This window comes from Notolabrus celidotus, chromosome 3 (assembly GCF_009762535.1).
Source record: "Notolabrus celidotus isolate fNotCel1 chromosome 3, fNotCel1.pri, whole genome shotgun sequence".
In the NCBI taxonomy this organism is placed as follows: Eukaryota; Metazoa; Chordata; class Actinopteri; order Labriformes; family Labridae; genus Notolabrus; species Notolabrus celidotus.
Genome location: NC_048274.1, coordinates 24,241,046 through 24,313,134, shown reverse-complemented (window position 1 = coordinate 24,313,134; position 72,089 = coordinate 24,241,046). Strand labels below are relative to the sequence as shown.

Genomic DNA, 72,089 nt, shown 5'->3' with positions numbered 1-72,089 from the left:
CAGTCAGTCCACACTGTCCATGCCAAAGTTCAAGCAGAGAACAAACAGTCAGAAATACAAAACCTGCGAGCAGAAATAAAGGAAGTCAAGTCAATGTTTGCAGCTCTCGCCACTCAACCTCAGCCTGAAGTGGAAGCTACTGAAAAGTGTCCATCCAACACTGATACAGCATCAAGCTTGGATCCTGAACTAGTAGCACTGAAAAAACAAGTCAAACACTTACAGCAAAAAGTGAATTCAAAGACTCCAAGACAACAAAACCCAGCTCCGCAAGTTGTAATGGCGGTTAGCACACCAGCTAAGCACTCAACTGAGAGCGAAGAACGCTTTTGCTACCGTTGTGGCGAAAATGGTCATATGGCAGGAAAATGTAACAGACCTGAAAACCAAAACAAAGTTATTCAGAGATTGCTCCAAGCACTCAAGAAAGCCAAGACCAACAGCCCACAGCCCAAAGCTGAACCTACACCTTCTACCGATCTTAACTGCACAGTGAGAAAAAGTGCTGTAGATCTGCTGGAGCCCATAGGTATACCAGAAGGCTTAATTGGCCCACCTTCAGTGGAGCCATTGAAAGTAAATGGACATCTATGTGATGCACTATTGGACAGTGGTTCCCGTGTTAGCATCATTTTCGAGTCCTGGTACAGAAGATACTTGTCAAACACACCCATCCACTCAGTGAACAAGCTTGACATATGGGGCCTAAGTGACGCTAGCTACCCCTACCTTGGCTATGTGGTGGTGGACATGGAGTTCCCAAAGAAAGTGACTGGAGCCCCAACAATCATGTCTGTTCTAGCCCTGATTTGTCCCGATCCACCAGGTCCTGATCAGACACCTGTCATCATAGGGACTAATGCCAAAGCTAGTCTCTCCAAACGCTTGGCTCAGCTATGCAGTGACACCCCTGGCATTCCAGCCCATGCTTTTGGCATTCAGAGCTCTTGCGCCAGTACAAAGACAAGCATCCCCACACCAACCCCAGAAGAGGATGATGGAGTAGGCTTTGTAAAGTGGGAAGGCCCTGGACCTCTGACCATACCTGCAGGGGGCAGCCTCAAAGCTACCTGTACTGTCATGCTAGATCAGCCTCTCCCTAAAGAAATCCTTATGGTTGAATCCTCAGCAACTAATCCACTACCTGCAGAAGTGTTACTTCAGCCTATGGTAATACCAAGTAGTGCTATTGAGGACAACCGATGTATGGTCCTGATTCAAAATGAGTCGCTAAAGAATATAAACTTACCTGTCGGCACTATTGTCGGGCGCCTCTGTGTCGCTGATGTTGTCACCACAGTGCCCTGCCATCAGTCTAAGTCCGAACATTTTGACACCAGTCAGATCGACTTTGGGGAGTCGCCAGTTCCTGAACAATGGAAGACAAGCCTACGTCAAAAGTTAGCACAAAGAGCAGCAGTCTTCTCTCTGGATGAGCTTGATGTAGGATTAGCCAAAGGAGTCGAGCATAACATCCGTATGTCCGATCCAAGACCATTCCGTGAACGCTCCCGACGCATTGCTCCTGCAGACATTGACGATGTGCGCCGTCACATTCAGAAACTGCTAGCAGCAGGTATTATCAAAGAGTCCAGAAGCCCATATGCGTCCCCAATCGTGATTGTCAGAAAGAAGAACGGAGACGTCAGGATGTGTATAGATTACCGCACACTGAACAGCCGTACTATACCTGATCAGTACACCACGCCACGCATTGATGAAGCACTTGATTGCCTCTCAGGTAGCAAGTGGTTCTCTGTTTTGGATCTGAGAAGTGGCTACTACCAGATCGCCATGAAAGAGGAGGACAAGGAAAAGACGGCCTTTATCTGTCCTCTGGGTTTCTATCAGTTTGAGAGAATGCCCCAAGGTATCACTGGAGCACCCGCAACATTCCAACGCTTGATGGAGAAAGCAGTTGGAGACATGAACCTCCTTCAAGTCCTCGTATATTTGGATGATTTGATAGTGTTCGGCCGAACATTGGAGGAACACGAGGAAAGGCTGCTGAAGGTCCTCGACCGACTTCAGGAAGTAGGTCTTAAGATTTCAGTTGACAAGTGCCAGTTCTGCCAGACAAAAGTCAAGTACGTCGGCCACATAGTCTCAGCTGATGGTATTGCTGCTGACCCAGCAAAGATCGAAGCAGTTGCTAGCTGGCCCAGACCCCACAACCTGAAGGCCCTGCGATCCTTCTTAGGCTTCTGTGGCTACTACAGACGATTTATCAAGAGCTACTCGTCAATTGTTCGACCTCTGACCGACCTTACCAAGGGATACGCTCCCACACAGCGAGGGAAAAGCCCTAAAAAGAAACAAAACAATATCTACCTTGATGAGAAGGAACCGTTTGGAGACAGATGGGATGAGTCATGCACCGAGGCTTTCGGAAAGATCAAACATTGTCTCACAAACGCCCCAGTATTGGCTTTCGCCGATCCAAACAAGCCATATGTATTGCATGTTGACGCAAGCCTAAGTGGACTTGGGGCCGTCCTTTATCAAGAGCATCCAGAAGGACTGAGACCCGTGGCATTTGCAAGTCGCAAACTGAGCCCCTCTGAAAGGAACTACCCCATCCACCAATTGGAGTTCCTGTCCTTAAAATGGGCGATAGTTGAGAAGTTCCATGACTATCTATATGGAGCCCGCTTCACGGTGCGCACTGACAACAATCCGCTAACGTACGTCCTCACCACTGCCAAACTTAACGCAACAGGACATCGGTGGCTTTCAGACCTGTCAGTGTACGATTTCGACATCATCTACCGACCTGGACGGAACAATATTGATGCAGATCTGTTGTCCAGGATGGAACCAAGAGACGAGGCGGAGTGGCAAAGTATCTCGCACTCTGGGGTTAAGTCAATCTGCCAGCGTGTTGGGGCTCTTGGCTCTCCTACAGACTCACCCAAGTACGCTGAGCAACTTGGAGCTCCTCCTGATTGCATCCCTGAAGTGTATGCCTACCCCACACGCATGCAACTGAACACCTTAAGCCAAATGTCCCGACAAGAGCTGAGCACAGCCCAAAGTCAAGACACAATAATACAGACTACCATGCAGGCCATGAACTCTGGCAAGTGGCCCGAAGATGTAAAGTCAAATCCGGAAATGCAAGCCATGAAAAGAGACATTGCAAAGCTAGTCATGAAAGATGGACTACTGCACCGTGTAAGTACTAGCCACACAGGAAAACAGACCAACCAACTTGTACTGCCAACCAAGTTCAGGACAGATGTGCTTAAGTCCATGCACGATGATCTTGGCCATTTAGGAGTGGAGAGAACCACAGACATGCTTAGAAGCAGGTTCTTCTGGCCAAGAATGGCCATGCATGTGGAGCAGTACATAAAAAACTGTGGAGAGTGTGTTCTAAGGAAAACTCCATGCCAAAGAGCTGCACCCCTGCACCAGATCGTGAGCACAGGCCCAATGGACCTTGTCTGCATAGATTTCCTCTCTATGGAACCTGACTCAAAGGGAATAAGCAATGTGCTAGTGGTGACAGACCACTTTACAAGATACGCCCAAGCTTTTCCCACTAGAAACCAAACGGCTCTCACAGTCGCCAAAATCCTTGTGGAAAAGTATTTCATCCACTACGGTTTACCCACACGTATCCATTCGGATCAAGGCAGAGACTTTGAATCCAGACTCATTAAAGAGCTTTTGAAATTACTGGGAATACGGAAGTCCCGTACAACGCCGTATCATCCCCAGGGTGACCCGCAACCTGAACGCTTTAACAGAACCCTACTGTCAATGCTAGGCACCCTAAGTCAAGAGAAGAAACGCCGATGGAGCCAGCATGTTGTCCATCTCGTACATGCTTACAACAGCACCAAATGCGACTCCACTGGTTACTCCCCTTATTTCCTTATGTTCGGGCGAGAGGCCAGGCTTCCTGTTGATCTGTGCTTTGGCACCTGCCCAGATGACAAAGGAGATACACAGCACTTAGCATATGTCACCAAGCTGAAGGAAGACTTACAAAAGGCGTACAAAATGGCTGCCGAAGTCTCCAACAAGACTCACCTTCGCAACAAGAAAGCCTATGACAAAAGATTGGGATTCCAGAACCTTCAACCAGGGGACAGAGTCTTGGTAAAAAACCTTGGTCTGAAAGGGAAGCACAAACTTGAAAATCGTTGGAATGATATCCCCTACGTCATACTCGAGCGACTACCAAACTTACCAGTGTACAAGTTGAAACCCCAAAATGGCACTGGAAAAGTGAAAACCTTACACAGAGACAATCTCTTACCAATTGGAGATCTTGTGAGAATCCCGATGCAAGATGAAGTGGAAGAGGTGCAAAGGAAGCCACCTACCCGAAGAAGTCTGCGCAGTGAGCATACTCCTGTCGTACATTCAGCACAAATGGAGAGCGGGTTGTCATCCGATTCTTCTGATTTTGAGTATGCAAGACCTCAAAGATCCTACAGAACTTACCTTGAGCAGCTACTCAAAGAGAGAAATGAAACCAGTCATGATGTACCTAAACAGAGAGAAAGGAACGTGTCTATGAATGACACTGTCTCGCAAGGAGATCATCCTGTTGAAGAGGACCAGGACCAAGATAGTGCCCCTGGGTCAGATTCAGAGCCTGAACCTGCTTCCAGTGAAGACGACACCCGACAACCAAGTCCTCACAACATAATACTGACACGAACACCTTCTAGACCCAGACGTACAGTTAAACCTGTCGTTAAACTCACTTATGATCAACCAGGTAAATCCACAGATCAACCTTTAACTATAGTACACAGAGGTATTACCATACACATTGGTAGAAATTGATCGCACCCTTCACATAGTTGTAGTTGTTTGTCTGATGAGGACATCAGATATTTAGAAGGGGGAGGGTGTAACCCAGACAAATATGCATTGATAAAGTTCATAAGGTATGTATGTTAATACATTGATAAAGTTCATAAGGTATGTTACAGTTTAAAAATAAAGGTTTAAAAACTCTTAAAAGTACCGGAGTATAAGTTAAAAACAAGTAAAGTATAAAATGCTTTTGATGTATTGTATTTCTGTTTTATTGTGAAAAGCTAACAGGAAGTGCTGTGTATGCAACCGCTGCTAGTCATTGGCTGTAGCTTGACGTGAGTGAGAGAGGAGAGGTGATGCGCTAATTTGACCGGGAGAGACGGCAATGTGTGCGCCGCTGTTCGAGTGAATGAATGAAAGAGTTGTGTTGATCATTAACCCAATGGTCGGTAATGTACCCTCGTTTCATGTTTTTTGGATTACCTATGGACATTTCAGCTCGAAGTCTGTCCTTCAGTAGGGTGTTTTGTGGTACTTTGAAGCGGTTTAGCACACAGACTTTTAACATTCGCTAGCTAAGTGGATGCTTTGCACGAGGACTAGTTTAGCTAACTCAGCTTGCTAATGCTACTTTTCATCATTCCGGCCTGGAGGTGAAGCTCGTGATGGTCGTGACCGAAGTGCTAAGAGACTGCTAGAAGAGTGCCTTTGGATTGTATTTTATTTTATTTTTCCTCCGGACATCGCTCACGGGAGTCTATGCCTGGACCAGCAGACGGGGATTTCGCCGCCATCTTAGGACACGGGGTTTGTTTCCTCCTCTTCCAGTGAACTTGGACCACGCACTGAACTACTTAAACCGGTACTGTTTATTTTGTCTGCTCATAGCGTGAAGCATCCGTTAAGTTTGGACCCCATCGCTCCCAAGCATCGCTCAGGCCTGCAACTATAAGGTTTCTATGGTTAAATAAGCCGGCTGGTGTGAGTGTGTGTGTGATTGGTGAGTGGGCCCCTCACATAGTTTATTACAGTATAAAATCTAAGAGCAGATGTGAATATTGTTTGCTTACATGTTAAGTAAATTATAAGTTTTGCATTTAACTTACTGTTTGGTCATTTTGCCTGTTTTTAAGTGTGTGTGTGTGTCTGTGATCGGTTCACTGAGAGTGTTAAAGGTGTAGTAAGTAATATAACACTTTAAAGAGTACATAGGTAGGACTTAAGAGGCAGTAAATTAAATAAAGTAGTTGACCTATATTAGTCTCTAATATTACATAGAAAACCTAGGAAGCCCTTACCTAGAACAGTGGGTAGAGGTGGGCTACAGGTATAAAGACCAAAACTATTTTTGTACCAGGTGGTAAATGTGTACTTCCTATATGAAAGTACATATTTTAACATTGGCTCTAATGGAGTTTTCTTGGCTAGTTGATACAAAGCTTGATCTATAAGGCAACTGGACTCGGATCAAACTTTGAATTACCATAACCTGGATGACTGAGAACCTTCACAGACTTGGCTAGTTGAGCATGCCTCAAGTGGACCGGTGAAGGACTGCAGTTTTTTTTAACCCACATTGGCTTTATCTTTCACAATATTTTCATTGGGTTGTATTCAGTGTTCAGCTGTACATAATAAACTGGTAACTTCGAGAACATTGTGAGACAGCCTTATTCTTTTCCAGCCCCTTGTCATGAGCAGAATCAACATCACTGGAACATAGAATGATGAACATGCAACATCCCTCAGCTTCCTTCAGCTTCTCAAAAGTCAAGCAATTAACAATGCATTACCCATGTTAGGGTTTTATTTATGACTAACAAGCAGTTAACAAATCATGATTTCCTCCATGACTGAGTGTTATGTCGTGTCTCCATGGAAATTTGTCTGAGTTACACCAACATGACAGCTGCATTTCATAACGACCCAGCCACGCAAAACACAATAACACTGATTTAAGTCCCTGTCTGAAGCAGCCAACACACACACTGCAGCACTGTATCACTTTATTACACCCTGTATCCATCTCCCACTACAAAACAAGCTGCAGAATAAGCACAATACCAGTTAAGTGGTGCTAAAGTTAAAGAGATGTTGATTTGTTGCCTGGCTGGCAGTTTGTGTCTAGGGAAGTAATAATGAATGAAGACAGTAGGAATGAGACAGTTAGGGAGAGATAGGAAGAGGAACAAGAGAGAGATGGGGTATAAATAAAGCTTTTAAAAAGTACAAAGCAACACTAAGACAAACTAAAAAAGGAACAGGAAAAGAGGCAGACAGCAGAGAAGGAAAGACGCAAGCAGTGAATGCAAATGATAGGGGAGAAGATCGCGGAAATGATTGCAGCTATTACAATTATCATTAGCATGTGTTGTTGGCAATAAGTCGTCTCATTATGGTGGATCCTATCATCATGCTAATTGTGGAGGATGCAGGGTTTTGGCATGCAGTGAGCTCTCTGCTACGAGAAGGAGGTTTCACTACAAGAACACTTATGGTGAGCTTGACTAAAGGCTGACAGAAACTAGCAGAAGCTAACTGTCATTATTATTTGTTAAAATGTGTATTTTCAGGGATCTACAAATTTCACTTGTGAGTCTTACAAGCCCTAGAGATACCAGTGTGCTCTATGAGAGCTGATTTACTAACTACAGTCTTGGAACCAATCAGGTCAGGTTTGATGGCGATATAGTTTTGAGGAGCAGCTAATTCTTCAGCACTTCTGTTTATTCAGAGAAGTGAATAAACTGGGTGTAAATTATTGTTTTCAGTCCAACTAGCAACTTGGGAGGCAAGAGTTGAGTTGGAAGTGAGAAGTTGGGTCTTATTGTTGATTGTATACTGATTAGTATTGATTGTACTGATTGTAGAAATTGTAATGCTCAATTCTACCTGGAGTGCCAAAGAAAACCATACCGCCATCAGAGTCTGTTTAGAGCTTTGAGACTGACAGTGGTCCAAACAACTTTGGAACCTTGCTGACACGAGAGACAGTATGGCTGCTATAGACAGAACTGCATCTTACAGACTGTTCAAGCACAACCAGATCCTAAATCCACAGGATCTCAGGATGTCAGTATTGGGTTGTTGGTAAGGGTGTAGAATTTAGTGGGGATGGTGGGGACGTGTCCCCACTAATATTCTACTTCTACACAATTGTCCTCATCAATAATTGTCTAGTTGACTTTTTGATCGATAAAAGATTAATATAATACTTATGAGTCCTGTTCCTGTGGCCCAGTAGGGTCATTTGATTTGCTTCACCATTTCCAGCAAGGCTCTTAGTTTGTTATAAGCCTCAGAGCAGTGAGACTAGTTGTGCAATGTGTAGTCTCCACCTTACACTGAACATGTTATGTGTTACTTTGCCATTATTGTTTGTTTGTTTGTTTGTTTGTTTGTTTGTTTGTTTGTTTGTTTGTTTTTGGGGGGGGGCATTGTCATTATGACTTGGTAGTTAATGTAGGACATCTTTTGACAGAAGACTATCACTTTATATCCTTCATGTTTAGCATAAACACAAGTATGTATGTGTTCTGCAACATAAATTGACAGAATACAGTATTTGTTTTGCCTCAGAAGCTTGACACAGGCTAATTTGGTGATATGCTTGGTAAGTGTATTAGCCAGGTGTAAATGTGTAGAGAGAGTCAACAAAATGGTGTTCAGAAATATTCAACTATGCCACACAGTATGTTAACCACTGTTTATATTGCAGGCATGAATGTGTTATTTTATCAGGTAACAGCAGAAACCTGTACAGGCAGGGGTGCAGACAGAGGAGGAAAGTCAGGTGGAGAAGCAAGGTCACAGATAAATAAAGCACACCTCTCTCCTCTGGGTACTCCGATGGTATTCAGTTTTTTAATGGGTATTTTTGCCAATTTTGTAAAGGATAAGGAAAGAAAGTCAAACAAATTATTCTTCTGTAGAAATTTTAACTGGAGGGAGCCAACATATAATTACCTTCAATTTAGTGGCATATTTAAAATTATTATTAAAATATGTGTATCAAATTAGAAACTGCAGGAGTACAAGTTTAGTTTATCACACTTAATGCAGTTTTTAAAGCATTATTTGAGCAACATAAGTAAAGCTTACATAGCATAATTAGATATATTCAGAGTGGAGACTGGGTGTTTGAACCGTTTGAGATGAAAATTTGTTTAAGAGTGGGGATGCTTGAGTTTATTTGATCTATGCTGGATTTCCTTTTAAAAAGCCATAAGGGACCAAGATACAGCAAAGCTCAGCAGATACTGCTCACTATAGGCTGCCAAAAAAATGAGTCAAATGTTAGATTCTTTTTCATTCAGTTATAGTGTCAGCATGCATTTCCAAAAGTTTATCCTTCCTAATTTGTCAACTCCATAAGCTGAGACAGTTTAACATGACTGAACAAAATACCAACTGAGAGCCTGCAAACACATGGATGACCCAAAAGACTCCAGGCAAGCAAACGTCTAAACAGTATATTTTCTTCTTTTATTAGATACATTTTAGATGTATGATGTATGGTTGGGTTTTTTCACATCCTGTGTAAGCATCTCATTCATTTACTAGTATTCACACATGAAAACCATAGGCAGCTGGGTTCAGGCAGAGGATAGTGCCTCGCCTAAAGCTGCCATCACACACACACACACACACACACACACACACACACACACACACACACACACACACGTTTGCAGGGGCTGCATTTGCTTGCTTTCCTCTAAGGCAGTATGTAAAAGTTGTTTTTTGAAACCCACTAATTCCAGTCCTCTTGTTTCAGGCCTGAAAGTTCAGAAAGTAATTTGCCCAGTACAATCTCCCCAAGGGAGCAACGAAGCATACCTTAAATGTGGAGTTTTCCAGTAGAACTTACAGTAAATGCTGAAGCAACTGGCACCAAGGGAGCTCTGGATTTTACATCTTGATGAGTCTCTTTAGCCTCTAGCTCTGGCTGGAAGTTGTTCAGGTTCATTAATATTAATTGGACAAATGTAGACCAAAGGAATAACTCATACAGTTTATTAAATGTGGTGGTATTGAACTTAAATTGCTGGAGTTTGGTTGTAGTTTTTTTTAACTCAACATTCAAGTCTTTAAAAAAGAAAGAGGAAGAAAAAGTGCAGGAAGAGCAAAGCTGTAGACATCTAACTATGAGGTGGAGCTAATCCGTATGAACATTCTGGTTGTGTGACAGACTCATTCAGCACAACAAACCCCTCACACACGCAACAGTTCAAATGAAAGCTTGTTAATAGTTGACATGTTTAATGAAGTGTGTAGGGAAAAACGTCTAAACTGTCTTACTAAGTTAGAGTTAAAGTTTGATACCACTCCTGTGCCTGTGTGGTAACAATGTAGCTAGAGCTAGAACTAGCTGAGTCTCTAGCGTACAACAACTAGCAGTTGACAGCCTTGCTTCTGACCAGTTTCTCAACAAAGGAGCTGTGCCTATTCTTATTAGGGTAGCAAATTCCAATCTCAGTGACTGCAATACCAAGGATGTATAAAAAATGGCTGCTGGAACACTGGAAAGTTTCCTCACTGACTCAACACTGTCAGTATGGGCCACAGAGCCTCTATGCCTCTGTGGCTTCTTTTTTTCCTCCTTCACCATGCCTATCAATCTTCTCTGCTCAAAGTTTGACTCTCAGTATGCCTGATGCGAGCGATCAATCAAGCTAACGATGCCTTGAATCATAGTTTGAGGGAGGGTGGGGAACAAAAGCAGACAGGAACAGCTACATTTCCACTGAAAGTGGTGCATCCTTTTGTTCTTCTGTCATACTACAAAAGACCTTTTGTACCTTTCCTGTGTTCTGCACACATATTTGAAGTTACACAATGGATGTATAAAGACACTAGGGGAAGACTTGCATGGATTATATGCAGTATTATCATGACTAACTAATCATTTGAAATTAACAAAAGGTCTTTGTGTTCTTATGACAAGGAGAAGTGCTCAGTGAAGAAACACACCTCATCCCACCATCATACCAATATTCCCTTGATGATAAGTGATATAGTCAGGTCTCCACTAGCACTTTTTTGGTGGGAGCAATAAATACACAGCAGCCACCAACAACAACAACAACATGGACATGAAGGTTGTGAACTTAACACAGGACATTTCCCCATCTTTGGATACAAAGCCAACAGGCCAGTGGAATGGAACTGAAGTTGCTGGCAGATCAGCAACATCTGAGCCGTCTGAGCATGAGAGTCCGATCTTTGCCGCCGGACTGATTATGACACAGTTGTGCTCGTGACTGACACCTGACTACATAAATGAGTAGGAAGAAAACTGGACACTGGAGCTCTTGTAGCAGAAAATCCACATTTAGTAGTCTGAGCCTTCACTTTAAATGACTGAATGTCCACATAGATCATTTTTATGAGCCTGCTCTATAAGTCGACATTCAGCAGGTAAATATTATGTACACCTTTATATGAGCCGTAGCTATTTGATACCATCAGTTATATAAATTGTGTTGCTGTGGAAAATATGATTTAGGTATTAATTGATAATTGATCGTTAACATTTCCAAAGCGCAATCACAGAGAATACTTAATATTTGCATCCCTACTCTGTTAGACACAAAGTGCACACTACTTTTGACTTGTCAGCTGAGAAGTCTGGGAATTATTTAATGTAAAATGTGCCTTTCAAAAACACAGTGGTGTTGTTATAATATCCATCATGGCGGGAGCCAGAAGCAGGAAGATGCTACAGTGGCTTTACTATGGTGCGGCAAAAGGGGCAAAATAGCTCGTAATAGAAAAATGACAGATATTTTTGGACCATAATTTCATCACAATTAATGCTGACAACAGTCCTATCAAAATAATATCACATGAGAGGGATTGGCTGGAGACTTTACACTTTTGACTTTTTGGTTTAAGTTTTTGAGACTTCCTGTTGTTCTGTTTAGCAGCTTTTCACAGTAATAAAACTGTTTTAACTTGCACAGCGTAACATCTTTGGCATCAAACTGCACTACCGGCTTATATAATTCTTTAAAGAACAACTTCACAGTGTGGGTTCAGATGTTATATGTAGGGGGGAGAAGTCAGTGTGACTCACTGTTAGAAATGTACAAAAATGTGGGCAGGTGCAAGACAGTACACAGAAAAGTGTGTGTGTGCTCTTAGGTTTATTCATGTCCTCTGTAGCTGTATTTAAATATATGATTAAAGTGTGAGTGGGCAATTGGCATGTTCCCCCCCTCAGAAAGTAAAACCTAAACTGAACAGAAACTCAGCAGCGAGTCTCTGCACCCAATGTTAGACACAATTCCTGTAGTGCAATCATACCTCTGATTGCAACCACCAAGGTTATGCTGATGAAGGATGCAGCAGGAAAAACTGTCTCCATTATCTCTGACACACTGGTGCATTCATTAATACAAAACCCAGACACATATTTGCGCAAGAGCAAGCCAAACACAATGAACACATGTGCAACTTTCTTTGTGTTCTCATACATCAAAATGTTTTTAAAAAATGCAGACAAAGACACAATGGAGATCACTGACCAGGAGGGGACGGGGAAATTATCTACAGTTGTTGGTGGCCAGCAGATGAAGTCTCAGTAATTAGTAATAATATGCTTAACACACAAACAGACATGATAAATGACAGGCAGTGAGTGAGTGTTTGTGTGTTTATTTTTGCTTTGAATCACACGTGAAGTATATTTCATCAGTATAAAAGCCCATGACTATGCATGTGTGTTCAGTCTCATCTCATCATACATCTCCTCTAGAAACTGTTTCTTTTTCCTTGTTATGTGTGACTTTAATTTGAAGGACCCCAGGGTGATGCCTATGCTACTATGATATGCTCTCATATCACAACGCTGGCCCTAATGAAAGCCAGGAAGTAATTTTGGAACTAAACCCCCCCCTCCTTTTCTCATTTTCTTTTTCAATCTTTACGCAATCAAGAAAAATCTCAGGTGGCAGTGGACTGGTTGGCGCCTGTAAATATGACACCCCTCCTAATTAAGTCTTCAGGTCCCCGACTTTATTGTGCAGCTCGGACTGTGCAGTGCCAGCAGTAATAATTAAGGCCAAGCCCTCTACTATGGATGTTTTTTATTCCCTGATTTAATTACCTTTATCAATCTGAAGAAAGATGCCGAAAAAACCTTAAGATGAAAGGAAACGCAGTGCTGCTTATTTATTTGTTTTTAGCTCAAAGCTCTAGTGATATTGCACGGTGATTTAGGTGGCATTTCTGATGATGAATTATGAGATCTCTTCAAAAGATAAAACACCACACAGGTACTTATTCAGAGCTTATCATTTGTAAAAAAAAAAAACTGCTGGTGTTAGGAGGTTTTGCTGCTTTGGGACTTCTCATTGACCTTTCACCATCAGCTACTTTTATTCCCTTTAAAAGAAAAAGCACAGCAATCGAAACAACAATACCTGCAGAGGAACAGATAAGCCACAACAGTGGACAATGTTTGAACCTGGTGTATAAAACAGTCTCAAGAAAGGCCTGCTAGGTCACAGGGAGTGTGTGTTTATGTATAATTGAGCCTTGCAGCTTTGAATTTGTTCTTTGACTCTCTCCATGGGAAACAAAGAAGGACCACACAGCTCATAGTCATGCAAGAATCAAACTCTTTCAGGGGTTGGACCAGAATATCCTTCTAATGCTGCTCCAAATCCAAACAATTTTTTGTGATAGGAAGTGAAAAGCATTAGAGGCAGTAATAAAGAAAAAGTGCGCGAGGCAAATTTAGCATAACCCCCACATTGCTCCTGTCAGTCAAAAGTCAGGAGTGAACACTCGGAGGAAGCAGCCTGTCAATGTAATTATTTCCAACAGCTCCTTTGGTTCTGGTGGACTGGCAGACTACAAACACATGTGAATTTAAAGATAAAGAGCTTGCAACTGATATTAAGTAAGGGATCGTGTAAAGTGAATGAGTGGTTATACACTTTAGAATCCCTGCAGGGTGAGCAGGTCCCAAATACAAGGAAGAGGGGCCTCATCTTGCCCTAAGGGTGAAAACTGGAACTGCATCTCTCAACAATTGCTTTAAATAATGTTTGATTTAAACTCAGTTGGCTATGCAGTGCTAACCTTAAATCATGCGGCTTATGCTTATTTGGTAGACACTTTCCATGATACTGACACACTGATTATGTGTGATGATTTCCACAGCACTTTAAAACTGGAGAATACTTCTACTGCATCTTCTCATAGACTTGTCCTCTAACAGCCATACAATCATTCAGACTCGCACTGACAGTGTAATGCTAGCTCCTGCAACCATACACCAACACTCCAAATTGTCCAATTCTTGTCCCCCAAAAAAAGGCACAACAGCTGATTTCCCTCCCCAAATCTAAAGGTCCATCTGCCACATCATGTAAGAACTAAGACATGCCTGAAGTGGGGTATGAACCACGTCTCCTGTATGTTGGCTATAGAAAGGCTTTCTGACTTTTCTTTGTCAATTGTTTGTTACAGTTAGAAATGTGTCATGTCAGAGACTGGTTTGAACCAAGCAGCAAACTCCCGTCTTAAAATATGAAGCCCATGCAGAAGTGCTAAAATATGCAGTTCATTGAGCATCCACTTGAGGCTGGCTGCAGAAACACTGGAAATCACATACACATCCATTCAAAAAAGATGATCTTAGCAGCAATGATTAACATGTTTACAGCCTGATTCAAAAAAAGGTTTCGGTCTGAATAGCAAATCTCTCTATCGCCACACACCATATGGAGGGGTGAATTTCTTTAAAAAATTGGTATTTTCGAAGATGTTAAACTTTCAAGTTCTGCTTGAATTAGGACATGGCTGACTTGATTCAGAGGCGGGAACCCTGTAGCTGTTAGCGAAAAGGCTAAATGCCCGCCTCTTTACCTCACACTAGCTCGGATGAAGTTTGGTTGTGTTCAGCATTTCCAATATGTCACCCACGAATGGTTGGCTTCAAAACAGGTGGGTGACGTTACAGATACTACACCCTTTTTTTATATATACAGTCTATGGTTTGAACCCACAGAGGCTACAGCAACCAGGCAACATGAAGAATCTGACAGAGGCATGTGTCACACTAAGAATGGGCGGTTGCAGCTTTCAGTACCATCACTGGTTCTGCCATGACATGGTTTTCCCCTACACCGCCAAAATTGGTTTAAACACTTGTTTTTTACACACCTTTTGAAATGTACTTCCATCAACACAGATGCAGCCAAAGTGGCGAAAGAAAGAGAGCAGGGTATACCAGAGTAATTAGGGACTGATAACAACATGGATTGAATCCAAGTCTATTCTGCTCTTACACTTCAGACACCCCAGAGCAGAGCCATGCTTACTAACCAGAGGGCTCCACCACCTCCTCCTGGTGTCAAAGTGGGTGTTGAGTACACCTGAAACCTGCTTGTTTACGAGTTTCAACTGATGACTCGGTTGTCTTAATGACTACTGTTATAGTGTTGCTAAAGCTTTATTTGGAAACAGCAATGTCTGGACATGGCATGATTTCAGCAGAAGTAACTTGACATAATATATTTGATTTCTTAATACCAAGATATAAAACCATGACCGGTCATATCGCCCACCCCTACTCTACACTGTGAAGCTAATTGGTAAACGAGGGGCAGCTGTGGAGCAAAGTTTCTCATAACAAGGGCATCAATAGAGGGTATCCAACAGTGATGGAGCTAACAGTGAATAGAGCAGAAACATAACACATACTACTTCTGTTTTCATTTTTGAAAATGTCAGTGTGCTTTTGAAATCTGGTCAAAATCATGATAAATTTGAATGTAAGTAAGAGGAGAAATTAATACACCACAGCAAGACACTCATCAAGATAAGTTGATCATTGCAGTAAAAGGAAAGCAATACTATTTCTGCAGCATGATTGCACACAAGGCAAAGCAAAGCAACTTAATATGTGTTATGAAACATTTCCTATTGGTCATCTTAATCAATAAATGAAAGTGCAGAAACCTCAGGGGTTTTAACACCCTGTCCTACCGATGAATTGTGTGCATTGGATAACAAATATTGTTGTAGTGATATACTTACCTCTCATAGTGTCTGGCACAATCGAGCTACCTTCTGTCACACAATACAGTGTTGTACAATGGCGTATAATACAGCACAAAAAGAGTAAAGGTCAAGGTTGAACTGGAGATAATAAAATATAAAAAGAAGTTATATCTCTTACAGCTAGAAAAATATAATATCTATCAATGCTGCAACACCAGGGAAGTGTTTAAAGTGCATTGAGTAAAAACATAATGGCATCAACAATGGCACCAGGGCACCTGATGGATGACCTTCTTTTAAAGTGAACAATAATTGTGCCGGATTCATGCTCCTATGACCAGCAGGTGTATAAAATGAGAGTCTACGGGGGGAAGAGAGAAAAGAAGTAGACGAAGACGGGGAATATAGTTTCTTAAGCCAGTGGTCTCCTGTCATTATTTCACCCAGAGGGATTGAAAGGATATGACAGAGACCGAAAGAATGTAGTTGTTACCCCCAGAGAGGCGAAAGACAGACCAAGCATGAAATACATCATTGGTGAAAACATGCATGACACAAGCTTGAAAAATTAAGCCAGTGTGTATGTTTTCATTTCTGCTTGCTTGCATTCATCTCGTTGTGCATTTATTTACTTGGAAACCTGCATATTTAAAGAGACTGCCTTATGTGTTTATACATGTGTATGTACCGCAGTTACATGTGTAGAATTTGATAACTACTTGAAACCACGGAGCACTTTGCAAGTAGAAACCACCACATCCCTGTGTTAAATCTGCAGAGAGACCAGAATCAGGCCAGACCCAGGATGAGCTGATGGCTTATTAATGCACAGGGACCCGCTATGTACCCGACATATTCTGATTGTGCATTTAGCTTTTTGCACCATTACGGGGAATATTAAGCCAAGGGGTGCAGGACCATTTCCAAAGAGCCGGCCTGTAATGAGAGATCAGAGGCGAGGTTTTATCATAGGCAATAAAACATGAGAACTGCGTGTCTGTTAATAAGACCCCGAGAGGATTGGAGGAGAGAGGGGGGTGAAAGGCGTGGGAGCTGAGGATCAAAGAAATGTCTGCCTGGAGAGGAGAGGAGAGGAGAGGAGAGGAGAGGAGAGGAGAGGAGAGGAGAGGAGAGGAGAGGAAAAAGCAGGAGAAAGAAAGGAATGGCAGAGAATGAAAAAAGACAAAAGGCAGCAGAATGAGTTGAAGCTGGAGACAAGAAAAACTCACATAAAAAAAATCACCAAAATTCTTACAGATAGTTCCTCCATTTATGTGCATTCTTTCTATCAGCTTTTCTTTTTCAATTCATGTCTGCTCTATATAATCCTTTGACTTACTATTCTTTAACATACTGAAGAAGTCAAGAATTTGACCTCACCTGCAATTAAAATAATGTAAAAGTGTGGTTTGACGTGCCATTTCATAGCTGCCTGGACTCATGGCCTTAGAGTCCAGTTTGAGTTGGACCATGTCTATGGCACTGCAGATTACCTTTACTTCTGACATAAAATCCACAATAGAACTACTTTTGGTTTCACACATTTTGCTGCAAATTGTAAATAACAGAAAGGCTGTACTTATATAGCACTCTCTCTAGTCTTCTGACAACTCAAAGTGCTTTTTTAAACAACCTGTCACATTCACCCCATCATGCCACATTCATACACTGATGGCAGAGGATGCTATGTAAACCGCCTGCTACATACTACTTACTAATGTAGTAGTCAGTAGGTATTGCCTACTACATACTGCTTTTGAATTTAGTATGTAGTTTGATTGTTCTGTTCGATCTGTGTTGCAGTACGCTGGGCCAGACGTCACCAGATTTCCGGTTTCGGAAAGCGGAAGTAAACAACGGCCAAGCTGATAGATAAACTGCTTCTTTAGCATTCACTTATGATTTGAAAAGCTAGGAAGTGGTTTATATGGAATTCGATAACTTTCACAGCACCCAAAAACGTACTATTTCCTCCCATCAAAAAAGAAGGAAAAAGACAAAGCGGAACGAGCGCTGCGCATTATGAGAAATAGTACGCGAGGCAGACTGGTCCAATGCACACTGTGAAATTTTCCCGAATCAGTAGACATCCGGGGAGTTTTGGCATACTGCAGATTTTGCTCTTGTTCACATACTGCTTACTACATACTGAATTTGGGCCAAATCAGTATGTACTGCTAGTATAGTAGGCGGTTTCGGAAACAGCCCCAGACTCTTCAGCATATGGATTGCAGGAGCTGAGATCAAGCTGCCAACCTTCCAGTTCAGAGATGACCGACCTATCACATCACTGAGCCACAGCCACCCCTAGTTTTATGTTTTTAAATATTAAAAATATAAAGCCTTTAAATATGATGCCTTTATTAATACAACCCCTGACATATAGTTTGCCAAATTAAACTTTAAAGTCTTCTGAGGAACTTTCAGTTTATTTTGATTTCAGCAACACCTGTGGACGATGTTGTACCTCTCAATTCTTTGCTGAATGTGTCCTTTAAATGATTGAGTAGTGTTTTCAACAATAAAATATCACACTGCTTGATCCTAAGAGTTTCATATATGACCGTCTGACCAACTGTGCCATGGGAAACCTAAAAATGCAGTTAATGATTACAACTAGCACATATGCTGATGACAGTGTTTTCTCTTGTTGTTCATATTGAAACTTCAGTAGTAATACCAGTCTGTCTTATAACTACGATTTCAACTCAGAGGAGATAAAAAATATGTAAACTGTTTTTCTTGTTTGTTAATTTTGTCTTTTACTGAAGTTAAAGTATGATTGCCTTGGTTAAAAACTACTTGAAACTAACTTACAATATCACACATTTAAAAATGTAGCACATAGAGAAAAGGTCTTGTTAGGGTTATCTTCTATTGCACAATATGAGCTCTAAGCCTTTACACTTTAGCAACAGTAAGCCTTCAGCTGAATTAGGGAGAGCTTCTTTATTTAGTCTTGGGTGGAATTACCATGACACTAAATCAATAAAAATGCACAATATTTTCCAGACTTATTACATGTGTTTATTTTTTTAAACCTTACATAGTAGCAAGAAACAGGAATGCTTGAAGACATGAAAAGAAAAAACTGTAATGACATTAATTGTAGGATTAAAGGAAAGCTCAAGAATTTCCCAACATGAGTACTTGCTTGAATGCAGCCAATCTCAATTTTTGATGTTAAGAATATGTGCATTTTCATCCATTTCATCACCAAGGGGTTTTCTCTCATTTCAAGATATTTGTTGATGTGTTTTCTCATATCAAGCATTATTTGGACACATGGTTATCTAAAAGAGATGCATTAGTACTTTAAAAGGGGGAAGTCCCACATCAAGTCCTTTTTCATATCTCTGCAGGGAGGCCAGGAATGAAAACATGACTTTGGAGCAGCAGCTGCACTTGATGTGACAGGAGCCTCCCCAATTTATTTTGATTGGCCTTGGTTTATGCAAGCTCGGGGTAGATTTCCCATGCGGAGAACTTTGCCTTCTCCCTAAGACTGGGAAATTCAAAAATGTGTGATGGCTACGAGCAAAATCCAGATCTAAAAGCAGAAGTTTTATCGGAGTGGACATGTGAATTAGGTTGATGCCGGTTTGTGTTTTTAAGGGCCTGATGCTGAAATCTCTGTTTTTCAGACACTGGTATAAATTTAATCAACTTCTCATCGCCTCTGAGTACAATATGTAATTCAATTTAACAAGAGACCATATTAATGCTTGTGTGTAATTAAAGATGTTTACTCAATGCCTTCAACATGTACATATTCTTGACACACGCAGCTGACTGATATCGTACTAGTTTCAAAAAGGAAGAGCAACTAGATGTGTAAGAAATTACAGGATTGAACCCACTTAAATTATATCTAGAGAAGAAGCTAATTCTGACTTTAGTACAGTGTTATAAACAAAACTGAATGTATAACTGACTTGAAGCTTCACAACTTACAATGTGTGGAGGTATGCAGCACAGCGTGATCCTCGTCTGCAGCCTCAAAGGCACCCTGTTGTTTTTGCTAGGCATCACAAGTCTTCTTAAATAGCAAAAAAACATCTAATCAGTATCTGCTGTACATTGATGTAAAAACGGTGGTTTCCTTGATATCCAGAATAACACTTAAATCTATGATTTAGGATTTCTCACCAGCATCTCTGATTAAAGTATATAGTAGATTAAGATATGAATTATGTACAATTTTAATCAGTCACTGTCAGATATTAAGACTCTCAAAAGGGAGGCAGCAGTGTGGGGAAAATACTTTACATGGCTGTGAGATTAAAGAACTACTACTAGAAGATGACATGAATTGATCATCATTAAGTCGTCTACATTTTGAAATGCACCCTAAAGAGTTAGATTCATGGAATGCTTCAAAAATAAACAGACTTAGAAAAAACAACCTTTGAAATGCAGAAAGCTATTCCAACCAACTGCTTTCACTAGTGTTCCTAAATACCAATGTTTCATTGGCTTTTCATAATAAAGACTCATATTGACCAAGGTATTTTATTCTCATAAGTACCTTGCAAATAGCCAGACTACTAGCCCACGAGTGTGACAAAATAACTAAGTCAATGACTTCTGTTGTAATAATTATTGAAATGTACTAGATAAACAAACAGATGCATCTAAAAGAATCTGAATATCTTGAAAAAGTCCAACATTTTCAATTAGTTATATCAGAAAGGGTTTTAACCGTAGAATATTGCAATACTAGTTTGAGTGAATCACCATTCAAAAAGTATAAATGCCATATATATCTCTCAGTCTACTTCAGTACACTCAACCACAATTATGATGAAGACTGCTGACATTAGGGTCGTCTAGAAGACGATCGTCAGCACCCTTACCAGAGGGGTAAGCCACTGGAGGTCAAAGCTGAATCAAAGTATATTGATGGAAAGTTGACTTTAAGGGAAAAGTATGGCATGGATTAAGTGCAGAAGCAATAGTCGACCACATCTTTGAGAGGTTTGTCAAGACAAGTCGATTCATGAATTTTGGAGAGCCTCACGATGGACTGAGGCTGGTGTCAGTGCATCAAGAACCATCACACACAGATGTGTTCAGGAAAATGGGCTACAACTGTTGCTTTCCTAATACCAAGCCCCTCCTAAACCAGAGAAAACTTCAGAAAAAAAACAACTGAACTGTTGCTCAGTGGTCCAAGTCCTCTTTTCGAATGAAATTACATTTTGCATTTTAATCAGAAACCAAAGTCCTAGGGTCTGGAGGAAGAGTGGCACAGAATCCAAGGTGTTTGAAGTCCAGTGTCAAGTATCCTCCTCACCCTAAGTCTGTGATGATTTAGGGGGCCATGTCATCTACTTGTGTTGGTTCACTATGTTTTATCAAGTCCAAAGTCAACACAGCCATCTACCATGTTCCATCTGCTGACAAGCTTTATAGAGATACCGATTTCCTTTTCCAGCAGGTCCCTGCACCTGTCCACAGTGCCAAAACTCCTACCAATGGTATGCTGACTACATTACTGTGTTTGATTTGCCAGACAACTCACCTGACCTGAACTTAATTGAGTATCTGCAGGGTATTTGTCAAGAGGAAGATGGTAACACTCAACCCAAAAATACAGGCCAGCTGGAGGCCTCTATTAGAGCAACATGTGCTCCAATAAAACCTCAGCAGTGCTTCCTGGTGAAGGAGCCCCAACTCAAGTATTGAGTGTATAAGTTAACATACTTTTCAGAAGATGTACATGTTGGGGTTTTTTTTAATCCTTTTTTGATTGAACTTTAGAAAATATTCTAATAATTTGAGATACAAGGTTTCTGGTTTTCATGAGCTAAACGCCAAAATGATTAAATTAAGAGAAAATAAATACTTTGTTTTACATGCAATTGGCTTTTTTGATAAAATTAAGTCAAAGAAATAACTTTAATAAGATATTGTACTTTTTTTTTAGATGCACCTGTATAGGGCCAGTAATTTGAAACATTGCTATGCAACATGCATCCTAACTGTGTTTACATTTTGCCTTTGGTGCATAAGATTATCTTGTTTCCTATATCAAAAGAGCCAAAATGTGAGTATTCTCGATTTCAGCCTTCATGCCTAAAATAAGGAGACATTGCAATACTTAAACAAGTTTTTTTCAATCTTGATGAGGGTTGTTGAGATGACTGATCATTTTGAGTTTTCTGAAAAGAGCAGTTATCTCTGTGCAGGACCTCTTATATTAAATTGTACTCCATTCCATTCATAATCAAATACAATACCTGTCATCTCCTATTCAAGAAAAGGAAATGCTTTATCATTTTCTACTGCTGGCATCTAACTTGCGTTCTCACACATTCAAAAGCATGTGCAAACACAAATTACACAAAGTTATCAATCATTAAATTGTCCCAAAAAATTGTCTGTTGATTTATATGAACATCATGCTTTTATCCTCAATCAATTCATATTCCAAAAACAATCAATAAGCAGAGAAGTTATGATCTCTTTTGTCATGATTGCTTTCCTGTATGCATCACCCGTCAGTGGGAATTTAAAATTCATTAACAAGGCCGACTCCTCTGCCCACATCCCCGAGCTGGAAGGCAAACTCTGTGCTCCTCTCACTTCCTATCCTGTGTGTCCTTAATGAAGCAGGATTGATGGCACGCCAGCAGAAACACGGCTCACCTCATCAGCGACCAGCCAGGGGAGGGACGCTCTCCAATAAATAGTGCAGTAAACACACAATTAAGGGCCCACATATCACTGTTCCGTTATTACATCCTACCAATTAAGCATCAGGGGCAACCTCCTCATTTGTACCGCTTTGCGCCTGTAATCAGTGATTTAGTAATGATGTGCTGAGTCTCAGCCGCAGACTCAATAACTAGTGAGAGTTTAAAAGTGGGTGGTGTGTCTGTTTCCTGTGTTGACAAACTTTGGGAGGGAGAGTTTAAATTGTAGCTGTGTTAAATCAGTCTTTTTACAAGACAGAAAACAAAACTGAAAGTTTCTGTAGGGAAAAACTGCACACCGTGTCTTTGTAATTTTTGATCCAATTATTTAAAGCCTCCATTAATTCCAAGCAGTCAAGAGCAAACAATTCATTCAACTAATACTCTTCATTATAAGCCATCAAAAGCAAACAGAACCAGAGTGCTCATACATTCACTTCATTATTGATAATGTTTCAAGCTCCAGGCTTTTCTCTTTCTCATCAAGCCAAACTCCAGAGCCCTCGGGCTGCAGCAGTGTCAGAATGAAAGGTGCACTGGAGCGAGTGAGCATGCATTCATGATCTGTTTTTAGCACAATGTCTCGAACAAAGAGATGTGCATATTCTCTCGAAACAAGTTTCCACCACCTGGAGTTCCCATCAATGGATGTGGACATGCTGAACACTGTCAGTGCTTCATACTACTGCTCAAAGATTATGTTTGACTGCCACCTAGTGTGAGAGATATGTAATTCAAATCTGCAAACCCAAAAGACTTGTATCCTGCATAAGGGCAATTTTTAGCATAAAACAAATTTGTAATTATTGCTTTTATTAAGTTTGCTCTTTTACATCAGCCTTATCAAATCAAGGAATCTGGATTTTGAAAGGGCAGCTTTAGAGGGCCGCAGTGTTTCTAGAAATCTTAACTTCTGTTTTTGAGAAATATTAATATTTATGAGAAGCTTGTTAAAACTGTAACTTTGTAAACTCAACCCTTTTTCTATGGAGCCCTCTGGGTGTCTGGTCAGATAAAGAAAAGCCAATCTGTGCATATGGTTTGCAAAAAAAAAAAAGAGCACACTATATGGTCAGTTTCCCAGGGCTAGATGCATTTGAACAAAGGATGTTGACTTTGATATTAAAGCAAACTTTTTGATCAGTTTCTGAGGGTTTCCACAAGATGTGTTAAATCCGGTTTTTGCTAAAGCATACAAGAAGAGCAGAAAATATTTGTTTAAGATTACCTGTTCACCACTTGGTTGTGAGATTTGTAATATTGTGAAAAGGCGCTGGAACATTCTGTCTAATGACGACACTTGAATATTCAGGACACACTGCAACATGCTAACACAAACAAAAACTCCATCGACCAGGGATGTCTGGACAATGCCAAAGGTTTCTCCCCTTGCCGAAATTGCACTGCATGTTCTAATTGTCAAGTGGTCAACACATTTACCAACTTTGTGACCAAAAAAGATCAAAAGCTATATATAACCAATATTATCTATCTTCTTGCATGTACTAAATGCAGCATTCAATATGTTGGAAAACAATGCAACAGCTCATTCAACCTACCTTACAGTTCTATACTGCAAGCTGATCCTAAATTAGCTGTTCCAAGACATTTCGCAGATGGCATATTCCATGTTGGATCTAGTATTCAGTGGCATTGACTTGATGAGTCATAAACATTGTGGTGGAAACGTGGTTCCAATACTTAGTGCTTGACACATCTTTTTGCGGTTGTGTTTATAACATCATATTCATTGTGTGTGATTTTGTCCAATGGCGGTTCAGCATCCTGTGTTTTAATGTGGCATTCACAGGTGGCCAATCAAGCCCTTAATTAGCAATTGATTGCACCTATGGAGTAACCCATGCAGATGTGTTCACAATGCATGCCTCACTATGCACTGAGGAGTCTAGGTTGGATTGAAACAATCACATATTTAGACAGTTCAGCCCTGGACTATTCAATAAGAATTGTTGCATCAAAGGCTCCAGTCTTCTTGCCATTTGTTTTCTGTGTGCTAGTCCATCCTTTGTAGCTCCTTACATTCGCTTCTGACCACTGCGACATAGTAGAATTTATTTGATATAGGTCAACTTTTCAAGGCGTAGCTCAAAACCTATGCATCTTTGAATGAATTGGATTTAAAATCTGTGCACATAGTTCGTAAATCCATTCCCATGGACACCAAATCCATACACATGGATATGTTTTCCTTGCACAAGTATTTGCACATGGTCTCTTTTATTTAGTGACCTTGTAACCTGGGGGCTCTGTAGTTTTCACACATGCACTCCAGAAGATTTTTAGAAAATTTCAGGAGCTCTGCCCACAGAAATGTACCTGACTTGACTGCTCATCATGACGTCAAATACATGCTGCAGTAATCACAGTGTAATCTTTTGCAATCTCATCTGAGATTTAAACTACTGATCTGTTAATTTTACTCTTACATATGTTATCATATACTCTTACATATATATTTTTTAAACAACTGAAGCAGCCTGATGCGAGCAGCTGTCTGCCAGCTGTAACTTAAGTTAGCCCAAGGCACACAGCATTACAGCATTTATTTTGCTTTTATTTATTGTGGCTTTTTCCTTGTACTATCTATGGTGGGGGGTTTTTTGTTTTGTTTTTTTTAAATATCTACTCTTTTTATTTATTTTAACTATTTGTTTTTATTGATTGTGTTTCTAAGCTTGTACAGCACTTTGGCCAACTGCGGTAGTTTTAAAATGATGACTTGACTTGACTTGATTTCAGGAGTAGCTTATTTTCTTCTCAGAGGTCTACTTACAGTGTTACAGTATTAAGATATTAAGATAGTCCACTTCATCTCTCCTTCCATTTTTAGTGTCCACAAACATAGCAGGATCCATAACCAGCTGTTCAGTACAGACTCATTGCACTTTGGTCTCAGTCCCCACGAGCTACTGTACATCCTTATGATGATCTAGTTTTTGGGAGCAACAGCTGAACTTTTAAGTTTTGATTTTAATGAATTCCCTTTGTTTACAGCCAGACTTGCAATTTAAGAAGTGAGGATGGAGTCAGACTATAGATGCGGCGTCTGGGAGAGTGCACTGTTGGCTGCAGATGGAGGTGGAGATATGTCTGTTTAAAGACACTAGCTAAAGCTAAATCGTTATATAATGGCTACCGATGGGTTCAAGGATTACATTACAGCTGATGCATTCTGCCTCTTTTGCCCTCCACACGACTGTTTTACTGCATACAGCAAAAAAAGAAAAAAGAACAGAAGAAATGCCAGCGGACTGGGCTACTCCAACAAATCGAAGGAAACTTCTGATACTAATATCTAACCTTGCTCCTACTGATTCAGTTGTACGATTGGATTGAAAGTTGGAAACTTGTAACTTTAAAGTGTTGTTCATGTTACCAATTTAGCCAATCCGAACTGCAATAACACAATCCACCAATCAAATGTCACAACAAGTATCAAAGTTAAACAATATCCTCATCATATCAACATCACTATGTATTAATATGTAATGATATTGGTGTTATGTTTTATGTGTAGTTTTGATCAGATGCATTTCTCCATATGCATATTACATTTCTTATTTCATAAACACTTTTATCATGAACCCATTGGGGAGAGCAGAGTCTCAAGACCCTGCTCCCCCTCCTGATGCTCTTACACCTAAAGCAGTTGCACTGATAAATGCATGTTCAGCTTTCAGACTCACTTTCCAAAGTAAGAAAAGTTTCTCTTCACCAACGCTGAGGGCATTTAATAGTCGAAGACGTAGATGTTTTTGTAGGGAGGCAGGAGGCTTTTATTATTCTCTAAGGATTCTCATTTTTCTCCCAGAGAGATATGATGGCCTATGAATATGACTGATGAAAAATTAGGCCACCCTGTAGAGGCCCCTTTGGGCACAGCATGCAAAGTTAGAGATGGATATTTAGGGTGTCCTCTACTTTACTTTCACTGAATTGCTGTAATGCTTCCTATGCTTCATTCATCATGTACAGGCGCTGCAGTATTACTGCTGCCACAGCTTTATTGGCTCTAAAAGAATGATTCAATAGAGATATGACAAAATAATAAAAGTGTTGCTTCAGACACACTTTTTACCAGGTTTTTGTCAAAAACTACAAAAAAGCATCAATATATTGACAATTCATTGTTTTCAATAAACAAATCAATCCATTTTTGTGTATAATATGCAAAAGAAAAACAAAAGTTATCCTTGCCATCAATGAGATCTAGATCTTCATTTTTTCATCCTTATTGACAAAGGACCGTCTTTATCCACTTCTGGAAAGCACAACATGCAACAGCAAAACATTAACACTTTCCTGAACAGGCAGGGACCTCAAGCAGAACCATATTCATTTGTGGATAGCCATCTGCCTTTACCACCAGGGCCCAGGGAGTGGTAGAAAAAGAGACTTGTGATTGACAAGTCCATGTATAAATAGGAAGAGAGAGAGAGAGAGATTGAGAGAGAGAGAGAGAGATTGAGAGAGAGAGAGAGAGAGAGAGAGAGAGAGAGAGAGAGATGTATCAACTGAAAAAAAGTTATTAAAACTTAAACTTAGAACTTGCTTGTTGTTTTTTAAGAATCCGATATTAACTGATAAAACATATAACTTACAGTAGCATGTGCTTTTAAAGTTATTAATAATGATTTTTTTCTACTCCTCTTTGTTTGATAATAATAATTCAGTCTCCTTTTAGCTGAAAATCCTTGGGGCTGCCAGTGAGTGGTTTATGTTCACAGTACACCTGCTGAGATATAAGTGTTTTACACCAATTTAACTCACTTCATTTAACTCACTTCATTTAAAAGGCTAATCTTGTCATCATCCATCCACTTTATAGCAGACGAGCTCATGGGAATATGATAAACTTGCTGTCATCTGGTACATGGATACATAATCTGACCAGAATGGAAAAATATGTAGATCATTCAAGTGCTTGAATGAGACCCCGGGAAACAATTAACTCATCGCATGAAAACCACAGTGAAGTGTGTGAAGTCATGAATAATACATCAGGGTCATCCCAGCCAGATAACGTTTCTTGAATGTTGCTAATTACCAGCCTTAAACTGTTTCCATGCCTTGGAGTGAAATCATTAGTATTTTACTTTGGTACATCTGTCTGAGGTAATTAGATTGATGGATGAAATCAAGCAGCAACTTGCTGTTTTGAAAATTGAGCCAATGTAGTAGAGCCAAAACATGCAAAGGCCCAGGAAACACCATCAACATGGTAGATGTTAAAATGTCAATTTTTACAGCAGAATTAAACATGTTTACAGCCTGGTTCAAAAACAGAATTTTCATCCCAAAATCTAATTTCTTTATTCAAACACACCATACAAGGGATGATTTTTTAATAACTCATGTTAATTATCTAAAGGTTAAGAGTCATGCATACATTCAAAATCATTGCCTGTGGGTGGATTGATCAACAGTTAGGTTAAGTCAGCATTTTCAATTTGGTGATGTCATCTTTACTATCATCTCTCTCTCTCTCTCTCTCTCTCTCTCTCTCTCTCTCTCTCTCTCTCTCTCTCTCTCTCTCTCTCTCTCTCTCTCTCTCTCTCCTCTATCCCTCTTTCCAACCCCAACTCAGTCGAGGCAGATGGCTGTCTAACATGAGTCTGGTTCTGCTCGAGGATTCTGCCTGTTAAAAGGATTTTTTTCCTTGCAAATGTAACTAGCCAAATACTACAAGGTGCAATTCTCATGGTGGATTAAGATAAGACATAGTCCCGTTTGAGGGAACTAGATCTTATCCTGTCTTGATGTTGGGTCTTTATTAGTAATATAACAGAGTACGGTCTAGACCTCCTATGTTTCTAAAAGCGTCTTGAGATAACATTTGTTGTGATTTGGTGCTATACAAATAAAGATTAATTGATTGATTGATCTTTTGGCTTCATGATGCCTTTTCAGAAACCAATTGAAGTCCCCTAGTTGGAAGTCACCAAATTAAGTCACTGAGACTATGTCCAGAATTATACAGTCTATGAGGGAAATATGTAAGTATATCATTTTTTATGTAAATTATGTGTTGTGCGTGCTTAGAAAAATCCTTGTTATACACTGTAGTGGTAGATTTTAAGAGAATTCGTTTTTTAAAAAAAGATGTAGCATAAATTTCAAGTGAATGTTATTCTAGGTTAGTTGCTCATTTTACGGCTGTCATTCCAGGTATGTCTTGAAAAAATTAGGTATGATTTATCTCTTTGAAGTGAAGAGTCCATCAAAGTGTGATATTTTGTTTTCAAGACTGCCAAAGTGTTCGAGGTGAAAATGCTGGTCACCTGTAAAAGGAAAATCTGTTTTCTGTTTGTGATATTTTTGGCAAATATTGTTTGGAGTTGTTTCACAGATCAAAGACTGATTGTCTAATGTGAAAGTTTGAATTACTCTGAGAAAAAACAGAAGTGAACTAATGTACATACATACAGTTATCATGTTATCTTAATGTTGATAATCTGACTGATTGTGGTCATTTCCCCGCTCCCTGATTGATAAGCAACAACAAAGACAGAGCTAACATTGGCCACTTCGTATTTAGCAACTAAGTCTGAAAGTCACAGATGTTATGAAAAGGTGGTGAAAAGTGAAATGTTTGCACAGGTTTATGACTTTCGTTTTTGTTGTAATTTGTTTTCTAATGATTTTAAGTAGTAAACATAAATACCAAAATGTTTTATATAAAAAAAACATACTTTGGAAAAATTCAGCTGAGAGAGTAACATGCTGGGGTTTGAAGAAGAGATGGGTTGCATATTTTTGTCTAGTATATGTCAGTGAATTCAACTCAGATGTTAAGACTGAGAGGAAATGGGGAAATGACTCTTGGTACACAAATATGTTTTCAGGAAAGACTTCCTTTACCCAGTATTTTATTGCTGACGTAATACATTTATAATTTGTATCTATTAAATAATCATTTGTTGATTTATTCAAAAGAAATTAACTCGTACAAGAAAAATACCTCATCCTGCTACCTGGATTCAGGCTTACATCCCCAATGATGAAGATAAGACCAACAGTGTTTGGTTAAAAAACTGACTCTATGTACTGGTAATCTGAAGTTTATATATATAAAAATGTATTACAATTATAATTATTTTCAGTGTTTATTATGGATGTTTTAAAAAATCCCCTGACTTTGTTTTACAGTTTTTTAGAGTTAGGCTTGTTTCCTAGTTTTAATGATTACCTATAATCATACCACCATAAGTGTATAATTAATAAGGTAGTCGTTTAAGTAAATAAGTAAAACTCGTTTAAGTAAATACTGTGTACATATTTTTTCTTTTGGTTTTTTTTTTGCAGTTTTTTTATAGATATTTTGCATCAAACTGTTGGAGGCCAACAACAATAAAATACACCAATGTCCCATTTCAAGACGAAGCTTGTGTTTTTGCCATTTTAAGTTTTGTTAAATGAAGCGCAGAAGTGCAAAGAACTGCAGTTCCTGGAAAGCCCACTTGAGGCTGGCTCCAAAAGCAAAGGACTCCCCATTAAAGCCCATATTAGAATGCGTATCTTTACAGCAGATTTACAAATGTTTACAGCCTCATAGAAATAAAAGTTTCGGTCACTTTACCCCAAATTTGAGGGTGGAATTAATTAATAAGTCACTAATTTTCCTTTAGTATGGCCAGTTGCTCTAAATTTTGGGGTGTAGCTGAGTTGACTGATCAGGGGACATGTCAACTAGGCTTGACATTAGTTAGATCCCATTGGCTCTCCTAAACTCCCCCTCTTGCTGATTTCCAATAATCCAATCCAATCCAGTCATCTAATCCAAGAATATTCAATATGGTAATCACCATCTTTGGGCTTCATAGCACCTTTACAGAAACATTTGGGTGACATCACTGAGGCTACATCCATGTTTTACATTATTTAAAGCTTTTTTCCATGGTTTTTCAGAGGAGTTTAAAGATAACTTTATATAGACCGACAATACTGTTAAATAAACCTTCTTCTTCACCTTACTATGACTAACATGTGCTTACTTGTAGCACTAAGGGTAAGCATTGTGGGTTTTTAAGTTTGTATTGATTGGTTAATCTATTCTAGGTCTTAGGGATTTGGAATTCCCTTTGTAACAATTGTTTGTTGTGCTGCAGATGGAATATTTATGTGAAAAGAACTAATACGCTCATACAAAGTCCATTAAATGACCCCTTACTGATTAGCTGACTTACTTTACTTGGCTTACTTTGAAAGTTACAGTAATGTCTGTTTTTGTAAATTAGTTTAATATAATTAAAGCTAATCAATGTCTTTATATATCAAGATGAACAATATGTTATTTGCATTGGAAACAAGTCTTGTGAAAAAAACAATGCAACACCAATTGTCACATCAAATGCTCTGTGTATAGAAAAAAAGCCTGACATGTATCTGAACAATATAATAAACATTAGTTTCTCTATACTACATACACATAACTACACAGTTAATTTATTGGAAAATTAGCCCAACTTCATTCCTTTTTTCTTGACACTTCCAAAACTCTTCGTCTGATCTGACCATTAAAATCAGCCATCAGAACAAGCTTGCATCTAACCGCCCTGCTGTTGTCCCATCTCTTAACTTATCTTTGACCTCTGTCATTTTTGTTTTCCCCCTCATCTTTTTCCACAAAATTGCTGCCAAAGGAATCTGGCATGGCTGCTAATTTCTGATTCAGTCCGGAACAACAGAATATCAAAGAGCTGCTGTCGCCAGGATGTTGGCACCACAGGGAGAGCGCCTCACTGGGGGACACAGTGTGCTGATATTTTTTAAGCACACTGATAAAGATTTGGGTCTAAATAAAGTTGAGAGAAGATAAATGTAAGTGCATATAATGGTCCATCTTCAAGGCTTTAATTTAAGGGCGTGTGTGAGTTTTGAAGTGCAGCAGTAGGGGATGTATCCATGGATGTTACTGATAAGACATAACCCTAAGCGGCACATTACATGCTGATCAGTAGTGCTTCAAAGCCATGTGATGTTACTATGATACATTAACATATGTACTAATAGAAAAACACCACACACATAGAAGCCTTTGCCGACTGGAGCCGCTCTGCTGTGAGATTACATCTCTCTCTGATCTGGAAAAAAAAAGTGGCATCCCCTCCCACGGGCCAGACTGCACAAATGCTGCCACTGTCACACAACAAAAAACAGATGACACATCTGAGAGACCAAACAAGCTTCTACAAATTATTCATGCTATTTTTGATCGGTGATGTTTTCTCTCATTATCAGTCATTGTTGAAGCGATTATAAAGCAGGGATGGACATCAGAGAGGGATGATGGCTTGACAGATATTTGAGGAAGCAGAATAATGATGATGATGGTGATGATGATGATGATGATGATGATGATGATGATGATGATGATGAAACAAGTGTACGGGTTAATAATAAGTGCAATCTGCATTTCAGTGAAATCAGGCTTTTGGTCATCCCTGTTGTGAATTGGCTTTAGCTCTTGTTAAAAACTGCAGGGATGTTTGAAGGGGTTTTTCAAAGCAGTCCTTTGAGCAGAGCTGAAAGCAATCCAAATATTAAATGATTGACTGTGTGAAGAGGATGGGTGGTAAAAAATATTCTGTAAGTCTAATATTAACCTAAAGGCATGATAATCATTCAAGCCTGGTTGATACTTCACAGTAACCTGCAGCCTGTTACACCAGCCGTGCGTAAGTTCAAACGTAGCCTAGTTTGAACGTAATTTCTCATTTAGGATGGAGTTTACATTGTACTAACATTTTGTGCGTTGCACCAACTGAGATAATTCCAACGCAAGTCTAAGTTACAACTTAATTCTTACATAGCACCTAGTAGGTGTAAAGTCCTCCGTAGAGTACCGGTTGACATGGTGCGTCGTTTTGAAAAGTGGGATGATTTGGAGGACGAGGAGACACAGAGGGTTCTCTCAGCTATATTACTTCGGCAACTCGTTATCTGCAAGAGATTACATCCTTTGGAAAAATATGATGACCAAAATTTGATCTCTAGAATATTAACTTATGTTGTAGTTGATCATTTTAACACTTGATGTCACTGTTATTATACATATCCTAGATTAAGGATTTGGGCTATATCTATCACCTTACTATGACACTTTATCAAGATTTACATGACTTCTGTTATTCTGCGACTGTAGCAGCAGTTGGCAGAAGTTTGCCTTAGTGGTTGGTCAGTACCAAGACGATTAGGCACGAAAGAAAATTTAACAACCCCTGCATCAAAATTGGTGCTTTCCTCTGATGTGTTGCTGGAAATATCTGCAACAATGTTTTGGTTAGTTTGGACATTACAGTCTACTAGTTAAGATGAACCATACATCTCTGTGGTGAAACCAAACAATGACACAACTTAAGTTACAAACTAACTAGTTTCAACGTATGATTTAGTGAGGACTTTACACCCTAACTTAGGGCACAACTTACACCACACACATAGAAGAATTCGCCACCTGGCACAGCTGGTGCAACAGGCAGCTGCTATTTTCTATTTTTAACAATATTCTTTGACCAGACAAAATACAATCATCTAGGGCTCTCATTCAAGGATGATGTACACTGATACAAAATGTCAAGTGACTTAGCCAAACAAGACTTCACTGTCTTAGTCTTATATGTCCTTTTCATCTCAATTAGCCACCACTTATGTCAGAAGTTACAAATTAGTCAGAACTATACAAGGTTCACTACACCTTGTAACCTTTGTACATCCTCAAAGTTACAATGACCCAAAATTTCATGCCAAGATTGAATGTCGTGACACCCTTTACACTAATCAACATTTTCCTCAACAGTTGGAAAGTAATACAAATTTCCACTCTTGTGGATGTCACACCTGATACCATCCTTGGTAGTCATGTGACTGTTCCCTTTCATAAACGTGACTGTTGCTCCTCTGTTTGTTGCTCTTGCCACTGAGAAGATGTCATGTGGGTATGAAGGCATGTACAGTGCATCTCGTTGTTGTGCACTGTGTTGTCGTCCAGTTTTGTCTAGTAGACATATGGTTGCTTTTCCAATCTGTTGTGCTATTCCGCTGCACTTGGTCCCGTAAGCTAACTCCACTGAATGGGTCTTCAGCTGGAACGAGTTGTCGGAGCTTTTAAAGTTTCCGATGTCGTTCACCATGTGGGATGTTGGTCCTGTGTCCATCATGATACCTTTCATCTTTTAGTTGTCTGGCCACTCAACCTTTGTGTGCTTGGCCTTAAAGAGATGGTCTTGGTCGTTATCCTGTTCCTCCACGACTTTTTACGATGTAATTTCGTCCTCCCTTTTTCTTACAAACGGATTCTTGGTGTGTTATTTTTGCAGTAGTTCCACCACACTTTTCAATAACACTTTCTTGCCTTGTGCCCTTTCATTCCACACTTGTAACACGTCATGCTGGCATCTTCATCTTTTCTGTTGCTGGTGTGTGTCTTGGTGGGGGCTCTACCTTGCCTTACATATGTTTTTATCACATTACCTGTAGGTTCTGCAATGTTAATCTTCTCTGCCTCTTCATAGATCCGTAGTCTTCTTTTAAAGTCTGTGAATGTAACAGTATCTTCGTTTTGTGTTACATGGACAGCTAGTGGCTTGAAAGAGTCTGGTAGCCTGTTTAATATCATGGCTACAGTCAGTCCATCACTCAAAGTTTTGCCCGCATCCCGCAGAGCCTTTATGGTATTCTAATAGTCAGTGACACTTTCATTGTCTGCCATGCGTAGCTTGGTCAGTGGTATGTCTTTATTATCTGTGGCTTACTTTTTCCTGAATAATGCTCTCTCAGCATGTTCAGAGCTTTCCTACCATTGTCAGCAACTTTGTGTCTGATTAGCGTTAGTCTTTTATCATCTATCAGTCTTATTAGCTCGGCATAGCAGTCGTCATTTTTCTTTCTATCTTCGACCAGCTGCTCTTCAATAGCGCTGGTGGGCTCACTCAAGGTAGTCTGCTTTAGCTTCAGAGTATGTAAGCAGCCCAGAAATCTTGATTCCCAAAGTTCATACTTATCTTCTGATCCGTCGAACAGGAGTTATGGTGCCAGGACTCTCGTCACACTCTACGCTATTTTTGCTCGAGCCAATCTTTCTAAGTGGTCTATTAGCTTGACAAACTTTTTCAAAGCCGAGCTTACTTAACATTCTCATCGGTCTCTGCGTAATACGTCGCGTTAAACTTCTTCGGAGAAAGCACTCAGTTATCTCGAAGCTGGTCCTCTTAGTTTGGAGAAGCTCTGTGTTATGGGGTGTTCACACCAAAAGCAAAAATCATTTGCGCAAATGAGTTTCATGTAAAGTCAATGTAGAGACGCGAATAGACACGAGTGGTGGTCTGGCAGCACGAAATGGGCGACGCGCGATTCGCGAGAGTTGAAATATCTGAACTCCAGAGAATCCATCGCGCCGCAATAGCAAACCAGAGAGCGAATCACCCAGTGAGGTGTGACCAAGCGGCAACCTCCGGTCTAAAAATATGAGTCAATGCGGAAGTGCTTAAAACTGCAGTTCATCAAGGATCCGCTTGAGCCTGGCTCTGGAAGTACCGGAAGTCACATACACATGAATGGGAAAAAGACGATCTTTACAGCAGAAATAAACATGTTTACAGCCTGGTACAAAAGACGAGTGTAGTCTGAATAGCTCATTTCTCGATGTCCTCTCACTGTGAAGGGGATACATTTTTTTCTAACGCAGCAATTCCAAAGATTTTGAGATTACTTGTCTTCCAATGAGAGGCACAGCTGCCTGTGGGAACACTGCGGCTGTTGGCTAGGAGGCTCAAAGCCTGCCCCTTTACGTCACACTGGCTCGACAGAAGCAATATGGCTGCCGCTGCTGATTGGCTTCAAAACAGCGCTTCAGAAACAAATGTGTGACGTCACGGATACTACGTCCATATTTTATACAGTCTATGGGTGTGACGTATGGACCAGCGGATATTCATTCATCTGGAATATATATGGGACACTTTGATTCTATCTCTGTTCAGCTTCCCCAAACTTTGAAAAAACATTGCCTGTCACTTGAATCTAGCTATGGGTTTAGTTGGTTGGGTAGTAGGGAGTTAGCTCTGCCCCTTTAGCATAACCGGATTCCCCACTCAATGTCCGCAAGCTCGACCTTATTTGATAACGACAGACTAGGGTGGCGTGGGAACCCCCCCTCCTTCCTCGCAAAAATTTGCGCTGCACTCGCGTACACGCGATTTTGACGCGCGAATAGAGCGAGTAAAGACAAAACATTCTCACGTCTGTATTCACGTGAATAGCGGTCGGTCTCTACTCTATAGCTTATTTATTGAGCCTAGTACAGGACGTTTCATCTTAATACAACGGCATAAAACAGAACCGCAGGTGTCGTGCCTGCTATGCTCCTCATTAACATGACAGGGCACACAGAGCACGATGATGCAACATATGCACGCACAGTTTAACCTTTGACACAACAGTACATTACAATGAGCAAAGGCACCATCTAGTGACAACATTTAACACAGCCCTTGTTGACTTATGGTTTCAACCAAGCTGCAACCTCCGGTCTAAAAATATGAGTCCAATGCAGAAGTGCTTAAAACTGCAGTTCATCAAGGATACGCTTGAGGCTGGCTCCGGAAGTACCGGAAACCACATACACATCAATTCAAAAAGCTGATCTTTACAGCAGAAATAAACATGTTTACAGCCTGGTACAAAAAGACAAGTGTAGTCTGGATAGTTCATTTCTCGATCAGCTCACACTGTAGGGGGGTGAATTTTTTTCTGATGCGGGAATTTCGACGAAATTGACATTATGAGTCTTACAATGAGAAACACAGCTGACTAGAGTGACAGGTAACACTGTAGCTGTTAGCGAGGAGGATCAAAGCCTGCCTCTTTACGGCATAATCACTCAACAGCAGCTATATATGGCTGCAGCCGACGATTGGCTTCAAAAAAGCTCTTCAGAAACAGATAGGTGACGTCAAGGATACTATGTCCATTATTTATACAGTCTATGGTTTCAACCAATCACAGAATTTCAAAATCCTTCACATTACGAATTAATTCCAGTTTTTAGTTTGTTGCAGTATGGCCTAATAAGTCCCCCTTTTTCCCCACAAGGACGCCCCAAGATGAGCTAATGACCTAATGACATCTGAAGTTATAGTATAGCTATGTATTTCAGAATCAGAAATACTTTATTTATCCCATGGGAAATTCAGTTGTTACAGAATGCTCTTATACACAGTATGAAATGGTCAAAATATTAATAGAAGGAAGCAATAAAATAAGATATAAATACGAATGAAATAATATAAATTGGATTAATAATAAGTATATACAGAAACTAAATAAAAGTTTTGCTATTTTAAAAATAATTCCAAATGCCATTTTATTTTGACACAATACAAACACGGTAAAATTAACTTAATAATTAATCTATATAACTTTTGTAAAACAAAATTCCAAATAGGCACGAGAAGCCTCCATATCTACCTCACATCCCAGAACTCTGTAAACCGACCGCGAGACGTCGCCCTCGTGCCGTTCCTTCTTTCCACGAGCCTGTTTGCCATCTGCCGTGGTCACGTGACACATCTGTCAGGGGACAGCATGGCGGACATGCATGTGGAGCCTCAAAACAAACTGCACCGAATGTCCAGCTAACCCTGCCGCGAGAACCATCGATACCGCGCGTCGAGCCGGGCAGGCAGTGCCCGATCAGAGAGCAGGATGGACGAGGAGAACAAACTTCAGTTCCCGTCTCTGCCCGCAACCAAGGAGGAGCTGCTGGTGAGCAGGAGCCGCCTGTGCTAGCTGCTGTGTCTGTGCTCCATGTCTGAGAGGCTAACCTGAGCTAACCCCGGCTCCAGACTTATTGTCTGCCTGCTAAATTAAGCAGCTGTAATGTTTGTTTGTGCGTGTGTAGGGAGGTTACACAGAAATGTGTTTTCCTGAAACTGAAGTCTGTGTTGTTATATCATATTGACTAATGGTCTATGTATTGTGTGTAGTTTAAAGTCTCCAAATATTAGCCACGTATATACACAACTACTGTGGCAACGTTACCTATGTCTTACCCTGTCAGATGACTGGAATCTGAAGAATCAGCTATCACATCAACACAGCAACATTAAAACTGAGGATAACTAATTGCCTACAGTTCTAACCATGTTTTTAAATCCCCCTTTTACAGGATTGGGCTTATCCTATGAGACGGGAAATGCAGGTATGTAAAATAAGAATGAGCTTATTTCTGTTCTTGCATTTGGCAGTGTTAAGCTATGCACCAAACCTCTGGATATACAGGGTTTGTTGGTAGAAGTCACTGAGAGAATAATGGTTAAAGCAGGAGCGACAAGCTCATGTCAGTTCAGGGGCCACATACAGCCCAAGATGATCTGACGTGGGCCGGACCAGTAATATCATAACATAAAAACCTATAAATAATGAAAACTCCAAATGTTTCCATTGTTTTAGTGCACAAAAGTACAAGTACATTCTGAAAATGTTCACATTTAATGAACTATCTTTCTACAAAAACAGCAGTCGTATTTTTTGCCACGATGAGTCTCATAGTGGGGCGAATATTTTACTCTTTCAGCCCTAAAACCTACTTCAAACACACAGGTTACCCATTCACCTGACAGAGTGTAATGTTTACTGCAAAAGAACAGAGATTACAATAATGAACAAGGTAAAGTTGATTATTTTGGACCCCTCAGCTCCAGCATGAACAGTTTGCTTGCTGGACAGTGTTGTATGTAGGGGTGTAGTGCTATAGTGTTAGTAGTTAGTGGATCATCTTATAGCGCTCTAAAAAGTCTTTATGAATCTCAACTGGATTATGCAAACATCAAGTCATCTATTTTCTCACTTTGAGAAAAAATGTCCCGGAGCACTGTTCAGATGCACTCCGTCAGCACTATGATTTTATGTGACCCCCAGAGGACAAATTTGAAATAGTAATTACTTTTATTGAAAAATTGCAGTTAATGTCTTCTCTGTAATATTTTCACTCTGCAAAGTCATTCCACGGGCCAGATTGGAACCTCTGGTGGGCCGATTTTGGCCCGTGGGCCGCACATTTGACACCCCTGGGTTAAGGCATCTCCAACTACAGTGTGATCTCTAGAAAAATTTTATCATATTAAGTTGTTTATTACAACCATCCAGATCAGCTGTAATACTGAGACCCTGAAGTGTACATGTTAGAGAGACAGGCAGTTTTAGGCTCTGATTTCACATATTAATTAGAAATTAATAATGGTTGACATTGGACATATGATGCTAACCATTGTTAAATGCACATATCTGACACACAAGACATCCTACAGGTACAAATCATTGCTGCCCCAACCTGATGAATTAAAGGTGACATATCATGCAAAATTGACTTTTTAATGGTTCTCTACCTGAAATATGTGTCCCTGGCATGTCTACAAACCCCCCGAGAATTAAAAAAATCCATTCTGCCCCTGTTTTGATTTCTACACCTTTCTGTAAATGTGTGTGAAACGAGCCGTTTCAGACTGCCGTGTTTTTGTTACGTAACAACAATATCCGGTCTGTCACGGAGTCAGAGCTCGGAGCTTGTTCAGCCCATAGACTGTATAAAATAATACTGAATCCCTCCCCCGTTTTTAATTACCTGCACAAATGTGTGCTAACAAGGAGCTTAGGAGGGAGGCATGCTAGTTGTAGGCTGTCTTAATAAACACAAAGGTCGGTTTTACTCCCCACGTCTGCAGATTTGAAGATCTAGTGGATGATTTTTATTTGTCATGGATAAGTGCTAGAGCTAATTAGCATAGCCATATAGCTACATGTTCATAGCTGTAGCTGTGTACCAAGACACATGTTGACATACTGACAAATAAAACAACAAGAAACACAGAATCTGTGACCAATCCTTCAGAAAGGTCCTGCTGCCTTTCTGGTAGAGGTCGGTTTTACTCCCCACGTCTGCAGATTTGAAGATCTAGTGGATGATTTTTATTTATCATGGATAAGTGCTAGTGCTAGTTAGCATAGCCACATAGCTACATGTTCGTAGCTGTGTACCAAGACACACGTCTACATACTGACAAATAAAACAACAAGAAACACTAAATCTATGACCAATCCTTCAGAAAGGTCCTGCTACAGGCGCCTCTCCGTCAGGACCAGATTCTGGATCAGATTCAGAGGGTTGAAGTAACGTGATCTCTGAGCAGACGTGTATATTCAGCCAACATGTAAACATTAGATCAACGTGCTGGACAGCCGAGGCACATCCACTTCCTGAGGGGGCGTGGTCAGAGGGAAAACAGAGTGTTCTGAGGACTGCTGAAGAAGAGGGATTTTCAGGCATGCCAAAATCTGATTTCAAAGTGTTTTTTTGAGCATAAACTTTAAAGACATGTTTTGGGGACCTCTTAGACCAATATATATTGATGAAAAAAGCGTGATATGTCACCTTTTATAAAGCATAGGTTTGTGTACTTCACTTGTAAATCATTGTTATGTCTCTACCTGTAATATTAGTGATTGCTTGATCTGTCTTCTTTCCAGGAGATCTTACCAGGATTGTTTTTAGGTCCCTACTCTGCTGCAATGAAAAGCAAGGTAATTTTTGCAGAATTTTCCGTCTAAACTTGAAGACAGTGTTACAGATACATGATCTGTTCTTGGTTTAGTTGCTCATATCTCCTCTGTCTCTTTGTATAGCTGCCAAGTCTCGAAAGACAGGGGATTACACATATAGTGTGTGTCCGCCAAGACATTGAAGCCAATTTTATTAAACCTAATTTCCCTCATTCATTTAGGTAAGTAAAAATCACTCTTAAATGTAAGCTCATGTGGTATGTTGGAGTTTGACTTACTAACCATTAACTGAATGGTGTTTCTTTGCAGATACCTTGTGTTAGATATTGCTGACAATCCAGTGGAAAATATAATAAGATTTTTCCCAAATGTAAGTTTAAAAAAATCTGCTTTTTTTCACTTAATTTTTAATTGGATGAAAGGTAATTTGACATTTACATTATTCCTGATGTTCTGTTTCTCCTTTCACCCTCAACAGACTAAAGAGTTTATTGATGGCTGCTTAGCAACAGGAGGTAAGAATGAGTCCATTTTTCATACTCAGAATGTAGTGAGTGAAAAAAGAACTGTTCACAGGGTTCCCACGCATCCTGGAAAACCTGGAAAACAGTTGACCAGTTTTCCAGTACTGGAAAACACCTGGAAAATGGGAGAAAAAGTAAAATGCCCTGGAAAATCACATATAGTCCTGGAAAATTATTCCAACATGGCTGCATGTGACCTGACCCTATTAACAAAACACATCCCCATTCATTGAAAGTTGAGTGCACGCTGTGCTGGAAAAGACAGCGACACTGCGCAACTTTTTTCACATCTTTTCTCTTTCAAGTCATAACCATGCATTCACAGAAAACGGGGGTATATTGTTCATGTTTTATGGTACATGAACCTTGTAGAGTGCTCTTTTGATTCAAAGAGTCTTATATTTAAGTTATAGTGTGACCAGTGGAGTCGGGCAGAGAGCTTGGGGGTCTGTGCCTCACAACTTTCTCTGCAGGCTGAGAGCTTAATTACCGTACTCTAGCTCAGTTGTTCTCAAAGTGGGGTCCTGGGACCCCTGGGGATCCGCGAACCATAGCGTGGGGGTCCGTGAAATAATTTGAATACATTTCTAATAAATTATAAAATTGTGCTGTGTCATTACAAAACAGCATACACCATTGTTATGATACCATTTGGTGGCTCGAAGGGATATGTGAGTCTTGTTACTGTTAATTTTCTGAAAGCGTTTAAGATCAATTACTTGAAAAGTATAAATGTTGTCATGTTGAGTCCACAAGGAATGAAATGACCCTCTGTTTTAAAGTATCCAAGTGGGATTTACTTGATTCAAATTGAAGTGTTATCTGTTTATCACTATGGTATAGGTCTGAAGTATTTACATTGATACGTTTTACAATACAAATAGTTCCAAGGGAAACTAAGAGTGCAAATGGTAGTTAGCATGTGCTTTAGGGATGGGAAGTTCGGCTCTTTTCAGAGAGCCGGCTCTTTTAACTCGGCTCCCAAAGAAGAGCCGGCTCTTTCGACTCCCGAACGGCTCTTAATTTAGGATCTTGTGTAGCCGTATATTTTACCTTAACTTTGCAAAAAATAATGGTTTGTGTTGAAAACCCTTTTACATACAGTGTTTTTATGAGAAGACTTATAATTGACCAATTGTGTGCATTTATTCGGTTACAAAACCATTCTTACCCTGATCCTAGGGTTATGATTAGGGTTAGGGTTGGGGATTAGAGTTAGGGTTAGGATTAGGGTTGTGATTAGGGTTAGGGTTAGGATTAGGGTTGTGATTAGGGTCAGGGTTAGGATTAGGGTTGTGATTAGGGTTGGGGTTAGGATTAGGGTTGTGATTAGGGTTAGGGTTAAGATTAGGGTTAGGGTTAAGATTGGGGTCAGGGTTAGGATTAGGGTTGTGATTAGGGTTAGGGTTAAGATTAGGGTCAGGGTTAGGATTAGGGTTAAGGTTAGGATTAGGGTTAGGGTTGTGTTTAGGGTTGTGATTAGGGTTAAGGTTAGGGTTAAGATTAGGATTAGGGTTTGGGTTAGTGTTAGGTTTTGGATCAAGGTTAGGATAAGGGTTAGGGTTTGGGTTAGGGTTAGGGTTGGGATTAGAGTTAGGGTTAGGATTAGGGTTAGGATAAGGTTAGGGTTAGGATTAGAGTTAGGGTTAGGATTTCAGTTCTATTTAGGTCATTAATGAACTGATCCTCTGATCATTATTACTTAATTATTTCAGTAAGGCAGCTTCCTGATTCCTTTGCTGACTCTTTTGTTTTTTTTCTTAGCTCATTTTATATTTTTTGAGAAAAGAGAAAGCTGAGATGTTGCCCATCATTGTTACTTGGTTGCACTAATAAAGTGAAGTGCTGTAAATCTGTGGTTATTCTATTATCAATTTGCCATCATTTTTAAGAATGTAAGAGATGATTTCATTGATAGCCATAGACTACATGTCTTTAAATGTAGACTTCCACTGAGAGGAACATATTAGACTATTTAGGAACTAAATTAGGAACTAAATTTAGACGGTCATACCAGCTTTATCATCAATGAAAATGTCCTGGAAATGTCCTGGAAAATGATCTCTGGAAAAGAGTGGGAACCCTGGTTCATCAACGATCAATTGTCTTTGCATCTTTAGGAAAGGTACTGGTTCATGGTAATGCAGGGATATCAAGAAGGTAGGGGGATTTTTTTTTTGTATTACACCATTTCATATTAAATGTCATGCATTGTATTTGATGCACTATCTTTGCATATAACACAAATATATGTTTTTGTATTTTTGTATGAGTTCTGATAATGAAGCAGCAGAGCCCATGTTTTAGTTTTGAGCCAAACCAAAATAAAAGATTATTCTTATTGTTTCTTCTTTCAGTGCTGCCTTAGTGATTGCATACCTTATGGAAACATTTGGAATGAAATACAGGTTTGTCTGCTTTTCCTCAAATCATGTGATCGCTTCTTTCAACCCAGTAGAGTTTTACTTTTGTAGATGAATATTTTACCGTCTTACAGAATATATTAATTTATATGCACAGTAAATGTTCTCACATTTTATTTTTGTCACAAAATGGTACTCATGTACACCATGAAATATTGTTTGATAATGTGCACCTGTATGAATAATATATGCTACAACATTGTAAGAATATGAAGTTTTACAAATATGAGCCCTTGCTTCATTTACAGCTTTCTCTCACTGCTGTGACTGATGACAGTTTTACATCACACGTCTCAGAGGCTCTGATTCTAACATCACTGTGTTCATTCTGCAGGGATGCATTCAGCCACGTCCAGGAGAGGAGGTTCTGCATCAACCCTAATGTGGGCTTTGTGCATCAGCTACAGGTGACTTTTGACTTCTAAACATAAGGCTTCAAATGCCGATAAATGACACATGACGCCAATCAAATGTGACAATGCATGACTAATTTCTTAAATTAATCAATAAATGAGCCAGTAACGTATTAATCAACATAATTAGACATGCATTGATTGCAATCAATTTGGCCGATCCAATTTTCTTTATTTTCCTATTTTGACCTGTTAATTCTGGTTTTGGCCAATTAAGTTTTTCTGTCTTTTAAGCACTATAATTGACACTTAGAACAAACTTTGTATGTAACTTTAATTAATGGAAACTCAATTTTATTTACATCATGAATTACTGACCCAACTAACAAGCTGGGGTTTTTTTTAATCTTCAAAACTGCATCAGGTTGAACCATTCCCACTCAATCGAATCTTCTTCAGAAAATTTTGAGAGCCACGCCCTTTATTTTTTTTAATACTAATGTATTTTCATGTGTTTTTATATATGTACATATATTTACGTAGAGTAAAACCCCCCAAAACTTTGAACAATGCTAATCATACATGATTTGTGTTTTCTGCATTTAGTTTGCACTCGAGAAGGATAACAATAATCATCATTAACATTACACTTAATCTTAAGTTATTTAATGTAACTCATCTATACCCAAAATGAGAGAGACAGGAAAGTTGACTGTTTCGCTCTTCAGATGCATTCTCCATGACTCCTGAAGGAATTGGAAATACGCTGAAAATGAAGTGCTACTGTTGACCATTTCACTAGGTTATTATTATTTATAGTTTCTCGCCAGGTGGTCTGCCTCTTTCTCTTGCTGCCGTCGTGTGCAGCATTTACGGCTTCAAAGAGTATGAATCTCATTTATCATCCATTGAATATCAACATGCGTCATAATTCCCACAAAGTGATATGTCTCATGGCAGGTCAAACTTTTTTTTCTAAATGCTCATACACTGAAGATTTATCAATTGAGTGTCCTACTGTGATCACAGAAAATTACAGGAATATTCAATAAAACAAAAGTTCCCTCTGTAAAGAGAGAGTAAGAGAGGGAGCACACATACACATGGATGGTGCGGATGCAAAACAGACACTGGTCTTTTGATCATGAAACCTTGTGTGGCTCTTAGGGCTGGGTATCGTTCAAAAATGTTTGATACCGAAACCGATACCTTCATTTCGATACGGTTCCTCAGTGATACTTTTTTTGATACCAACTTTATAAAATCAATTGTAAATGTTAATTTGTTTATATAAAAATCTCAAGTTTTTTAAAGTTAACATTTATTTCTCAATATATAAACTTTAACAAATATGTCAAAACAACATCCAACTGTTTAGGCCTATATATAAACTTCTTCAACATGAAATGAACAGAAACAGGATTATATAGGTGATTAGATATATTAGCTGACACGTGCTCGTGGCGTCTAATTGCTCTTTTGGGAGTTTATCAATTAACACATGTGAATGTCTGTGGACGGGAAAAAGTCAGTTCTCCGTCTCTTTATAATAACAGGACACAGAACTTACTTGTTGGGCATTCACGCACACAGGAACGGTTATAAACAGGGCAGGTAGTCAGAGCGAGAGCGTGCTTCTCAACCATAGACTGTATAAAATAGGTCTCAACTTAATCCTCCTGCAGCTCTGCCTCGTGGTGAGTGCTCGCGTCCGTCAGCTGCAGGCTCCGTTTTGCACGCTCCCGCGCAGATGCAGAGAGCAGAGACGTCCACCCGATCAGTCTCAAACTTTATTACAGAGCGAAAGTATGGAAATCGCCTTCTCTTCCACTCCCTCACAGTCACAAGGATGTGTTTAGGTACCGAAAGTGGTACCGTTTTATTGTTAGGTGAATTGATACTCAAATTCGGTTCTTTTATAGGTACCGTCCGAAAGCCGTCGGTACCTATAAAAGAACCGAATTTGATACCCATCCCTAGTGGCTCTTTGATTCTGTGGTTTAATTGGTAGCAATGCGTGTGTCTAAGTTTGTGTTGCTGTCAGGAAAGATTTTGGATTGCTGTGCACATGACATGAAACCTAAAGCTTATGCTTTGAGCATCTTGAGATTGACATAGAATCTGACATGTGAATGGACTGGCTGGTCTCTGATCACAGGCTGAAAATTGGGCAATTGAAGTCACCATTTGGTCAATGGGTGCATCAATATACTTTTGTAAGCACCTTGATTTTAGAGTCCAGTCAGAGTCTTGTCTGAATATTTATAGTAGCATTCCTTTTGACAAATTATTAAAACAAATGAATATGAAGAAGTATATGCATTGTATGTTTGCACTATATATTTTTCCTACATAAGGCTTATTAGGGTGACCTGCTATCCTACAGCGAGGGTTGTACTTCAGGTGTGACCCTGCAGAGGTTATGTTCCTCTCCAGTCTACCTTTATTCAACCTTTGCTATCTAACAAGTCACGTTTTACTCCAAAAAACAGCTAACGGGCAATATCAGTATTAGTAACCTTTTAAATTGTGTAAATCTAGATGAACATGTGAAAACAAAATGTTTATATTTGCAGTCATATTGATATTCTAATGAAATGTGGACGTAAAAGTTTTGTCCTGATCAATGTTAATATTAAACTTAATGAAGGCATAATGCAGGGTAAGTGGGTGATTATGCAAAATAGCAAATGCAACATGGTGGATTTAACCTGAAGCAGGCATGTTTGTCTCACCATGTCAAGATTCTATTTCACATAATCCCCAGCTCACTCTACATTATCCTGCATATTACCCTACTACCAACTAAATACACAAGCAAGATAACACCAAGCATTAATCAAAAGGTGATTGTTATTGAATTTGAAATTATTTATGTACACAGCCAAAAAAAAAGTCCTTCAGATTTGATGGTTGGTTCAATGGCAACAGTGTTCTTCTCAGCCTACTTGTGGGTCCATTAGAACTAAATTTAACATTTTCAGTCATGTCAAAGTATGAAATTTATCCTACTGTACTGTTCTAAATCACATTAAACTTAGTATTTTCATAGAGGTTTTCAACAGATGCAGATAGAAGCCGCAGCACCTGTGTGAGGTCCTCTTTCCCATAACTTTTCTGTAGGTGTTTTCTTTTCACTCAACCAGGTGAAATCAAATTTATAAGTTAGCCAGACTCTACTCTGCTAATCGATATGACATGATTTGGTTATCCCTGGCATTGCTCTTTCTATTCAGAATTAATAACCGGTGTTAAGGGGTTTTGACTAGTCAGAATCAAGAATTTAACACAGATGGATAATAATAAATTATTACCCAGCTTTCTTACGGATATTTTTTCGTTGTTTAAGATGCTTGATTCTGATTGGTCAAACCCCTTGACAACGGTTATTAACTTTCACTAACATGAGAAACACCAGAGGCAAACTGATCACACGTCTTGTCAAATCATCCCACAGAAAATAGTTCTGGTACATTTCTCTTCTGCTTGTTGACACCATAGACCGTAAGGTGAGGGGGAACTGTTAGTTTCCATTCGCATCAAAACAATGTGGCCAAAACGCTTGTTTCGGTTAGCATGCTAATGCAGTTGGCTTAACAACGTGGATCCTGTCCAGCATTCCTATCAATGAGCGGAGCAGGTGAGAGCAACTTCGAGTTACAGATCGCTACAGACCTAATTCACGATAACAGCCGTGTTCAAAGTTGTGACTTGTGCCTCGTTAACTTTTAAAGGTGTGTGAATCACAGAGCTAAGAGAAGAAGGAGAGCTGAATGAGGACAGTTTAATGTTAAATGGACCACAACAGGCAGATAAGAAACCATCGCCATAGAATTTTAGCTGCAGTTGAATCACTGGGACTGGTTTTTATAAGCGGTGTACATAAATCGATTTGAATCAATACACTTATCTTTTAATCAATGTTTTTTGCCACCATGTTTGTGTTTTAAATTAGAAGCCAGGTATTAAGCAGGATAATGTATAATCAGTAGGTAGTTATGGGAAATAGAACCCCATCAAATAGAACCCCCTGTCGGGATTCTATTTCTCATAACTACCTGCCAACAATACATTATCCCTTACATAGAACACATGATGGTGTCATCATTGAGTGGTGTCCTTTCCATTAATAAGACTTGATCATGTAGGAAGCTAAGATCTTGTTTATATAATGTGTTTGTTTCCCCAGGAATATGAAGCGATCTACCTAGCCAAATTGACCATTAAAATGATGTCACCCATGCAGCTGGGCAGGTCCTTCTCCATACAAGCTGGGGTGCCAGGTTGGTATATGATACACACTATCAATGCCTCCTCGGTTTCTTCCTCTAAAGGCCAAATTCCACCAGATCCATCTCCGGTCCATCTCCAATCCGTCACGGCACCAGATCTGATAGGTTTCTATTCTAGTCTATCTGTTAACCCCCACTGGATCCACTCTGTTGCGTTCTGGCTGAGTCTCTGATCTAGCAGGTCGGAACGCAACATATCAGATACGTAAGGTTTCTGTTTTTGCCGGATGGCAGAGCACAACGCATCAATTCAGCACAGAGCAGATGGAAAGTGACAGGTAGTCAGGCACCAAAGCAAAATTAAAACATCCGGTTAATTTTCAGAATAAAACACTCTGTGTTATCGTTAGATCGTTTTTAACTTCATTACAACGACAAAATGTCATTTTGAGCAGAGCCAGGCCTGGAGTCATCAGGTCAGAGGTTTCAGAGGCAGATAAAGACAACATGGAAGAGGAGAGGAGAAGGATAATCCTTGATTCAGTTATTATCGTGAGAAAACCTTGGTCACATGACTCCAGATGTCCGGCGGTCCTGCTCCGTGCTGCATTCCAAAAACACAACCAGTGGATGTTGACGGACGAGAGAGCACAGAGCCGGACCGCAGCAGATCGGAGACGGACCGGGCGCAGATCTGGTGGAAGTCCCGCGTAACTGTGACAGCAAAGGAGAGGTTTAGTTGAGGGGATTGGAGCAGAAGTAGAGTGAAACAAAGAGCCATTACATTTCTCACGCAGAAAAGTATTTTAAAACATGATCGACTGACATCAAGTTATTTAGATACAGAGGAGCTTCAATTATTTGTGGAGCACATTGTTCAGTCGAACTCAAAAATATTAATCACAAGCTTTCCTTGATGAATAGTGTTAAATAATGCTCAAGAGGTGCTTGACACATTTGTACAAAACATCTAAATGATATTGTTTCTGTGAATGTGGGTCTGTTTTACTGATTCCAAAGTAAATAAGAGCATTTGGAACATTTCATAACCTTATCTTTTCTAGAATCATACTTATTCTATTTAAAGGACACAAACAGAAACGCGCATTCAAACACATGAAGCCCAAGATAACTAGCACATCAATTCTCCTTTCAGATATTTCCATTCTGGCTTACTTAATGTCGGTTAGGTCATCAAGAAGTGTGTAGGATCTGAAAGTTATTTTTAATGGCTTTTTGTACTCTGCTCAATTAGTCTGAACTTTCTTGTTTTACTTGTTGTTTTGTTTTGGTATGTAGTATCCAGTTTCTCTTATCGCTGCCACATTTGTTCAACAGGAAGCCGTAAACGCAGCCTTGAGGAAGATGAGGACTTCGGAGCAATGCAGGTCACAGCAGCGCAGAACAGATGAGCTTTGCTGATAATTTGGCCATGTGGCAGCGCAGTGCACTCAATTTTTTTTCTTTCTTTCTTTTTTTTTTTTTTTTACATTTTTAATGGGATTAAAAATGTAAATATTTGAACTTTTTCTAAGGGGAAGGGACTAGGGGTGGGAGCGGGACCACTCATGTCTGAGACATGGAGTAGTGATGGGGACTGGGAATATTTGATAACTCCTTTTTTTTCTCGAGCTGTATGCACTGATGGGAGATTTTTTGCAGTTTTATAGTATTTAAAGCATTTTGCATTTGCAGCGGGACAGTATTGCAATAATGCACTTTCGATACTTGAATTTGTGTAGATGAGCAGAATGGGGCAGTCGGCAAAAGGGACAGTAGCCAGGATGTTGCCCAGTGGAGGTCACGAGAGAAGACTAGCTAATGCCTTTAACATGGAGTAATAGGATTTAAGACTAATATCAGATTAAATGTGGGATAGTAAGGAATGGAAAATAACACTGCTTAATAAAAGAAGTCTGACTCTATGTTGCTGTTGTTTTATATTGCATTATAATGCTGTGCTTTACAATTTTACACTGAAGTGTTATCATTTAATATACAGATACATCTAGTAGTCACATAAGAAAATAAGACCAACATTTGTTTTTCTTTTTCAAACTTTTCATAGGATCTTGTTGAATATGTCCACGTGTTTTATAATGATCAAGCGAAGACCAGGGGTTCCAAACTTTTCAGCCCATGACCCCCAAAATAAAAGTGCTAAAGACTTGCGACCCCACTGTCCCTCAAAGTGTTTAAATGTTGCTTCATACTTCATTGAGCTGGTCTGCAGAGCATTAGTCTACCTACATGCACATACTGTTTGTCTGTGTTTTCTGCCCTACTGATGCTTCTGTTAATTAACTGTTAACTAACTCTAACCTCATGAGTCATCTGGCAACAGAGGGAGACAGAAAACTAATGAAACATTTTTATTTGCAAGGATTATTTCAAATTTAACTGTTTGTTGACATTTTCCAATAATGGGTAAATTATGCCATTTTAGATTAGATTACGTAAGAAAAAAAAATACTGGAAGACATTTGGGACCCCCCCAATAGTGTTTTGCGACCTCTCAGGGGGTCCGACCCACACTTTGGGAAACCCTGATCTAGTGGATAAAGAGCTGGGTTGAAAGTCATGAGAGTTTTTAAATACATTTTGGGCAGTAAATGATATGTAATGATAGAAAACATAATTCCAATTTAATAAAATCTACATGAGTAGTATCTGCATGCTTAATCAATGGAATTGAAAAAAAGTTGACACGAGTTGTGTTCATGGCACAGTTTCCACTTCTTATTTTTAGTGAGACTTTTTGTATATTTTACAACTTGACAAAGAAAAGAAACACTGGATCACAGGATAGTATGGGTCTGCTACCTTTCAATCTGTGTGTTCTTAAACAAGTACATACTAAATTAAGTATCTACTTAAATATGTATGTATTAATCAAGTATTAACTTAATAAAATTACATGTACATTGAAAGGAAGCGGTCACATCCACAACACCACAGAGCTGCTTGGATGATCTTACTTTTCAAGTCTCTTCATTCCACCACTGTGTTGTAGTGGTTTAAAAGCACAGCTCAACCACATTGTGAGGAAACTTTCATTTTCAATGGAAGCCCAGATTTGAACCCAGAACCATCAGATTGAAAGGTAACAGGCCTATCCCCAACATCACTGCTTCTGTAACCTTAGTTTTGTAGGTCTTTTCATTCCACAATTTGAATATTGCCCTTCACAGGTGCAGTTAAAACTCCAGTGTGAGGAAAGTTTTTCCACGCTGGAATTTGACCCCAGGACCCTTGCATTGAAAGGCAGCAGCCCTGTCCCTGTCTTTGCCTCTGCTTGTCTCTTTAGGTCTTTTAGTTTATTTCTTAAAGGTAATTTGAAAGCTCAGCTCGTCTCTTTTGTGATGAAAACATTTCATGTTAACGACCGAGTAGGTCTGTGAACAGGATTTGAACCCTAAACTACATCACTGAAATCATGTAGTAAAACTACCTCACCAAAGGCCTGCCTGGCAGGGCATATCTAACTGAGACTAACTTTTCATTTAACCATTTTATTGGGATACTTTAAATCATCGGTTAGACAGTGTGAAAAAGTGTTCCTCACATGGAAAGCCTCAGTCCAGGATGTGAACCAAGAAATATTACGTTGAAGATTGTCAGTGCTAACCATCACGCAATCGACATGCCTGTAATTATCAGAGTTCTTTCCCCAAACTAATAATAATAATAGTTTATAGGATTTATATAGCGCTTTTCTTAATACTCAAAGTTGCTTTACATAAAATAAAAGTAAAAATAAAACAGAACAAGGGCAGAGGTGGGGCAGAGATAGAGGTCATGTGCTGTATGCTTTTTTTGAACAGGTAGGTCTTGAGGTGGTTTTTGAATGATCAAAGTGAGTCAGAGTTGCAGATGTGTGGAGGGAGAGAGTTCCAGAGAGCCGGGGAAGCGATGGCAAAGGCTCCCCCAAGGTGCTGTGCTTGGACTTGGTGATAGCAGACAGGAGATTGGCATCTGATGATCTGAGGCGGCGAGATGGGGACTGACGTTTGAGGAGGTGGGTCAGGTATGGGGGGGGGGGGGTTATTGAGGGCTTTGTAGGTGATTAACAGGGTCTTGGAGTGGATTCGGTGCTGTATGGGGAGCCAGTGGAGGTGCTGAAGGATGGGTGTGATGTGGGCTCTGGAACGGGAGTGGGTGAGTAACTGGGCAGTGGAATTCTGGACATATTGGAGTTTTTTGAGGTCAGTGGAGGGGAGGCCGTAAAGAATGCAGTTGCAATAGTCGAGTTGGGAGTTAATGAAATCAGAAAGAATACCATCCTGTTATGTTTCCCAAAGTGTTCACATTACATGTTATCAGAGTACTTTCCAAAGAGTAATGAAATTACATGATGTAATTAGAGTACTTTTCCAAGAGTAATCAAATAACATGTAATAAGATCACTTTACCCATTTATGATGAAAACTGAAGTAACTTGTAAGAAATGTGCCTCCCCTATCCGTTTTGTGAAATGTTGTGTTTTCTGTAATGTCTTTGTGTCTTGTTAAATGTTGTGTTTTGAGAAATGGTGTGTTCTTAAAATGTTATTATTTTTATGAAATTGTACTGTGTTTTGCGAAATGTCGTTGTGCTTTGTGAAATTGTATTGTGTTTTCTGTAAAGTCGTCGAGTTTTGTGAATTTTTATGTTCATGCAGGCTTCATCATAATAGCATCATACTGTAGGCCTGTGTCTTATCTCTCAGGTGCTGCTCTGTGTAATAGCGCTATCGCTTTAACGGGCCGGGCGGGGTTGTCGGGACGGGGACACACGGAGGATAGAGAGCAGCCTGCAGCAGCTGGACCGACTCCCAACCGCCCGGGACCAGGACAAACCCGGCCTGCAGAATAACACTCAGATATCCCTGTCAGTCTGAGAGTTTAGGTTTTTAACCCGCCATGAGAGACTACTCGGCGACTCCGGACAACGGGGGCGCGTGCATGCCGTGCTGTCAAGTTTGCGTCTTCGTCTTTACCGCATTTCTCCTCGTCCTGGAGAGGACGGCAAGTGAGTCCTACCTGGGACACCTACACACATTCACACATACACTGCACACACACACGAAAGACGGAGCGTCATTAACTAGAGCTAGGATGGTTATAATGTGCTGGTATGTCCTCGTGCGTTATGTGGTATTTTACTTTATTGGCGTGTGCGTTCATGTGTGCGCGTGCCTTACCGCCAGTGTATGGATACAGTGTGTGAGGGCTACACCAACTGCAGGAGAGGCACGAGCATATCCAAAATGAGTCAGAGGGTTATTGTATGTCATATTGCACAACGAGAACATCTGTATCAATCGAACATACAACTACATATAAAGTTGAACATTTGTTCCTCATGAGCGTCTGTCTGATTTTGGGTAGTCATGAATAATAGAGCCAGACTAGAGTCTGCAGTCAGCACTACTGCGCCTTTCTCCTATTTTTACACGCTGCACGTTATGAAATCAGGTATGCAGCAAAACTGCAGACTCATGCTGGAGTTCTTCATCTTTAAAACGCCATCATTTCAGCTTCTGTGTAAGGTTTCCTCTTTTCAAAACAAAGCGGAGCCATGTTGTCATATTTCAGCGCGCTCTTTTTTGGAGGTACATGAATGGATGCGGGGAAGGGCGTACCCCAGAATGGGGGCCTACTCTGCCCGGACAGCCCGCTCAGCAGCTCTGACGGTTCAGATTACAGCGATGGAGGGAGGGAGAGAGGGAGGCAGAGCGGCAGAGACTTTAGACAGTCTGATGAGGAGAGTGTGAGTGAGAACAGAGGAGGAGAGCAGATATCACCAGCCTTGTTGTCAATAAAACCAGACTGCTGGGATGGAGTGAAGAGCAGAGGTCATATGAAAAAGTGTGGACACAAAATATGTACACACATGCAATCCTAGCCATCAGCCACTTAAAGCTAATGTTGATAGGAATGGTGTAAAATGCGTAACTTTTTTTCTGCTGGGTTTGGAGAAAAGGTCATACTGCCCATCAGTACTCATTGGTAAGTGAAGTAATTTGAGACTACTGCGAAATCTCTGCGTTTTCCAATGCCTTTGTATCACGCAATGTTATTATTCCCCTCGTTCCCATTATGACTGACCAATCATAGCCAATCTCCAATCCTCTGTCCTGATTGTTTAAGGGGCAGCCCCTACTACGTCCTCCGATTGGTTATGATTCCGGCACTATCATGACAGCACACCCTGATCTGTGTTGGGGGGCTAAGAGGAAATCTGGTTGGGAGGGATAGTGTTGACATTCGAAGTCCCTCTCTCTGAACAGATGTTTACTCTGTGACTATACAGCAGCTTTAAGGTTACTACAAATGTAGATGCTACAGCAAAAGCAGTATCCTAGAAAATAGTACAAGACAGTTACAAACATTTCCTACATGATAACTTTTAAATTGATATTGTGTGCATGATATATGATGGTGTGTGCAGTCGATATAAGCTGGAAAAGGAGTCACTCAAGTACCAACATTTCAAATATTGTAACTGATAAAAGTCTTGTGATGAAAGTTAGACACAATAGGTTCATGATTGGAAGTTGCATAATGTTACCTAGTGTTACAGAAGTAATAGTACACAAGAATGTCCCCTGTCAAACACATATAAACATCATATAGTATAATTCTCAATTAAAGTTAGTGAATTAGAAATAAAGCATGTTATTGACAGTACATTTTCAAGTGAAGTACAACTGTATGAAAATTTAATTCAATGCTAAGTGAATGTCACATTTCACAACATTTTTTACCTATCCATGTGTGTGTTTCAGACACATTTATCAAAGTTGTTCACTAGCTTCAAACAGGCTCATTTGACAGCCAGCCATATCACATGTGTTTATGGTGGTGTCTGCTTATTAATAAAGGTGTGTGTGTGTCGTTTCTCTCCCCAGTTTTCTACTGCTTTGGGTACTATCTGTGGGTGGGTCACAACTACTGCTATGCCCACCTTGCCGGCTTCACTGCACTGTTCCTGCTGCCAGGTAAGAGAACATTAAAAAGACTGTCAATATAGATTCAAAAAGATGAATTGATTGCAGATTGATATCTATTTTGATCGGCCTGTGTATCTCAGGTTGGGGTCCTCAGTGGCTCAGTTACTTGTGGTACCTGTCAGATGGACGCATCCGCCGGAAGTCTCTCACCTGGACACACATACTGCACTTGGGTATCTTCAAAAGGTGAGCTGCCTTTATGTGTGTGAGATAGACTAATGGGAAGAACGGCAAATAGGCAGGATTGGGCTTGCTCACTGGTCTATGATCAATATCAATGATGCCTAAACCATCTGTATAATGGACATGATTATTATTATTATGGTATAATGCTCCATCTCTTCCCTCACAGGCTGTGGGAGTGTATGTGTCTGCAAGATGAGGATGTGTATGGTGAGATCATGCAGCAGGCTGATGTGTCCGCATTACGCCTGTTTGAGGCCTTGGCGGTCACCCTGCCTCAGACACTGTTGCAGACCTATGTGCTCATCTGTACTGACATAGGAATCAAGTCTCCAGGTATTGAGAAATTTAATCAAACTATCAAACAAACCTCAAAGAACTGTGGTCATATTTTCTAATTGTAGCAGATAGCGAAGTAACAACAAAAAATACAATCAAAGGTGGAGCATGAGGAGTTATTTGTTTGTTTCAATAAAAAGTGTTTGGATTAGAATGGTCTGCTCCACAGAGTGATGAACCAGCAATGTTTAATCACCAGCTTGCTTTAATTCAACTGATTTTTAGAGGTTGTTTAATAACATTTTAGTTACATTTTTTACATTCTTTTCAGCATGCCTAAGAACCATGTATTACATAGCCTACATACATGTATCTTAGGCTATCTAATGCTCCAGTTTGTTCATAGTTATTGATGAAATCTGTCCATCCCTCAGTGCTGGGCAGGTGGTATTCGATTGCATTAGATCGCCTAAGATCCACATGCCGTTGTGCTCATAAGTTTACATACCCTGGGAGAATTTATGGTTTCTTGGGTAGTCTCTGTTGTCTTTATGACATAAAAAGAGTAAACACAGTTGTTTGATAAAAATTTTGCTTCACCTAGCCACTAACCATGAGTGAAAATAAATGTTTTCTCTTATCATTAATATTTTCTGAAAAATTGCCATGTAAACTTATGAGCACAACTGTATTTCTTGTGAGTTAATTAAAATCCCAAAAGAGCTAAATAAGAGTAAAATATAGGACTCAAATGTACCAGGTGGGCAAAAACACAGCTCTAAATGAATGCTGATGTTGCACCATAACAGTCACACATATAAATGTGAGGCTGTTGCTAAAAGGTTCTACAGTTCACCTTAAAGGGTCTTTTTAGCCCCAGAGTGGAAAAAAAATATAATACATGCTGCTTTGAAAGTGACCAATTTAATCTACTGTCTATTTAAAGTGTTCGACTGTAACGGCCCTTTATAAAAGCTACATGAATTCACGTATCAGAGCTATGTATCAAGATGTTGACATGTCTTTTCCTCTCCCTCTTCCCCTCCAGCCTCAGCGTGTTTTGTGGTGTGTTTGTTATCTCTGGCCTGGGCTCTAGTCCTCTATGCCCGAGCCTGTTCCCTCATCAGACCAGGACACCTGCAAATGACTCCTGCTGCCATCCTCTGTCGACTGGTGTGGAGGGTGGGCATATTTTAACAACCTTCATCCTTAATATAAAGTCTTAAATTGCATTAATGTGTCAGTCATTAGTGGGTGCCTTAGTGTTGTGTGTGTGACAGGTGATTTTTCTTCATATACAGATCGGTATGTTGGGATCCAGATTTGCAGTTCTTATGCTCTTCACACGTATCTTCAAACAATGGATCCTGGGGGTCATCGGTAAGTCTACATGCCAACTATCCTCTCAAAGCTCAATCTTTGGCTGGATAGGGTAAGGAGTTGGTCCTCCTCTTCTACTTTGTAGTGATCACCTTTGTCTGAGTCAGTGTATTTCTGTGTGCATCAATGAGTATATTTAATTTGTTGTATGTGTTTTGGGTTAGGCGTGCACTGGCTGGGTGCAACTTTCTGGATGGTGTCTCAGCAGACTGACATCATACGATCAACAAGTCGATGGAGACTCTTCAACCTGGTTCTGGGAGCCATTCACATCTTTCTTTTCCTGAATGTGAAGTACGGTCAATCTAGATACCGCATGGCTGGCTTTTACCTGGTATGTGTGTGGTTTGGGTCAGTTACTACCTGTTTGTCACAAGTTTTTATTAAAAAGTATGACAGACATGACATTAAGTACAGATTGAGCTCAGGGAAGTTCAGTCCAACCATTGAGTTTTTCTTCTTCAGGTGATGTTCTTAGAGAATGCTTTTCTTCTTCTGGCCTCCTCGTGGTTGTTTACCATGGTGTCCTGGGATACTGTGGGGATCCCGGCTGCTATCTTCTGTAGTTTCCTCATTGGTAAGAAACACAACTTAACACTGCGTGACAATCTACAGCTGTGTTAGCATGCTAATGTCAGCATGCTAATTTCCCCACATTGTTATTAGCAGTTTGCTGAGGTTAAAGAGCTATATTAACCAAGTTCACAATCTTAGCCGGAGAGGCTAAACCCTGGATAGTAAAAAAGAATTGACATTTCCCCTCATAAAGATCAGAGAAAATCCAGGGGCCACAAAGTATGTTTGATTTATCCTCAAGGGAAAGTAAATGTCTGTTTACATTTAATAGAAACTAAAATGAGTACACTTTGAGACACGTCACATGGTAAGTGAAAACATTAGTCTGCTTTAGGCACTACAAAAAAAGACATCACTTAAGTCTGTAAGACGAGAGCATGAACATCTGTTAGGCAAATTCAGGGCAGTTAATGTTGTTGAGATATTTCAGTATTGACTTAAAGCTGCTGTTGGTAGTATATAGACATCAGTTCGGAGATTTCGAATGTCAACACTACCCCTCCCCATCTGCTCCCGTAACCCGCCCACAAAAGATCGTTGTGCGAGTTCTATGAGGGAGTAGTGGCTTCCCAGCTAATCAGGGCGACGTAGTGGAGCAGGATTGGAGATTAGCTATGATTGGTCCATCATAACGTGAATGAGGGGAATAATAACATTGCTTTATATGTAGGCATTGGAAAACACAGAGATTTTGCGATAGTCTCAAATTCCTTCACTTACCGATGAGTACCGATGTGTATTATGACCTTTTCTCCAAACCCAGCAGAAAAAAAGTAACATTTTTACACCATTCCTACCAGCAGCTTTATGTGTTGGACAAAGCTCCAGTGGCATGACTAAGAGCACAACAAATCTGCATATGTGCAAATTCAAACACATTCTGTCTCAATATGCTTCTACGCATACCTGTACACCTCTCATCTCTCTTTGATCAGTTCATCTGACTTTCTGGCTGTCTTCTGTCTATCTACAGGTGTGATAGCGCTGGTTCTGTACTATCGATTCCTCCACCCTAAATCTTTTGAGATTTTCCAGAGTATTCGCCACAGAGGAATAGGTGGAGCCTGCATGGAGCGTGGATCGACACTGTCATTGGAAGAGAAAGTCACGCCCACTTTTCATCACCATGCAACACTGTCTGGTCTGTTAACATCCATCTATCATTTATCCATCGATCTAGCTGTATATAATAATGACTATGACTATGGTGTAATCTGATCTAATTAGGGGGTGGGACCCTCATGGACCTTCCTATCCAATGGGAGGGCTGGAAGCATCACCACTGGCTGCTAATTCGTTTGGCCCTGAAGACAGGAAACGTGTCCAACATCTGGTCTGCGTATGGTGAGGGGGGTCTGGCCGGGCTGATGGGTCTGTCTGAAGAAGTCCACTCCCCTGATGAAATTCGTGTCCCTCAGGTTTGTTGAGTTCCATGGACTAAATTACATTCTTTTTTGACTTATTGTCTCTACATAAGAGGGGTCTCTCATTGTTATTTGTGCTGTGATTTCACAGATTCCACCTATTCAACCACGTGTTCCTCAGATCACACAACCAGCCCCTCAACCAGCTCCAGCTCAGGTGACCCAGGCTCCACAGGCAAGCGCTCTGTCCAGTTTATCATTTTATCAACTATCATTTCATCTCAGAATACAGTACACCTTTTTAGGTTTATTTGGGGGATTTGATGTCATTACGTGGGGAGATAGGATAGTGAATAGAGTAGGAATTGCTTTGCAATCAAGTTGTGTATGTATTTGTACAGTTTGTTTTTCTTCAGTCTGAGGCTCAGCTGACTTTCTTGTCCTCAGGTCAGAGAGATGATCCAGCCACCACAGCCAGCTCCCAGCAGTATAGTTGCCCGACCAGTGAGAAAAGCTCCTCCTACATCAATCCAGGACATGAGGAGGTTTCCAGAGATCATCCCGTTCCAGGAGGTCATTCCTGAGGAGTCCGGAGAGGACGAGTTCAGCGCTCCACTATCAGAGGAAAAAGGTTTGATGCCTGATAATCACTGAACCTGCTGCTGGAGCACATATTCAAACACTTAGTGATCAAAGACACACACAGTTCTACAGACTTCACTTTTAATATATGGAACATGACATTTTGTTGGTCACCAGAAGTAACAATGTTATGCTATGGTATGGTATGGTATGGTATGGTATGGTAAATATTTAGCTCGTCTGCTGATCAGATATGGTGCAGCTTCTAGGCACTTGTAGTTGTTTCATATTTGTGCAGTCGTGTTTCTGTCTGAATGTAAGCCCAGTTTTCACTCTTTCAGTGTTTATTGTTTTCGACTCCTGAGGGAAATATCTGCTTTATATTTAGCTACTGAATTCCTTTCTCTGTCCCCCAGATAGTCAGTAACAATGGCTGCCTAATGTTTGGTTCTGGGCAGGTAGAGAACACTACTTTTTTAAAGCTTTTTCAATGACAACAGCTGTTGGCTTTAGCAGGGAGCATGAACCAAAAGGAGTAAAGTAGGCAGCAAAAACCAGAACATTGAGCTTTAAAGAGGTGTGTAAGACTGTAGAGCTGAGCAGAATTTCAGTCAGGTGATGATTTTCTGTGGTCATCTATGAACAACACCTTTCACATACTAGTATTCATGTGAATGATTGGACATTTGTATGGCTATGATGTGGCCTTTCTGGAGATGATCTTATAATAGGCAATCTACAAATCTGCACTTTCTCTGTAGAACCATGATTTTTACAGTTCTTATTTTTCTGATCATAGGTATATACAAGTCCATACACACTCAACGTGCCATTTTTCAATTTTTCAATTCTAACTATAAGATACATATAGAATTTATTAATGAGACTGGCATGATGGTCTTTTTAGTAATAGTCAGAGAGAGTTGGTGTATAGCAGATATTTAAAACAAACATTTATTACATGTCCTGAAATTTGTATCATATCATACATTTGTCCTAGTCCCTTTAAAAATGTACCAGCATTCAAGGTATCCCTTATGGAAACAAATTTTGATTCAAGGATCTGTTATTTTGAAGGTGATGAGGACTTTCAGAGTGCAGCTTATGGCTCACCAACGCCTTCATCCCCAATGCCAGGAAGCCTGCGACACATTGACAGCCAGGCTGCGACACTGACTGAAGCCTCATCCTCTGTGTGCTCTCTGGACATCAAGACCCCCGGCTGGTCACCAGAGCGACGATCTCCCCTTCTGATTGGTTCCCCAGAGAAGAAACCATCAATCCCTGGCGAGTCCAGCAATACTCTGTACTTCAGCGCTGATGCACAGTCTCCCTCCAGTGGGAGCTACCTGGGCTGGGGCTCCGAGCTGTCACCCATTTCCACCTACAGAAGTCCCTACCGAATCAGGGAGGCCCGCTTTATCACCTCCACTCCTCGATTGGACCCTAGAGCTGGAGCTGAAAGTCCAGGCCTGGCACCTGTGATCATCATCCCTGCTACTCCTGGTACAACACCAGGCCCCACCCCAGGAGGAACCCCAAGTGCTTCCACGCCTGCGGCTTCTACACCTGTGGCTTCAGCATCTGGAGCTTCAACACCTGCAGCTTCTACACCTGCTGCTTCCACTCCTGGTGCTTTGACTCCTGGTGGTACGACTCCTGGAGCTACGACACCCAGTACTCCCATCGTTCCACTCACTCCGGTCATCTCCCACGCTCGCAAACAGGTGGTGCAGTTTGTGGGCACTAGAGAGAGAATGGTGTAAAGAGGTGGGTGTTAGAGGTGAAGGGAACAAACGGGTGGGAAAATATATCTTCTTTCTTAAGTTTTTCAATAAATTATAAATATGAATTCCTACATTTACTCGCTTAGTGTAGGCTTGGTGGGGAGTTAGGGGGCTTTACTGCTCAGTACATTTGAATCAACCCTGAAAGATATCAACACATAGATATTCATAAATTAGCAAAAAAAAGTAAGGATGCATGGGAAGCACAGTGGTAAAATGCCACTACAGGTAAATGTGCTGAACTCGTAATATTGATAGCTTTCTGTCAAACTCATTTGTGTTAGACAGGATGTAAGACAGTGCTTCCAAGAGGATGTAGTGGTTACAAACACTTTTATACAGGCGAATAGATTGTTACAGTTTTTCTTTAAAACCAATATGAGGGGGGAAAAACGATACACTACAGATGGTTATTTTCAGAAAATTTGATTTGGATAGCTTAAAATAAGAAAAATCCAGAGGTGCTAATTAATACAAGGCATCACTCATGTTGAGAAAAAGTAATTACATGTGGACATCAACTTTTAAAAAAGTGAACACAGAAAAATGTGTCCAGCTTATTCAGGCGCTGCATTCAGCTGTGATTACAAGACTGACCTAATTATTATGATGACATTTAAAAAAACAAAGTATAAACAATCATGTGAATCAAGACAATGTTATTTTGATAATAGATGGACCTAAAAGAAGAATAATTTCTGAATGAAGCAGGTAATCAAACTTGTTTACAATCATCAAACATGCTGTCTGCAGGCAGCTGAGCAGAAGCTCCTCTCAAACCCTCACCCTTGCCTGTTTCTTCATTTAAATAGGTGAGGTTAGATTGATACAATGGGACTAATAATCTATGAAGTACTTATAAAATACCTTAAACCTACTACATCATGGACATTATTATGCTATTAACTGCTTAAGATGATGTTGAACAGCGCTGGTTTTAAGGAAGACACTCATACATCTGTCAGTCAGGTTTTCATGTGCGTACAGAACAGTCCATGGTCAGTGTTTACACACACTACTGACACATACACAGAAACAAACTCCCTAATAACAACCTGCAGTCCAATCTGCTCATTTCTATGTCTGTATTTATTTCATGAAACTATCAGAGAAGCAAGCAACAAAGAGCAAAGGTTAAAGATATAATATTATGAATTATAAACTTTCCTTTGCTTATTGTAGCCACAATCATTTCAGTCAGTCAGTCAGTCAGTCAGCACTTTAGCGCAGAAACAGCAAAAGTTTTATTTTTAGCCAGCAGAGTAGTCGTAGCACAATATCCTGCAGAGTATGCAATGATTAGAACACTAACTACCAAGGCATTTAGCAATATAGGATGATAAACAAGTAACAGATGATGAATTTTAAATAACCTGTTTCTTTTATTTGTCTGATGTTTTTTGTAAGTTCTGATTATTTTTTATTTTTCTATTTTTATGATATGTCTAATATAACCTTGTTTTTATGTTATTGTAATGAGTTTGTATATGACCTGCAGAAGCTATTTACATTTCTAGATAAATACATAAAGTCCCCCCTTTCACACCAATTATTTTTAAAATGTAAGTAAATAAATATAAGGGAAAACCAAGTTATGTAACGAAAAAGACAATGTCAGTGATTAAAGACCCAGTAAAATAAAAAAGACTATTTCTGCAGGACATATACAACATGTTTTTTGTCTCTAAAAGGTTACATACGTTTTATCAGCATGTCTGACAATCACCTTTGTTTCATTTGCGAGTTGATCAAAGCGGAGAAGAGTGTGAATGCTGATAACATACGGTACAATGTAGATGGTGAAGGACCAAAAAATGACATCTGCAGAGGCTGCAGTGGTCAGGAAGTTGAATGTGAGTGGATATAGAAACAAACCTTTGAGTCCTGGAATGAAAACTAAACTAGCTCGCTATCATGAGATTATTTCTTTCTGACTGAGCTAGTTCTCCTTTTAGTCTTTCCCAAATTTTCAAAATGTTGAAATGTATCATTTGGTATTCTACCTCAACGCCTATTTATTGATTCATTAAATGTCTTAATTGTTTGTTTGCTACCCTGTGTATCAACACACTTTCTTCTTTAGAAGAAAATATATTCCATCCATTTTTTGCTGAGTGATACATTTAGTGCTATAATACGCAGGGTGAGATTTCTGTTGGAGAACATGGCTTACACATGCACTGGACAAAATCTGTGAAGAGATAACCGCCAACATTTTGTCCACATGAGGTGCTAAAGTTAACACAAACTGAAAGTTCCTCACTAGAGCTTTAATGACTGTGTTATTGTCCTGTACATCGCACCTCTCACAAATATGTTTCCAACATTTTCTCTAGATTAACCTACCATCTCAACATCCATGTGTATGTTTGGTTTATTTTCTTTCATTGCCACAGTATGGAAATGTAACTCCTCACAGTAGAAACAAAAACACTAAGCACCTTTGTGTTACTGAAGTATTTCTGATAATGTAGCTGCATAAGGTTTGTGATTGAGCAAAGAAACGTTGCATAAAGGGAATTTCTGGAATGAATGTGCTGCTATAAGATCAATGTCAGTATTATATATTATAATGTGAATGTTGTTTATTTCAGTATGTTAGAACTGACTCTTCATAAGATGTTATATTTAAGCATATATCTGTTTTTCTTTCATCATTTTTTTCTCTTTTTCTTTATTGATGAAAAAACTAGCTATAAGATAAGGTCTATATCTGTAATGGACAGTTCAATGTTATCTGAGCAGCACTTTGAGAATATAAACTGGAATTTAAATCTGTATCCAACTTTGTGGTAACAGGTATACATATTTCATGGCCTAGTCACGGTTAGAAAATTGAGTCACTGCATGTTACTCGCTCATACAGGCATCCAGAGAACTGTAAACATTACTTTAGAGAAAGACAACACATACTTTAACTACTCACACACTCACACATACCACAGTAGTTAACACACATGCTTGAATGTATGTGTAAGTAAGAGCAATAAGCCAGCTAATGAAATGTATTTTAGAGCACTGATTAAAGAAAAATCCACGCACAGCTTTAGACTGCAAACGATGCCTTGGCTTGATCATCATGAATCAGCGCTTTGCCTTGTAGAGTGACAGCTTCTGTGTGCGCTGCTTTGTGTTAGCACGACATGCTTTGCTTTGTGTATAAAATGTGTATGATAATCTATGATTGCGTTTCTAATTTCCATCATTTTGTATTTTTCACATTTGTTCTTTTTATATTCAATCACATTTTCTGTTACAAAATATGTGGACAGCCACGGTGCAGTGTTTGAGGGTTTTGTGCTGAAGTTTCACATGTGTAGTTTTCATTGACAGACTTAAATGAGTTTTCTGATTGAGTGTGACATCACTGGGTCACCAGGCGGCGTCTGTTTCTCGTCATACATCACTTCAGTCTGCGAGGATCTCCACAGAGCTGCTGTGGTTGTTGGTAGAGAGAGTCTTTAAATGTGCTATTGATGTGACAAAATAAAGACATTAATCATGATCAAGGCTCAGAGTGCTCGGTGTCTTTATTCATTCATTAGTCGTTAAATATATGAAGGAAATTTAGAAAAAGATAGAAATACATAACTACTGAGGGAATTGAAATCAAACATTTTAAACTTTTATGTGCAGTGAATGTACACTGGAAGCTCTTGTGTGAGGCTGGATTATCTTGCTCGAGGAGCATTTGCTCCTGCTTTTACGTTCACTGTTAGTTGTATTCCTGTACTGGCATCCTACATGGTCCCACATTTTATATGCAGTAATTTTATAGATCACAATATACATAAAAGTTTGCAGTAATATTGTTTTTCTGAAAAAAAATAAGGAAATCAAGATTGATATTGTATGTGTACTTTTTAGTTTTAAGTCTGATGTGATAAATACCTTGTTCTTAGTTAATTTATTTATTTCTCCCTTTACAAATCTGTGAGCCTATTACAACATGCACTAAAACTTAAGAAATGAATATCAAAAGGAACTGTCTGCAAGAGGTTTCCTCAGTATTATTTTATGAAGCTGAGATACAATTAATTTCATGTTATTTTGTGCATTTACCTTAGTTCATTAGTTAGAACACAATGTTATCAACTTCAGCTTACACCCAGTCAACAAATACTCATGCAATAGACAGAGGAGGACAGAAAGCTAAAGGCAATAAATAACTGGCTTTCTCATTTTATTTGTGCTATTTTTAAAATATAAAAAAAGACAATGAGAAGGTGATGAAACAAAAAATATGTATTTGTAAAGACAGAAAATAAGCCCCTAAAGAATAAGACAGGAGTAGTGTGGTGCACATATTACCAAGCACACTTAGATCCCAGCATATTTCTTCAAGCTAATTACCAAAGTGTCCTTTTGCTTCAACAATAATGTGTCAATAAGACAGTAAGGATCTTATTGTGGTAAGCCTTCCTGATTAAGTAACAGTATTTAACCTTTAAAATGAGGATGTGTTCTTTTAGAACTTGTTTGTTAATTATTAAAGTTGGTGTGCTGTGCTCACAGTATTTTCACATCTCATCACTTTGAGTCATATGACAGACAGATTCAAGGAAGAGAAAGCAGCCCGACAATCAGCATGTTCCATGTGGTCGGTGATCCACAGCACGATACAGCATGAAGGCCTGTCTACACCACCAGTTATGATTCCCATGTTACACACCTATTCCTGCCCAATGCATTCTTTAAGAAGCATTTTTATCATGCTTTTGGTCAGTTAAGCATAAATATAATTTCCTAAAAGTTACTGTATTTTGATCCATTGATATAACAATGACAAACTGAACTCTCAGTCACTTTTTACTAAATAACTACATCAACATTTACTATCATGTTAAACCAGACTGTCGGGATATGCAGCATGTTTGAATGATTAGGGTCGATTATTCTCTTCTCTTCTCTTCAGTTTTGTATCAGAGGACGGAACAAATTTTGTACTCATTTTTTATGAGTAAACACATCATTAGGATGACTTTCGAGCAGTTGTAATACTCCAATATGTAACATGACCTCTGTGCCAGAGATATGTTGCATTATTTGAGGGATACTACAAACATGAGCCCTATTGAGCATAACATTATCCAGACAGCTGTGGGCATTTCCACATGGGGCCTTTCAGGAGTTTACTCTCTCCTGGAGTGTTTCTTGTGTACATCTGTAAATGTTTCCAATTTTCTGCATTTTTGTGTCACTATCCTCGTGGACTGTATTAAAGTTAAAGTTGGGCTCAGATCAAGGAGCACCCAGCCCTCTGCTTGGACCTTTAACCTTTCTGGTTGGGGCCCAAATGTCGATAAAGACAGGCAAACTGATCCAGCTGATTTACTTTGAGTAAGGCCAGGTAGAATCAGGCAGGCTTGAATGAAAATGAAACAATCCTCCTCCTCACCCACAAAGCCCTCCACCACCAGGCCCCTTCCTACCTCACTGACCTCCTCCACCATCACACTCCTACCTGTAACCTGCATTCCTTACATGCCAACCTCCTGTCTCCACCTCACAGAACCAAACACCGAACCTGGGGGGACAGAGCCTTCTCCATAGCCGCCCCCACCCTCTGGAACTTTTTCCCCACTCATACTGCTCTGAACCCTTAACATTTAAATCCCTATTAAAAACTCATCTTTTGAAGTTAGCTCTTAATTTGTGATTGTACTGTTGTTTTGTTTTGTTTGATTTGTGTTCCTTGCTTGTGTTGATTTTAACAATTGTACAGTGTCTTTGAGTTTTGGAAAAGCGCTATCTAAATAAAATGTATTATTATTATTATTATTATTATTATTATTATTATTATTATTATTATTATTATTAAGAGGAGACACAGCCAAATTGCAACATGAATAAATTGGAGGAAAAAAAGGAGTGGTTCTTCACAAATGGGGGGAGGCCATAGACCATATAAAACAGGGTGAGTCATATGAGGGAAGTGAGGACAGTAGGATAGGTTGTAGGGGGAACTACTATGCTGATAATAATAAGTAGGGGTAGATTAGCAGATGGGGCAAAGAGACAAAGTCGATGGGTGGAGATTGCAGAGATGGAGAGTGACAGGAAGAACAGGGGTACTGGAAAGTCAAAGCTCAGTTAACATATACAAAAAAATTAGAACATATTTTTAAACATGTCTTGATACCAGACTGTCAAAAGTGATGACTGTTATCGGAAGGAGGGAGTTTCAGCACCACCTAGCGGTAAGACAATGTAGTGCAGATTATTTAGCGTTCCGTTGCACCCACACTTTTTAAAAATGTGCTTTAGCCTATGGTTTTAGCTCCGTTTATGCTGATTCAGCTAATTGTTTATCTAAGATTGGACAGCACTTGACATCACTGATCTTTAATAATACTTCAACACCCACTGATCTGTGTGAAAAGGAAGAGTGGTGCTGACTGGTGATCACATGAGCTGCATTCATGTGACCAGCTCACGTGGTTGTGCAGCAATAAATGACAGCGGAGGATCGTTTCACAACCACACACTTTGTTTATCAGGGACGGACTGGTTGAGAGGGGAAACCTGGAGCTGAAGATTTACTGAAGTTAACACCAAAAAGCTGACACACGTGCAACAGGTAACTGATTGTTGGTCCTCGAAGATAATCAGCTTTTAGTTACAGATTGTTTACTCTGCAGGTAGCAATTCAGCTAGCTAAATCTACTTTGTTCTATTGTAGAGGGAATGTTTTTTACATTAATATTTTAAACTTTCATCTTTTTTTGTAGAAGTATTTGTTGTAGTCCATTTTGATGGCTGTTGTTTTTTGACCGTATGACCTCATGTAAGCTCCATATGGTCACAGGTGAGAAGATAACAGGTGCAGCTAATCCCGAAGTCACGCCTTTATCTTATGAGTTAATGATTGAACATATAAATGATACAGGAAACGTGGTGAAAAAGAAAAGCTGAATTCAAAACCTGAAGTTAAAATTAACATGTAATCTAATACTGAGCCGTCATGCACCTTGACGATATACTGCATGGGGACTGGAAAGTGAAAGTAGTTTTTATTTGAGCAGGGAGCAGTCAGTCCATCCTCTGAAAACTAGACAAAAGAGAGAGGTCGAGACGTGCATTATATACTTGGATACATGAATAAAGTAAAGGATCACAGCAGGAGGAGAGTGTAGCTGAAGGAATTGTTAGCTCTTTGTTTATAATGCCCACACACTTTAAATGTAACTCTTTCGACAGCTGAGTCCTTCAGTGAAGAAGAAAGGGAGGAACAACATGAGCTATTTTATCACTTGCAGCCACAATGACAAGCTTTCTGTAAATCAGGACTCAGAAGGAGGAAATCGGGTTATCTCTGTTTATTTCATGGCATAATAAGATATCAGATTTAGACTGTGTAGCTTCGGACTTACTGGACTGTGTTATCTAAGATGAAATACTTTTGTTTCATTCAGATGGGAAAGTCTGTACATGTAGCACATTACCTCTATGCCTCTTTGTTCAGGAAACAAAGATATACATGTGTAACATTAGAAGGAATATGAAAGAAAAAAATCCTTCTCCTGGCTACAATACAGCTTTTCTTAAAAAAAAAGTACTTTATTTCTGATCTTCAAAACTTGTATCAAAGCCTTTTCTTCTCAAGGGGGAGTAGATGAGGAACTTAGCAGTCTTGTCTCTGTGGTTTTAGCACCAACTCTTCTATTCGTGTCTTCATCTTAAACCTCCCACACAAGGGGACAAACGTCACAGCCTTTAGACACATCTCAGTAACTGTGAGTTAGCATCAGAAATAACTTGTCATGAAGCTGAATGCATGGGCGTGTTTTTATGATGAGGTGTGAGAGAACAGGCAAACGGAGACCTCTTAGCCCTCAACTCTGACTAAGCATGTTAGTGAAGCCTTTTTAAAGTATTGATTTTGACAACTGTGTGGAAAGTTATTGACATGAGACAGATTCCTTCACGGTGCAAGTCATCAAAATGATGTTTCACTTCCCTAAATCACATCAGAGTCATTGTTTCTGCAGGGTTTTCTTTTCAGAAACCACTTCTCTAAAATCTGAAAATTAAAAAACATCCAGTCATTTATGGTTTCCTGTAGCTAAATTTAAAAAAAAGTGTACTTCTTTCATGAGAAACGTATTTTAATTTGGCTACAACAGCTGAAAGGTCCACTGAGGTCTCCACTGTAAATATAATCTAGTGGTTAACGCTACATGTTTAATGCCCAGCTGAGGAAGTCCTGAGTGTCAATTGTCTTTAATATTAGCCTGAACAGGACATGTCATGTTAATAAAAGCACTAATGAGTGGTTGAGTTATCACATAAACACACTCATGTGATTAAAGCCTGTCATTAGGTGCTTTAGTAACATTTCTGGGAACAGATGTCATTCTGAAAAAATACTTTTCTTCACTTCCTTCTCTCTGTACTTCTTACTCATGATGTTTTCCCGACCTCAGTCATGTGATATCAAACGAGTTTCACTGGAAATGTTTTTTTAGAGAGTCCCTGCATGTTTTTGTAGTTTCTCTTCTGTTTTCCTACAACAGAACCAGGACATGCCTTAACAGGTGGGCTTATTTTTACAGGAGCAAACAAGTCTGGCTGTTTGTCATGAGAGAAGAATCTGATCAGGAGCATGCCAATGTAACACTGTGGGTCTATAATTTAAAGCTGACTGATTCAAATATTGTGCTTTTTTCACCCCACTTGGGACAAAAAAAAAAACTCCATTTAAATATTTGAGTATGAAGTTGAATGTTGCTTCAGCCCTGTGGTTTATAAGGAAGAACAGTGTCTGCACTGGTATTGATTTATCTTCTCTCTGGGCTTCCTGCCTATCATGAGCACACTCTTATATTTAATGGCTACATTATAATCCCTAATGGCTCCAGGAACTGATCTCTGCTTAGTTCCTCCCTGAACATTTTGACGCCTATAAACCAGTAGAGGGAAAGTTTGGCCTCATCTTAAGGTTTAGGTAGGAGCTGAAACCTGGTCTAAATCATTCAGTGCTTTTTCCTTTGCAGAAGACTCAGTGTTTCTACCTAAGTCTCTTTCTTGTTTGTCCATGTCGATGTTAATCTATAGAGCTATTTAAAATACCTCAGCTACTGATGCAGTGTGTTTACAGCGTGTGAAATGTTCTCTTTAGAGCATGACTGAGGATAAGAGGTTTTTCTCCGCTCTCTGTATACACTGCACATGCATGTTCCACTTACAGATGTAACCAGCGAGACATTTTCTAGTCTAGTGGAGTGAACATTTTTCTAAACCAGCCTGTTGCAAGAGTGCAGAATAACTTGTGTTTAAGCATAAAACAGTCCTACCCAAGCCTTGTTTTTCTTTTCAAAGGAGGAATTCCATGATAGACTGCTATTAGATGTCAGCAGTCGTCACTTAAAGTTGAATTTGTGATAGGGAATGGAGCTGGTTCTGGTTTATCTTGTGTAATTGTTGAGACAGAGTGTATCTTTTACTGTATATGTGTGATAAGTTCATGGTTAAATGTGTCCTCTTCATTTTGTGTATTTCAGACAGAATGTGGCGTGCAGCCTTCTTGTTACTGGCTGCCAGCTTGTCGGTAAGCCTGGCCAGACCCCACCTCAAGCCACTGTCCAGTGAGATGGTCAACTACATCAACAAGGCCAACACTACCTGGAAGGTGAGTGTTTATTTTTAACGACTCTTCTTTTGTGTGGGTTGGTAGAATCAGTCTAGTTTTAGGAGTTTCTGAGTAAATGTCTCTTCACCTGCAGGCTGGTCACAACTTCCATAACGTTGACTACAGCTATGTCCAGAGACTCTGCGGTACAATGCTGAAAGGACCTAAACTCCCAGTCATGTGAGTATTAATGCTGTTATACATCATGTCTCCTGAATAAATATGCACTTTGGACATTAGTACACACAGAAGTGTTTCTTATCAGTTTCTTCAACCATGATACTGTTTCACTCTGCAGGGTTCAGTATGCTGGAGACATGAAGCTGCCTAAAAACTTTGACTCCAGAGAGCAGTGGCCCAACTGTCCCACGATTAAGGAGATCAGAGACCAGGGCTCCTGTGGTTCATGCTGGGTGAGATAAACACTCACTGCTCAAAAGATGTTACCTCATGCTTTTATGGAAACAGAGTTTTGTTCATTATTGTGATTTTTACTTTCCGCAAGATGTTGGAGGATCGCACTAAATTTTACTTGCATGATATACAGCCCAGCATCACAAAAGGGCTTCAAATCGCTCCAAACTCTGACACCCTTTATCCTGAGACCCTCACTATAAAGAAGGAAAAATTTCTAAAACTCACATCTGCACATCTGTGACATGTTTCGGTTTTTCTTCCCACAGGCTTTCGGTGCTGCAGAGGCCATCTCTGACCGTGTGTGTATCCACAGCAATGCCAAGGTCAGTGTTGAGATCTCCTCGGAGGATCTTCTGAGTTGCTGCGACAGCTGTGGCATGGGGTGAGAGGCAGACGTGAAATTTTATTTTCTTATCGACTGCTTATTTACAGCTCAGTGGTGACCCATAGTGTTTCAGTTTTGCAGTGTTCTACTCTAATAGCTCATAAGTGAATAATATGAGCTGGAGACTGCATAGTGCTTATCTCTGATGGTGAAAACATTTTTAAAAGTTTGTTCTAACTTTGTAGATGTAACGGTGGCTACCCTTCAGCTGCCTGGGACTACTGGACTAAAGAGGGCCTTGTCTCTGGAGGACTCTATGACTCTCACATCGGTGAGTTTTGTGAGACAGTGGTATTTTAGACAATTGTGTATTGTCCACTATTCTGACTTTATGTGTATACAGGTTGTCGTCCCTACACCATCGCCCCCTGTGAGCACCATGTGAACGGCAGCAGACCGTCCTGCACAGGAGAGGGTGGAGACACACCACAGTGCGTCTTCAAGTGTGAGGCTGGATACACTCCCAGCTACAAAGAGGACAAGCACTTTGGTGAGAGAGGCAGAAGAAAGTTTCAAGTTGCACAACAAATGGTTTTGAGGAAGTCAGGTTAAGAATAATTAAATTAACTCGGTATTTAAATACTTGTCAGTATTCCCGATGTGAAAATAGCAGCTTATGGTAAGTAAAAATACTGTTGTAGCATGTTTTTTTTTAAATCTTGAAATATGTCAGAGACCATAGTGCATTCATACGAGTATTTATATCAAAATATGTAATCGGTGGACAACACAAGCAAAAGTTGACTCATGCATCCTCAGAAGTAGATGTGAAACTCTGACAGAGAGAAACTCTTAATCCAAGTATTTAGTCATGTCATTGCCCCTTTAATCCCTCTTGTATGTGCCACAAACCGTCTGTTTATATCTTTAAATAAGCCTGACTGTATTGCTGGTAAGAACAGCTTTGAC

General features: G+C 39.8%; 3 protein-coding genes across 3 annotated transcripts in view; all 3 read left to right on the top strand.

Moving 5' to 3' along the window:
- The first annotated feature begins 37,007 nt into the window (after nt 1–37,007).
- Nucleotides 37,008–49,527, top strand: styx (serine/threonine/tyrosine interacting protein). Its single transcript, XM_034680943.1, is given in 12 exon segments — nt 37,008–37,159; nt 37,162–37,277; nt 37,681–37,713; nt 40,038–40,091; nt 40,194–40,291; nt 40,380–40,440; nt 40,549–40,585; nt 42,715–42,754; nt 42,952–43,002; nt 43,352–43,424; nt 47,560–47,653; nt 48,941–49,527. Coding segments are annotated over 12 exon segments (780 nt in total). The 5' UTR covers nt 37,008–37,110; the 3' UTR covers nt 49,015–49,527.
- Nucleotides 49,528–52,336: 2,809 nt separating this feature from the next.
- LOC117810006 (XK-related protein 5-like) lies at nt 52,337–64,257 on the top strand. The gene is made up of 13 exons (XM_034679543.1): nt 52,337–52,612; nt 54,495–54,584; nt 54,677–54,782; nt 54,949–55,115; nt 56,107–56,240; nt 56,360–56,438; nt 56,603–56,772; nt 56,904–57,015; nt 57,988–58,155; nt 58,242–58,432; nt 58,530–58,613; nt 58,826–59,009; nt 60,038–64,257. Exons 1-13 carry the CDS (start codon nt 52,504–52,506, stop codon nt 60,724–60,726), a joined length of 2,283 nt encoding a protein of 760 aa, XP_034535434.1. The 5' UTR covers nt 52,337–52,503; the 3' UTR covers nt 60,727–64,257.
- Nucleotides 64,258–67,179: 2,922 nt separating this feature from the next.
- The window catches only part of ctsba (cathepsin Ba), a 6,941-nt gene continuing 2,031 nt past the window's right edge, over nt 67,180–72,089 (top strand). The window contains exons 1-7 of the mRNA XM_034680032.1: nt 67,180–67,327; nt 70,251–70,378; nt 70,473–70,558; nt 70,677–70,791; nt 71,062–71,177; nt 71,366–71,451; nt 71,524–71,670. Of these exons, the coding sequence (XP_034535923.1) occupies nt 70,256–70,378; nt 70,473–70,558; nt 70,677–70,791; nt 71,062–71,177; nt 71,366–71,451; nt 71,524–71,670 (673 nt within the window). The 5' untranslated portion in view covers nt 67,180–67,327; nt 70,251–70,255. The remainder of the gene's footprint in view (nt 67,328–70,250; nt 70,379–70,472; nt 70,559–70,676; nt 70,792–71,061; nt 71,178–71,365; nt 71,452–71,523; nt 71,671–72,089) is intronic.

Coding starts and splice junctions, on each gene's coding strand:
- LOC117810006 (XM_034679543.1), top strand. CDS start 52,504: ATGAGAGACTACTCGGCGACTCCGGACAACGGGGGCGCGTGCATGCCG. Junction 57,016..57,987: donor CTTCTGTAGTTTCCTCATTG/GTAAGAAACACA, acceptor GTCTATCTACAG/GTGTGATAGCGCTGGTTCTG. Junction 59,010..60,037: donor TCCACTATCAGAGGAAAAAG/GTTTGATGCCTG, acceptor GTTATTTTGAAG/GTGATGAGGACTTTCAGAGT.